At 39.6% G+C, this 72,089-nt stretch overlaps 1 protein-coding gene across 2 annotated transcripts; it reads right to left on the bottom strand.

The window, feature by feature from the left end:
* Nucleotides 1–33,849: 33,849 nt before the first annotated feature.
* On the bottom strand, nucleotides 33,850–64,049 carry SCNN1G (sodium channel epithelial 1 subunit gamma). Of its 2 annotated transcripts, none has more exons than XM_074196229.1 (13): nucleotides 63,811–64,049; nucleotides 58,099–58,429; nucleotides 54,668–54,977; nucleotides 53,127–53,317; nucleotides 51,512–51,618; nucleotides 46,380–46,543; nucleotides 40,366–40,464; nucleotides 39,730–39,847; nucleotides 38,388–38,466; nucleotides 38,243–38,300; nucleotides 37,488–37,549; nucleotides 36,850–36,925; nucleotides 33,850–35,225 (listed from the first exon to the last, which is right to left on the bottom strand). In XM_074196229.1, exons 2-13 carry the CDS (start codon nucleotides 58,413–58,415, stop codon nucleotides 34,836–34,838), a joined length of 1,971 nt encoding a protein of 656 aa, XP_074052330.1. In that variant the 5' UTR covers nucleotides 58,416–58,429; nucleotides 63,811–64,049; the 3' UTR covers nucleotides 33,850–34,835. The 2 variants fall into 2 exon arrangements, with proteins under 2 accessions (XP_074052330.1, XP_074052331.1); XM_074196230.1 differs by having other exon boundaries at nucleotides 63,924–64,049.
* Between the last annotated feature and the right edge of the window lie 8,040 nt (nucleotides 64,050–72,089).

The raw sequence follows: 72,089 nt of genomic DNA, 5'->3' as shown, positions 1-72,089 counted from the left end.
AGGTACACTGCCAAGGCAATTTATCCAAAGTATTCAAAACTTCTCCATTTGTGTAATTGATGGCTCCAAATATAGATGATGGAGCACCTATGTTTTCTTGATGTTAATTGTTAGGCCAAAATTGATTCATACTTTGTTGCATCCCAGTTTCAGAGGTTGCATTGAATGCACAATCATCTGCAAACAGAAGATTATGTGCCAATATTCCCTCTACTTTGGTCTTGGCTTATAGCCTTTTCAATTTGAAGAATTTAGCATCATTGTGATAGCTGACCTTGATACTGTTTTCACCCTCCTGACTCCAGGGCCACTGCTCTATCCACTATGTCACCTAGATGCCCTGTTTTTCATCCTCAATGAAGGCATTTAATAACATGACTGAAAACATCATGTTAAAAAACATGGGAACAAGGATACAACCTTTTTTCACTCCATTGGTGACTGGGAAATCACAAGAGCATTATCCACTATCCAGAACCTAGGCAAGTATGCCATCATGAAATTCATAATGATGAACTTCTCCAGGCAACCAAATTTTGACATAATTTTCCATAAACCCTTACAACTGATGGTATCAAAAGTCAGGTCTACAAATAAAATATTGTATACAGACCTCTGTTCTTCTGGCATTTTTTTTCCTGGAGTTGTCAGGCAACAAACACTGTATTGAATGTTCCTCAACCCTTTCTCAAGCCACTCTGACTTTTGGTAGGTGATCATCCTAGAGGTGAAGGATCAACCTATTGAGGATCCCTGTGATTATCATAGGATATTCTATTTCCTTTATCTGTATAGAGATGGACAATGGAAGCATCCTTGAAGATAACTTCTTCATGCCAAATAACCTGGAAAATTTCATTTGGCTCTTGGATGAGCAATGGACCCCTTTCCTTATAAATCTCAGCTGTAATAGAATCATGTTTTGCCACATGAAAGAAGCTTAATAGCATTCAAAATTCTTCTTCATTTGGAACTTCAGCTAGGGATGTATTGACTTCAAATTAAGGTAAATGGTCAATGACTTCTGCATTGAATGATGATTCAATGATGGCCTGTTAAGAACATGGAAGTGTTTAGTCCATCTCTTTAGGCTCATGTCCCTGCCATTAATCAATATGATTCCATCAGCATTAAGTAGTTGAAATGCCCCATATGTCTTTGATCCATAAATAGGCTTCAGAGCATCATAAAAGCACTTTGGATTATTACTATCCACTTAAAACTGAATTTCATCTGCCTTCTTCAGCTAAGAGTACAGCATCGCTCTAAGCTCTAAGCTTCATTGGTACTTTACTTTTTTTTTAGGTTTTTTTTTTTTTGCAAGGCAAATGGTGTTAAGTGGCTTGCCCAAGGCCACACAGCTAGGTAATTATTAAGTGTCTGAGACTGCATTTGAACCCAGGTACTCCTGACTCCAAGGCCAGTGCTTTATCCACTAAGCCACTTAGCTGCCCTGGTACTTTACTTTTGATGGAATTAAGTGCTTGCTTCTTAGAAATGAATGAACTAATCTGCTAGTAAACCTTGTGGAGCTCTTTTCATTTAGCAGCTTCTGTATTTCCTCATCATTTTCATCAAACCAGTCTTGATGTTTACAAGGCCTTTGATCTGAATGAGCAAATGCAATGCTGCACACCAGATCTCTGAAAGTTGCCCACCTTTCTTCTGTTCCACCGTTGTCAACTATGTATTGGCTCAATTGTCCCTCCAAATTAGCAACAAACTGTTCCTTGTCAAAGAGGCAATCTAATCTTTTAACATTAATTCATCTAATATCATTTTGTTGTGGGACCACTGCTTAGGATGACTGTGAATATTTAACTAGGAAAGGATGATATGGTGATCAGTCTACACTCTGTGCAACACATTGCCTTCATCACTTTCACATCGTATCTGTTTCTTCTCCTTACAATCACGTAGTTGATTAAATGTCAATGTTTGCTGCAAGGGTGTATTCAGGAAGTTTTATTACATTTAGGTGAACAAAAGACAATACTTGTGATGAGATGGTCATGAGACACACAAGTCTTCAGTAGTAGGTGACCACTGCTGTTGCTATTTCCAACTCCATTCTACCCAAGGACTTCCTACCATGTCTGATAGTCTAAGCCTGTTCTAACATTAGAGCCACCCGGAATTATAAATTTGTCCTCTTTTGGTATATTGATGATACAGGTCTCCAGGTCTTCATAAAATTTTTCTTTGACTTCAGAGTTAATCATGTGGGCATAGGCACTGATGATGGTAGCATGATGTTTTTCTGCAAGTGGCAATCTTATTGTCATGACCCTGTTTAGGCATTCAAGCAGATTGACTAGATTAGTTTTGATTGCAAAACCTACCCTAGCTTCCTGCCATTCCAAAAAAAAATGTGTATACAACTCCAACTTCAGTAATCTGGTTTTCATTTGCCTGCCTTGTTTCACTCAAGGCTGCTATTTGGATATGATTATCTGCCTAGTTCTCTTGCAACAGGAACTGTCTGTCTTTCAGGTCTATTGGATTTTTGTGTTGTCTATGAGTGTGTGCACAGTCCATGCTTCCATAGAGAGTGGAATCTTCTTTGAAGTTTTTATAGAGTTTTTTTTGTGTGTGTGTTTCAACTGCAGGGTGGGATCCCCCGCCAGCTGCAGTGATCAGACCAGGGATGAGTAAACACATAATTTTTAGCCTTTTCTAGCCCCTTCTTCAATACCAAAAGGTGAGCAGTGAGATCTTTAAGAGTTTTTCAGACACCCAGGGGCTGCCAATCCCACTGCTGTTTTCAGTGGGGATAAGATCTTATAACCTGGACCACCTGCATGCAAGACTGACTACAGCTCCTAGTGTATCCATACTTCATCACTTGCCTGTCACATAGGACTTTGAGACAGGAATAGAAAAATCGTATGGTGATGTCTTTTGATTTGTGTGTAAATTAGATTTAAGTAAAGCAGAGTTGCACAGTGATCAACCTCATTCTCTCTTCCAAAGTCTGATACAAAGGTCGGGTGGCAAGACAGAGTCAAGATAACTGGTGCTGACTTTAGGTGGAGTGAATGAACTTGCTGTGTTTGATGTCTAACCAAGTTCCAAGTACTCCACACGCCTGCTTCAGCTTCCTTCATGGCAGTTGGTAACAAAGTGTTCTGATTCATCTATTCCACCAGTGGAAGACTCACAAATGAATTTAAGACTCCCTTGTTTAGTCCATCTGCTGAAATGGTTTACTGTGGTGTGGCTCCTATTCACACAGATGAGCCATAGGTGAGTGTTAGGTGGCTCAGGTGGCCATCAAAGATGGAAAGCAGCCCTAACACCAGAGGTATTGGTCTTCCTTGAGCACATCCTACATCCTGAGACTGGATGTGAACTCAGGTCCTCACAACTACATTTATCCATTATGCCCCTATTGCTTTCTTAGAGAAGTAATTTTGTTTAGTGGGTAGAGAAGTGACCAGGAAGGCTTGTGTTTAAGACCTGTCTCTGCCATATACTGACTGTATGAGCCCTGACAAGTCACCTAACTTCTCAGTGCTCTTGTCAATTCTTTAAGACTAAGTTTCAGAGATGGTACTAGACACTATGTTAGGTAAAAACAAAAATAATTCCTGCCCTCAAGGAGGTTACAGTCTTTTGGAGGTGAATAACATATATATACATATTAAAATTAGGTGCAAAATCAATACAAAGTGTTGAGGCAGGAGGGGAATGAGAGGGAAGAGACTGGAGACAGGCAGGCTTAGTGCAATATTCTTCATTTATTCATTCATTCAACTCATTCAATAAGCATTTTGCCTAGCATTGCCTGAATATCATTATCCTCTTAAATCAAGAAAAACCAATATGAACAAATATTGACCCCCCCCAAACAGTTGAATTTGGGGAGTAAAAGAAAGAGGAGAAGATAAGATTTGACAAGCAGTTTGATTTCTCTGATGATTCATACTTAGTGATTCTGTTTTGACTATGCTTATCCTAGGGGTGTCCAAGAAAATTAGGATGTTAGAATGGATACCTGCTGATTTGGGATGAAATTGATTCCTTCCCTGCTCTCTTGACAATTTTATCTTTACTTTGGAATTGGTAGGGACTGATTCTCACAAACTTACCTTTTCCAATCTTTGGGCTTTTGAAAAGAAGAGAAGCTGGGACAGATAGAAGCAATTAGAGGGGGTTTCCTTTTCAGAACAATAGATTTAAGTTTGTTGAGATGGTTTGATCTCATTATGTAGGAGCACCTTGGCTGCTTAAATTCATTTGCATTCTAAAGACCTAGATTTGGGATTTTCATTTGTTTCTTCCACTTCATTCCCTCTTTCTCTTTCCCAAGATGTCAAATGCCCACTTCTGAAACTGATATTTCCTTAGGGCATGGGAAATATTTTTTGTGCGTTTTAATGATTTGACTATCCTTTGTACTATTTTACTTTGTTTGCTTAATCTGTAAATGTTAGGACAGAATTCCTTCACAAACTGTTAAATTATGTAGGGCATCCCAGGACTGGAGATTTAAAATTGCTTTATTTTTTCAGGAGAGTTAGAAAACCATCTCAACAACCTTAAATCTATTGCTTTATTTTTGCAGGACAGTTAGAGAAACATCTCAACAACCTTAAATCTATTGTTCTAAACAGGAAGCCCCCTCTAACTCGGATTATTGACTCAATTATACAGCTTATATTTGGAGGAGGGAATAGCTACTCCTCCCCTTGGGGCTTGACTTTATTTCTAAACATCCCTTTAACTCTTTTCTGTGGAAAGTTTTTCTTTTCAAAATAGGTGGCTGTAATGAGAGAGAGGTGAGAGCCCAGCTACTTATTTATCTGTCTAGAGAAACTCTGGTGAAAATATTCTTTTAGAGATGAGAGGACATTCCCAACCTATCTTTTCATAGAAGTGGGAGACACACAGGGGTTACATATTGAACTTGCTTTTGGACTTTTCAATTTATAGATCAGTCATACTATATTTTACTCTTCTTCTGTAAAAATATAATTTGTTTAATGGGATGACTTTCTGGGAGGGGTAGAGGGAATATAGTGGGGAAAATTATGATGCTATAAAAAAGAAAGCAATAAAACATTATTTAAAAAAAGAAGTAAATAGATCAATGTATACCCCGGAAACAATGTAAAGCCTAACAGACTGCCTTCCATGGGGGGTGGGGGGAGGGAAGCAAGAATGGGGGAAAAATTGTAACACTCAAAAAAAAATCTTTCTTTAAAAAAAAGTTTAAAAAATTAGAAATCAGAGATTTAACCTAGAAAGTTGTATAATTGAGCCAATGTTGTACTCTGAAGGAAGTCCATTATCTGTCCATCCATCCATCTCATCCCATCCCATCCCATCATTATCTGTATTTCTTCTGAGTTCATTTACTTGTTTATGTTTTTTCCCAATTAGATGCAAAGACAGTTTTCAACATTCATCTTTTTGTAAGCTTTTGAGTTCCATATTTTTTTTAATCATCCTCCCTTCACTTCCCTCTCCCCATGGCAGTGAGTAATCTAATATAGGTTGTACATATAAAATCATATTTAATACATTTCTATAATTCATGTTATGAAAGAAGATTTAGAATTAAAGGGAAAAAACACAAAAAAGAAAGAAAAAGCATAAAAGAAGTTTTAAAAAGGGAGCATAGTATGCTTTGTTCTGCATTCAGACTATAATTTTTTCTCTAAACATGGATGGCATTTTCCATCACAAGTCTTAAGATTGTCTTTGATCACTAGAGAGGAGCTGAGTCTATCATTGTTAATTATCTCATTACTTTCAACAATCACCATGACCTAACTCTTCCCTTTCCATCTAAGTATATTACTTACCAGTTCATAGTCAAGAGATAATTCCTGTTGTAACAATAAGTACATAAGAAAATCCAGGCTAGGACAGAACCTTCCCTTAGTACCAAAGTCAGCTCTAAGTCTCCTGGTTGATAGTACTTTATGGTGACCTTTTGAAAAAACTTGGAAACATCAAGAGGAAGGCAACTTAGATGATGAAGGATCTTAAATCTGTGCCATGTAAAGATTTCTTAGAAAAAGTGAATTACGTTGAGCTTAGGGAAAAGAAGATTCAGGGGACTGTCTTCAAGTCTTTGAAGGGCTCTGATATAGATGAGGCTTGTTCTATTTGGAACCAGAAGACAAACTAGGAGCCAATGAGAGAAGCTGCAAGGAGGCAAATTTCAACTGGATGTCAGGAGAGCTTCTTTATAATTAAAATAATCTGAAAAGGAGACTTGAGACCAACTGCAGACTAAGGAGAGGTTTGCTCCTGTCTTTTTAGGCCCATAGTTAGGAGGGAATTCCTAAGATATTGGACTGGGAGTAGGAGGGGGAAGGTATATAGAAAACTGAAGCTGGAAATGAATGTTTGGACTGCAAAACTGAGGCTCTTTTTCTGAAGCAACTCATGCCCTTGGGCAAGAGGAAGGATCCAGTTGCCTTTACATTGCAAGGCACACCACTATTCCCACCTCTTTTTTGTGTCCTTTTGAACCATGTCTCAGATTTCTTCCTTCTGGAGTTCCTTCAGTTTACATCTACCTGGAAACAAATGAACCTGTTCCTCTTGTAAATCAGGAGATGAGAAGTTACTTCTATGATTTGAGATTGTAGTTCTGTGAGAGAAAATGAAAGATTCCACTGTAGTGTCATATTTATACTTTTGATGGAAGAAGAAGGTTATTTCAGGCACCTAGGGTTATGGGTGTGAAAAGATACTTTGGGGGTTAAAATTTTTTAAAAATTTTATTTGTATCTTTTTTATGTCATTTAAATTTCCCTTTGTATTCTTTCCCCTCCCCGTTTTACTCCCTTTTTATAGAGAACCTTTTTAGATAATGAAGAATATTTTGTAAAAAAGAAGAAAAACAAAAATTTCATCAAAACTGATACATTGAAAAAAAATCTGACAAGATATGCAATTTTCTGTATTAATAGATACCCCACATACCTCTGCAAAGGGGGAGAGGAGTGTGTCTTTTTTTTTTTTTTTTTTTTTTAGTTTTTTCAAGGCAATGGGGTTAAGTGGCTTGCCTAAGGCCACACAGCTAGGTAATTATTAAGTGTCTGAGGTTGGATTTGAACTCAGGTACTCCTGACTCCAGGGCCCGTGCTCTATCCACTGCACCACCTAGCCGCCCTGGAGTGTGTCTTATATAATTTTTTTGGGGGGGGTAGTTTTATAGTTTCTATTTTTGATAGTTTAATGTTTCTTTCCCCCAACCCCTCTTTAAAGTGTTGTAAAATGGTTTCTCAGTCCTGCTTATTTTACTCTGTATTAGTTCATGTAAATCTTTTTGTAAATTGTTCAGTCATTTTCCAAGAGATGAACATCTACTTTGTTTCTAGTTCTTTGCTAGTTAAAGTTTTATTCCTTATAAAGTAGTCATAATCTTTTTTTTTTTTTTTTTTTTTTAGGTTTTTGCAAGGCAAATGGGGTTAAGTGGCTTGCCCAAGGCCACACAGCTAGGTAATTATTAAGTGTCTGAGACCAGATTTGAACCCAGGTACTCCTGACTCCTGGTCCAGTGCTTTATCCACTATGCCACCTAGCCACCCCAGTCATAATCTTTTAAAAGGTACTTTTTATTTCTAGGGGAAAGCTTACAAAACATGACTTTTTTCTCTCCCTTTATTTTAAGACCCATTAGTTTACCCTGGTGGAAAGATCTTCAGGAACAAATACAATATCCAGTTTGGTATTCAAAACAATTCATAATTTAGCCCCACCCCCAGCCCCCAATCTTTTAAATTTTCTTGCACTTTATACCATATGCCTCTGTATTTTCTGGGATCTATTGACACTGGCCTCCTTTTGTTGGGGAAGAAGATCAACTTCTGGATATTTTTGCTGATTGTCTTCTATACCTAGAATGCTCTCTTCTCATTTCTTCCTCCTTTCTTTTTTGGCTTCCTCTAGGTCCAAGCTTAAATTCCAACTTTTATTAGAAGGAAATGATCAGATATATTCCTTAGGAAAATGATTTTAGAAGATGGGTTGGAGAGGGAGGGAAGAAACTGAAAATAGAGAGACTAATTCAGAAAATTTCAATCAGTTTTCTAAATAAGGTAAAAAGGTAATAAGCAAAGCAAGCATTAATAAAGCACCTACTATGTACCCGACCATGTGGTAAGTCCTTTTTGAATATCCTTTCATAAGAATATTCATAACAGTCTAGTGAGGTTGGGGCTCATTATTATTCTCATTTAACATTTGATGACTTAAATTAGGGGGATGGTTTTATGAAGAGAGGAGAAAAAGAGATTGATGGGGAAGTATTGTGGTAGTAGAATTGACCTGACTATGGGGAATGAAGAAGGAGGTTGACTAGGAGATATTGAACTTGGGTGATTAGAATGATGATGCCCTTGACAGAAGCTGGAAAATTAGGAGTAAGAAGTATTTGGTTTTTTGTTGTTGTTGTTTTGTAAGGCAGTGGGTTTAAGTGGCTCGCCCAAGGGCACACAGCTATATAATTATTAAGTGTCTGAGGCCAGATTTGAACTCAGGCACTCCCTACTTCAGGGCTGGTGCTCTATCCACTGCGCCACCTAGTCACCCCAGTAAGAAGTATTTATGAAGTGCTTACCCTACGTAAGGTATTGTGTTAAGGGATAGGCATATAAAGAAAAGCAAAAGGAGTTTCTACTCTCAAATTGCTTGCGTTCTAATAGGCAAGACAACATATATAAATCAGTCCATACCAGATAAATACAAAGTACATGATTACCTTAGACCTCCTGGAAGAGAACTATAGATCTAAGTGATATTTGTATTTGTTAATTCTACCTTGCCTCTGGGACATCAAGAGCTCTGGAAAAAGAAGGAAAAAAAAAAGGAGATATTTGGGAGTCACCTGGAGAGATAATGTAATCCTTGGGAGTTAATGCTCTCAGCCAGAAAGAATGGTTCTTGGGCAAGCTCATACATGTCTGTGATAAGTGTTTAGTGATGACTTGGTCATCGTCTTCCACTAAGTCCAAAGGGCCATCTAGGAAAGTGACAATAACTTTCAGTCATCACCACTTATCAGTTGGTTTGGGTTCATCACAAGAGGTATGGAGAGACTGTTGGGAACCTCAGTAACTGAAGAACTGGGTCATAGCAGTCAGCTCCAAGAAACAGGATTGCAGAATTACCTTTAAAACCTGAGCATTCAAGATTGAAACCTAGGCATCACATTACTGAGGAGCAAGGTCAAAACATTACACTTGAGCAGTGGCTTTGGAATCTGGATTTGGAAGTGTTTAAGCAGTGTGTGATGAATATCTAGGCACTAAGAGTCTAAATAACTAGTCCAAAGAGACTAACAAGTATGCCTAACTTCTGATACTGAGCCAACTTTTTTCATGAGTGGGATTCCTTATAAACATAACATCTTGCTCAAAAGTAGAAATGAGCTTTGCAAATGAGTAGAGTAAAAATTTGACACAGTTGAATGGAAGAAAGGGATTCAGATGCTTAGAGGAATCTTCTCAATTATTAAGAGATTTTTTTATTTCTCCCCCTGTTCCCCCATCTTTAGTACTTCATTTGGTATCAAAAGTCCTGAGTTTGAAAGTCAGAGAGAACTGTGTGACCTTGAACAAGTTACATAATCTCTTCTGAAGGAATGCAGATTTAGGAAGAGACAAAAATCACCTAATCCAGGGTGGGGTGGGGGGTGGAACCAAGATGACAAAAGAAAAGCCTTTCTTAGGTGTTCTCTCAAAAATATTTCAAAAACCTTAAAATTATGACTCTAACTAAATTATTGAGAGACAGAGCCCATAGAAAGATCCAGTGAGGTAATTCTTCAGCACAAGGTAATTTGGTAAATAGTGGAAAGACTCTGTTACACAGGATTGGAGGAGTGGCACTGGCAGGAGTGAAGGAACTTCAGCCTCCTGGAACAGCCCCAGAGCACCTGGGAGCACCAGTTCTGGCAGCAGAAGCAGTTCCCTGACTTGCACCTAGGGAGCACCAAGTACAACTTGGAAGATCAGCAGGGAGACCTCTGCCAGAGAGAGGGTGAAGCCCAAGCCCTCAGTTTAGTCCAGGCACTAAGTGCAGCCCAGATCCCAGGAAACAGAAGCAGGCCTGTGGAGCCACCCAGCAGGAGTCTCCAGGCAGCTGCGCCCTGAGTGCTCACCTCACTGAAGGTAAGGGAGTGGAGGGAGACTGCTGAGGTCTGTCCTCTCTCTCTCCGGAACAGGACTCTGGGGCTTTGACCACATTTAGACCCTGGTCACAGTCTAGGCCCCCCATAGAGCAGGGACCTTTCTCATAGCCCCATGGCGGAGGAATGAGCTTGTAGTCATTCACAGACTAGGGGAGCGGTAAGAGGCTCACACACTGAGATCCTTGCTGGTGGGGGGGGTCCCAACAATACTCAAAAGCTCAGGAAGCACCCCCAAAACCAGGCACAGGGTGGGGAAATGAGTAAACAGAAAAAAAAAGGAATCTGACTATAGACAATTACTTGGCCCCATGGAAGACCAAACCACACAATCAGAAGATGAGAAAGTCCAAGATTCTGCATCTAAAGACTTCAAGAAATATAGAAGTTGGGCTTAGGCTGTGACAGAGCTCAAAAAAGATTTTGAAAATCAAGTAAGGGAGATAGAAGAAGAATGGGAAAAGAAATGAGAGAGATGCAGGAAAAACATGAAAATGAAGTCAGCAGCTTAGTCAAGGGGATCCAAAAAAATGCTGAAGAAAATAACATGTTAAAAACCAGCTTAGGTCAAATGGATAAAGCAGTTCAAAAAATTATTGAGGAGAAGAATGCTTTAAAAAGCAGAATTGGCCAGATTGAAAAGTTGAAAAGAAAACTCTCTGAGGAAAACAAATGCTTCAGATGTAGAATGGAGCTAAAGGAAGCTGATGACTGTGAGAAATCAAGACACAATAATTCAGCACCAAAAGAATGAAAAATTATAAGAAACTGTGAAATATCTCATTGAAAAAACAACTGATCTGGAAAACAGATCCAGAAAAGATAATTTTGAAATTATTGGGCTGCCTGAAAGTCTTGATCAGGAAAAGAGCCTTGACATCATTTTTAAAGAATTTTTATAGGAAAAATTGCCTTGATATCCTAGAAGCAGAGGGCAAAATAGAAATTGAGAGAATCCACCGATCTACCCCAGAAAGAGATCCCAAAAAAACAACCCCCAGGAATATTATAGCCAAGTTCCATAACTCCCAAGTCAAAGAAAAAATATTATCAACATCCAGAAGGACACAATTCAAATATCATGGAGCTGCAGTCAGGATCACACAGGACTTACCAGCAACTACATTAAGGGTTCATAGGGCTTGGAATATAATATTCCAGAAGACAAAAGAGCTTGGAATGCAACTGAGAATCAACTACCCAGAAAAACTGAACATCCTTTTCCAGGGGAAAAGATGGACTTGCAATGAAATGGGAATTTCAAATTTTCCTGTTGAAATGACCAGAGCTGAACAGAAAGTTTGACCTTCAAGTACAGGACTCAGGTGAAGCATAGAGAGTGGACAAGAAGGGTAAATTATGAGGGACTTAATGATGATGAACTGCATGTATTCCTGCATGGAAAGATGATACTGATAATACTCATATGAACTTTCTCATTTAATAGAACAGGTAGAAGGAGCTTTTATAGGAGAGAGCTGAATTTGAAGATATATTGTAAAAATGGAGTCAATAAGTGAAAGGGAAATGAACTGGAAGTAAGAGAAAGGAGAGGTAGAATAGGCTAAGATATTTCATGTAGCTTTTGCAATGGTATGGAAGGGGGAAGGTGGTGGGGAGAATGAGGGAGCCTTCATTCTCATTGGAAATGTTTTAGAGAGGAAACAGTATACACACTCAGTAGGGTATAGATATCTAGAAGAAAAAGGAGAGAAGGGGAGGGGGGAGGGGAGGGGGAATGTGGGTGATAGAGGAGAGGGAAATCATAAGAGAGGATAGTCAGATATGACACATTTTCTTTTTTATTTTTTGCAAGGTACTGGGATTGGGTGGTCTGTCTGGGTCTCTGGGGTAGGATGTGGGCTTAGGGCCTCTTGGCCCCAGGACTAGTGCTCTGTCAGCTGCCCCACAGCACATTTTTGAAGAGGACAGAGTGAAAGGAGAGAGAAAATATAATAGATGGTAGTGGGATGGAATGGATAGAAGGAATTACAATCAGCCACAGCAACTGTGGAAAAATATGGAAGTAACTTCTTTGATGGACTTATGATAAAGAAAGTGATCCACCCAAGACACAGCTGATGGTATCACAATACATTTTTTTCTCTTTCTTTTACTTTATTTCTCATGAGGGTTTATATTTTTGTGGGGGAGGTGGTATTATGTTTACTCTTAAAAAAGAATATTTTAGTAATATGTAAATGAAGAAAAATTTTTAAAAAAGAAATGTAAAAAAAAAATCACCTAATCAAGTCTCCTCATTTTGTAGTGAGGAAACTAAAGTACTTTCTGCACAGAAGTTCTATGGCTCTCATTCATCCTTGGACTCTCATTTATTGACCTAATTGATCAAAAGGCAGTTAGATTGCATAATTGGTAGAGCACTGGACCTGAGTCAGAAGAGGTGACTTCAAATTCTTCTTCACATATTTCCTGTATGACCCTGGGCAAATCATTTAATTTCTTAGAGTCACAGTTTCCTCATTTATAACATTGTTGCTGTTGTTTAGAGGTTTCAGTCATGTCTGACCTTTCGGGAGGCTTTTGGGGCAGAGATACTGGAGTGATTTGTTATTTCCTTCTCTAGCTCATTTTACAGATAAGGAAACTGAGACAAACAAGGTGAAATGACTTACCCAGGGTCACATTTGAAGTCAGGAGGATTCATTCCTGACTCTAAGCCTAGCACTCTATCCACTGTACCACTAGTTGCCCTTACATTGGAAAATATAGGTTATAACTAAAGATGTTAATAATATTTTATAATAAAAAATAAGAAATAAATTCCTAAATTTCTTCCTTCAGTTCAGCATCTTTGTGATGGTGTTTGTTCATTGTACTCGAAGAAAACCATGACATCTGAGAGATGATACCATGACAAGCTAGTGAACTGGATTTAATTGAGGTGGTTCTGTGCTAAATGACCAGCCTTACTTTCTCTTCCAGAGTCATCTGGATCCTGGAGATGGCCCTAGATGAGTGGCAATCAGAGTAAAGTGACTTGTTCAAGGTCACATAGATAGTGAATGTCAAATGACCAGGGTCAAATTTGAACTCAGTTCCTCCTGACTCCAAGTTTAGCACCTTTATACTTTTCAGAATTCCTTATCTATTCTGCATTCTAGAGGTGACCTACCTCCTGAATCTGCTAGTAGGACCATTGATCATCCCTTTCATAGGAAGTGACCTCTGTACAAGAACTTGTTTTTAAAAAAACATTTTCACTATGAAATTAATAAATATCCAGAAACCAAGTTTTTCTATATTCAAAGCGATTTCAAATAAAATAGGAAATTTCTGTTCTAAATACTTTATCTCCTCCCCCTTCGCCTAGCACTTGCTACTTTTGGGGGCATATTTAAAATTTAACCTGATAGTTCCAACATTGTCCCAGTTGTCCCTGTCTGAATTTTCTTTTCTTTCTTTGTGTTCAGAATTTCAATTCCAAGAAGGAGGTATACTAGCCCTAAAGGGGAGGAATTTCACAATTTCATTTGGGTAAATACTTGTTGACTTAAGGTTCAAATACCCCCTCCCCCCCAAAAAAAAGAAAAGAAAAAAATGGAATTTGAATTCTTTGAGTTTCAGAGTTCAGCATTTGGGCTTTTGTTTTTTTACTATGAGGCATCTACCTAGATAGTTGGGAATCACAGTAGTCCTTGAATCAGGAACAACCTTAATCTTTGTAGGTTTAACTAGATTTTGTCTTCTTGTTTACAAACTGTATATGCACCAGGCTGTCTGAGCTGGAGATGGCACCTTGGTCTGGGCTGTCACAGTAAGTGGAGATGCAGTTGAAACAATAAAATTTTATGTTGAGGCAATGAAATGTGTCTTCTTGTTTTGTTTTTCTTTTTCTCCTGAAACTGTCCTGACATATGATTTCCTCCCACTTGTCTTTCTGATTTATCATCCCCAAATAATCAACCCTAAAAAAGTAATGATTTCTTTTTCTTTGTCTCTACTTTCTGTTCTGGATGAGGAAACCAGTTTCTTTCCAAATCTTATATATCATTCTTTGATGTTATCTGTGCCCTGGTTACCATTGCTGTAGCCACTGGGCAGGCTTTGGGAAATGAACTATTTGCCAACCTAAAGGTAGTTATATTGCATTTTTAAAAGTGTCTCAGGGTTTGAATTATTTGGATATTTGTTATGCTTGTATGGAGGTAAAAACAGGACAAGATTGGCTACGCCAGGGAATTCACACAGATAAAAAAGATGGCAGTGGGTTGACAAGAACCATAAATTGGGCAGACCAGAAGTCAAGGTTCTGAGCAATAGAAAAGACCAGAAACATCAGACTGGTATGTAGATCTGACTGGCTAGAGGTCAAATTCAAGGAACCTCATCATAAGTGAGAATCAGCTAGGGTTCAGAAATAAGAGCACTCCTATACAGATAAAGTAATCTCTGAGTTTAAGGCATACACAGGATGATCTAATCAGGTGCTATGTGTAACCTGAAGGTCAAAGGGCCACAAGACCATAGACCTAGAACTGGAAGGGACTTTGGAGGCCATTTAGTTTAAACTCTCTCTGGTCTCCCCCTCCCAAATTTAAAGATGAGGAAACAGGCCTGCAGATAATGTGGTTGATGTTGTTCTTTAACAGAAACAGGAAGGTGATGTCATGTCTTGCAAGAGAAGTGGATTTATGTGAAGCAGAGTTAGGTAAAGACATAAACTTCATTCTCTCCTCCAGAGTCATTGGAGTTCAGTAACAAGACACAGGTCAAGATGACTGGTGATAGCTTGGGATACAGTTGGTCTATCATATCTAAGGTTACAGAGATAATAGTATCCAAAACCTATTTTCTCTCATTCTCAGCTTATCCAAGTCATATTCTTCCTTTGAGTCTCTAGTGAAATTTCACCTCTTCTATGAAGAAGTGATCTATCTTATAATAAATACCCTGTGCAGGTTATTGTTGAGGTCTTCCATCCACCTTTGGACCTAGGGAGTGAGATAGAATAGACCAGATTTTCCTAAGCCCTCATTGATGGCTCCTTTCTCTGCTACTCTCACAAAGGATTATGTATTAAAAAAATATATATTTTTAAAAGCATCATAGGAATTTTATGAACTTCAAGACACTGAACATAGTGTCTGAAGAACTGAAAAAGGATAGAACAATGAAGAGGCTTATGTGGGATATGAACAGGCTGTAACATGTAACCAATGAAGAATTTTACAGAATATGAAATTCTTTGGACATGTATATATATATGCATATACATATATATGCATATATATATAATAGGAAGAATAAATAGGTGAATCATATGGCAAGGAAGAGGGGAAAAGACAGATTGTCAGGGGGTTCCAGTGGTATCCTTGATCTAGTACTGTGGAGTCACATGACTGAGCCCATAAGGGGCTGAAACATTGGACCTCTCCTTTTTCTGAACCTAGGAGGTGTTTTGTAATTGATTGAATCCTAGGGAGCCCGAATTCTAACTTTCCTCATTTTTGCTGACTCAGTTTATCACCTTGGTGAACTAGGAAATTTGTTTTTATTTTTATTTTTTAAAAATTTTATTTATTTTGAGTTTTACAATTTTCCTCTTAATCTTACTTCCCTTCCCCCACCTCCTACAGAAAGCAATTTGCCAGTCTTTTCACTGAGAAATGATTTTATTTGTATTTGGCTTACATTTAGAGCATATTGCCCAAAGAGGAGGAAGTTTTTTAAAAGTACTTACTGTATATAATATGAAATGGTAAGAATGGTGGACCAGTGGAATAGACTAGGTGTAAAAGCAGGAGGTGATTATAGTAATCTGCTGTTTGATAAACCCAAAGAGTCCTGCCATTGGGATAAAAACTCCCTCTGTGATAAAAACTGCTGGGATAACTGGAAGTTAGTATGGAAGAAACTTAGATTAGACCAACACCTAACACCATTTACCAAGATAAGATCCAAATGGTTACAGGACTTAGACATAAAAACTAATACTATAAGCAAATTAGAAGATCAAAGACTAGTTTACCTGTCAGATCTATGGAAAGGGGAGCAAACTGACTAAGGAAGAGTTGGAGAGAATCACCAAAAACCAATTAGATGATTTCGATTACATTAAATTAAAAAGCTTTTGCACAGATAAAACCAATGTAACCAAGATCAAAAGAAATGTAGTAAATTGGGAAACAATCTTTATAACTAATGATTCTGACAAAGGACTCATTTCTAAAATATACAGAGAACTGAGTCATATTTTTAAAACAAAAAGCCATTCCCCAATTGACAAATGGTCAAAGGATATGCAAAGGCAATTTACAGATGAGGAGATCAAAGCAATTCATAGCCATATGAAAAAATGCTCTAAATCATTAATTATTAGAGAAATGAAAATTAAAGCTTCTCTGAGGTACCACCTCACACCTCTCAGATTGGCCAATATGACCAGAAAGGATAATAATCATTGTTGGAAGGGTTGTGGGAAATCTGGGACACTATTACACTGTTGGTGGAGCTGTGAACTCATCTAACATTTCTGGAGAGCTATTTGGAACTATGCCCAAAGGGCAACAAAAATGTGCATACCCTTTGACCCAGCCATACCACTACTGGGTCTATATCCTGAAGAGATGATGAAAAAGGGTAAAAACATTACTTGTACAAAAATATTTATAGCAGCCCTGTTTGTGGTGGCAAAGAATTGGAAATCAAGTAAATGTCCTTCAATTGGGGAATGGCTTAGCAAACTGTGGTATATGTATGTCATGGAACACTATTGTTCTATTAGAAACCAGGAGGGATGGGATTTCAGGGAAGCCTGGAGGGATTTGCATGAACTGATGCTGAGTGAGATGAGCAGAACCAGAAAAACACTGTACACTCTAACAGCAACATGGGAGTGATGATCAACCTTGAAGGACTTGCTCATCCCATCAGTGCAACAATTGGGAGCAATTTTGGGCTGTCTGCAAAGGAGAGTGCCATCTGTATTCAGATAAGGAGCTGTGGAGTTTGAACAAAGTTCAAGGACTATTCCCTTCAATTTAGAAAAACACAGATATCTTATTTTATGATCTTGTTACCTCTTAGACTTCTTGTCTCTTCTCTAAGGATATGATTTCTCTCTCATCACACCCAATTTGGATCAAGGTACAACATGGAAACAAAGTAAAGACTGGCAGATTGCTTTCCGTGGGGGGGTGGGGGGAGGGAAGCAAGATTGGGGGAAAATTGTAAAACTCAAATAATATCTTTAATAAAAATTAATTAAAAAAAAGAAATGGTAATGGGATGTCAAGAGATAACAAGTAATATCACTAGATTCCAGGTGGATCTTCTTTGATGAACTGAGGCAGCACACAGACAGTAGAGTAGGGTATTTTCTGACCCCAGAGGTGCTGGGGATGTTGGGATGTTGAAGAGAAGATTTATGCTTTGAGTTAGTATGATGATCTTTGAGATCTTTTCAATTTTATGATTTTATGTACCTCTACTAGCTCCTCTGTACCAAATTTATCCACTTTCTAAGGAAAATACATGTGTCTGCACATGATGCACATGATTATAGGACTAGAAGACCTTGATGTGGAAGAACAACATAAATCTCTTCTTGGTTCAACTTCATTCAATTCAGTTCACAAATAGGGCTAATGTGGTGCACCAGAGTGGGGTTAGGCATCTTAGGGAGTTGAGTGGATATAATAACATATTGTTATAGTTCTTCCATAACACAGGGTGTTAGGTGTGGAATAGCCTCATGATCTTGAATATCAGCATAAATTTTTTGATCCTCTCTTCACAGTAGAGAAGTCTGAATTTGTTCTTTTTCTTTTATAGGGTATTTACAGTATCTTAATTGTAAAATGTGGATTAAATTTTTGGTCAAAGGCTCTGTGTGGGATATGTTCTTGTCAACTGCAGATTCCTCAAAACTCCCCCCCCCAAATTCCCATTTAATTTCTTATGCCAATCTATGATATATCGAAACCATGTTAGGAAAAGTCATGATGTGAAAAGGATAACTGTATATAATATATGATTATTTATAATTAATCTCTAATATAATAATATTATCATTACTATATGCCATTCAAGCTTGCCCAATTACTTTAAATCTTGGCTAGCTGTAGAACCTCTGGGTTATAGTCCAGTTTTGGTAAAATGGTCAAGGGGTCATGACTTGGGGAAGGTGTTGACCTCTGAATCCATGTCATTATTCTCAGCAAGCCAGTGATATCCCAAGGATACTTATTTTGGAAGTATTTAATGAATCTAGAGTGAATTGTATTTTATTAATTGAGTCAAGGTCTGTCCATCTTTTGGACTAACATTATTAGGGAGTGAGTTAGACAAGTAGGTAGGCAGAAAAAGCTACATATGTATGGCATAACTTTGGCCTCTCCATAGTATCCTAGGTAGTTGTTGGCCTAGGTGCCATTATCCTTTTCAAAAACAATGTTCAACTTTCCATGGATACCTTCAGGTTTGATTGTGGTTTGGGGGTGGGGAGAGGGAAACCCTACTACTCATATAATCTTCTCACCTGGGAAGTTCCAGGACCAAGATTCCAGAGAGACAGAATCATGGTGGAAAGGAACCTTAGAGATCAACTAGTCCAAAATCCCACTCTAGGAATCCTCTTTGCTTCATTTCTGTTTAAACATATAAAAATGAGCTTGCTATCTATTAATAGAACCCATTGTAAAACTGGGCACCTCTAATTGTTAGGAAGATTTCCTTATATTAAACTTAAATCTCCTTCCAGTAACTTCAACCTACTAATTGTTTTTATGTCTGCCTTCAGGAGCTATCCAGGCTAAATTGTTGCCTAAGGCACCTAGGTGGTATAGTGGAAGGAGTGGTGGGCCTGAGTTTAGAAAGATATGAGTTGGGAGCCAAGATGGCGACATGAAGGGATCGAGTCTTAGGAGCTCTCTGATAAAAACTCATAAACTAAGGACTCTAAACTTTCGAGAGACAGAACCCACAAAGGGACCCACTGAGGCAGTTCTCCTACTCAAGGTAACCTGGAAAAGAGCAGAAAGGCTCTGCTCCCTGGGGTCGGAGGGGCTGCCGCCAGAGGGGTGGCCCGCCAAAGCAAAAGAACTTCAGCCTCCCGGAGGCAACCCCAGGGTGCTGGGAGCCGTGGCTCACAGCAGCGGGGGAGTCTCCTGAGCTACACCCCGGGGAGCACCGGCACAAAGTGGGGGAACAGCGGGGGACCTCTGCCAGAGGGAGCATGTGGAGCCTAGCCCTTAGGGCACACAGCCAGCAGCTTGGTCTTTTGGCAGCCCAAATCCTGGAAACAGAAGCAGGAGCCCCCAGGGCATGAGCCCATTGAGCTGAAGGAGGGGAGTGAAGAGAGAGAGACTGCTGAGCTCTGCCCCTCTGCCCCTGGAACAGGACTCTGGGGTTCTGACCACATTCAGATCCTGATCCCAGTCTAGGCCCCCCATAGAACAACAGGGCCTCCCCCACCTCGGCCCTGTGGCAGAGGGGGTGCTTATGGTCATTCACAGACCAGGAGGGAGGACAGAGCCTCACACACTGAGACCCTTCTGGGAGTGTCCCAAAAACTCAGGAAGCACCCCAAAAATCAGGCTTAGGCTGGGAAAATGAACAAGCAAAGAAACAAGAGGAAGACCATTGAGAAATATTTTTGCAAATGAGCCCAAGAAGGATCAAAATACTCAGTCTGAAGATGAGGAAGCACAAGCTCCTGCATCTAAAGACTCCAAGAAAAACAGAAATTGGGCTCAGACTATGATAGAGCTCAAAAAAGACATTGAAAATCAAATGAGGGAGCTGGAAGAAAAACTGGGAAAAGAAAGGAGAGAGATGCAGGAAAAACATGAAAATGAAGTCAGCAGCTTAGTCAAGGAAATCCAAAAAAATGCTGAAGAAAATAGCATGCTAAAAACCAGCTTAGGTCAAATGGATAAAACAGTTCAAAAAGTTATGGAGGAGAAGAATCCTTTAAAAAGCAAAATTGGCCAGATGGAAAAAGAGATAAGAAAACTCTCTGAGGGAAAAAAATCCTTCAAACAAAGAATAGAATTCAGGGAGATTGATGCATTTACCAGAAATCAGGAATCAATACTTCAAAACCAAAAAAGTGAAAAATTAGAAGAAAATGTGAAATATCTCATTGAAAAAACAACTGATATGGAAAACAGACTTAGGAAAAATAATTTGAAAGTTATTAGAATACCTGAAAGTCTTGATCAGGAAAAGAGCCTTGACATCATTTTCAAAGAATTACTACAGGAAAATTGCCCTGATATTCTAGAAGCAGAGGGCAAAATAGAAATGGAGAGAATCCACCAATCCCCCTGAGAAAGAGATCCCAAAAAACCAACCCCCAGCAATATTATAGCCAAGTTCCAGAACTCCCAAGTCAAAGAGAAAATATTACAAGCAGCCAGAAGGACACAGTTCAAATATCATGGAGCTGTAGTCAGGATCACACAGGACTTAGCAGCAACTACATTGGAAGCTTGTAGGGCTTGGAATACAATATACCGGAAGGCAAAGGAGCTTAGAATGCAACCAAGAATGAACTACCCAGCAAGGCTGAATGTCCTCTTCCAGGGAAAAAGATGGACTTTCAATGAACCAGGGGAATTTCAAAGGTTCCTTTTGGAATGGCCAGAGCTGAACAGAAAGTTTGATCTTCAGATACAGGACTCAGGTGAAGCATGGAGATTGGAGGAGAGGGGGGAAATATGAGGGACTTAATGAGGATGAACTGCATGCATAGAAAAATGATACTGATAATATTCATATGAACCATCTCAGTCAATAGAGCAGGTAGGGGGAGCTTTTATAGTTGAAGCACAGGAGAAAGCTGAATTCGAAGATAAAATATGGTGTAAAAATGGAGTCAATAGGAAAAAAAGGGAAATGGAATGGGAGAAAGAAAAAGGAGAGGGGGAATAGTCCAAGATATTTCACATAATAAGATTTTTTTTTATTACAATGAACTATTGCAATGATATGGAAGGGGGGAGGCAAGGGGGAATGAGGGAACCTTTGCTCTCATCGGAGATGGCTAGGAGAGGAAACAGCAAATATACTCAATGGGGTATAGACAACTGGAGTAAGAAGGAGGGGGGGAGCAGGGGGAAGGGGTGGGGATGTGAATAAAGGAGGAGAGGATGGACCATGGGGGGACAGTGGTCAGATATAACACATTTTCTTTTTTACTTCTTTCAAGGGGCTGGGATTGGATGGCCTGCCCAGGACCATAGGGCCAGGTGGATTCTGGGCCTAAGGGGTGGTATGGGGGCTCAGGGGCTCTTGGCCCCAGGACCAGGAATCTGTCTGCTGTGCCACTCAGCAACCCTACAGCAGAGTCAGAGTGAAAGGAGAGAGAAAATATAGTACATGGTAGTGGAGAAATAAGAAAGGAGGGAGTTGCGATCAGCAATGGCAACGTTGGAAAAATATGGAGGTAACTTTTGTGATGGACTTATCATAAAGAATGTGATCCACTCACGACAGAGTTGATGGTGTTGGAACAAAGACTAAAGCACATTTTTTGTTATTATTATTTGGGGGAGGGTGCAGGGCAGGTGGGGCTGGGTGGCCTGCCTGGGGCCACATAGCAGGGTGATCTTTGGGTGTCTGGGGCCAGATTTGGACCCAGGTGCTCCTGGCTCAAGGGCCAATGCTCTGTCTGCCACCCAGCCACCCCTACTATTATTACTATTTTATTTTATTTTGGGTCTTTTTTTTCTTCTTTTTGGTTTTTGCAGGGCAGTGGGGTTCGGGTGGCTTGCATGTCACATGGCTGGGTGATTGTTGGGTTTACGAGGCTGGATATGGACTCGGGTGCTCGTGGCTCCAGGGCTGGTGCTTCGTCCATTGCACCACCTGGCCATACCTACAATTATTACTATTATTTTTTTTAATTTTAATTTTTTTTTCTCTCCCCTTTACTTTTTTCACCCAAGCAAGTCTATCTATATTCATGGGGGGAGGGGTATTTTGTTTACTTGTAAACAAGTATATTTTATTAATGTAAAAAAAAATTTGTACAAAATGAGAATAAAAAATAAATTAAAAAAAAGATATGAGTTCAAATCTAATATGTGACTCTGGAAAAGTCACTTAACCTCTGTTTGCCTTAGTTTCCTCAACAGTAAAATGGGAATAATAACAGCATCTACTTTACAGAGTTCCTGTGAGGAACAAATGAGAAATGATTTGTAAAGTGTTTAACATAGTGCCTTTTAGTTAGTAGGTGACATACTAATACTATAATAATAATTTCCTCCTCTTCTACTGGATAGTTTTTTAAATACCTGAAGGTCCATAGGTCTTTATTCTTCCAGTTAAATATTCCAAGTTCTCTCAGAATCTGGCTTATTTTTTTGGTTCTAAGTATGCCTATTTTATCTTCACTGATATGGACAGCTAGACTGGTGCTGTGTCATAGATGTCCTCAAGTTCCTGCCTGGTTTAAGAAAACAATTTATATTATGACATCAATATTATAAAAACAAACAATTCTGAAAGATTTAAGAACTTTGGTTAAAGCAGTGATCAATTATGATTCCAGAGGACTGATGATGAATCCTACCTACCTACTGAGCAAAAAGGCTTGGACAAAATGTACAGAATGATACACATATTTTTGGATGTGGTTAATATGGGAATTTGTTTTGCTCAACTAGGCAACTTATTACAGTAGTTTTGTTTTTTTTGTGGGGGTGGTGGGAGAGGGAAAAAATTAATTCCTGGAAAATTGAAAAAATAATAAAAAAGCATCAAAGTCCTTCCTAGTTTGATCACTGTTTTCAGTCTTACCCCATCAAAGGACTTGTATCCTATTGTCTTTTCTCTGAGAGAAATATTGTAATGTAATATTATTTTGCAAAGAAACAAAAATTTAGGGGTGGCTAGGTGGCGTAGTGGATAAAGCACCGGCCCTGGAGTCAGGAGTACCTGGGTCCAAATCTGGTTTCAGATACTTAATAATGACCTAGCTGTGTGGCCTTGGGCAAGCCACTTAACCCTGTTTGCCTTGCAAAAAAAAAATTTTAGATGGTTTATATAGTACCATCAAGTAACACTTGTGATCATGCTGATGGCTACATTGGTGTACTGGCGATATCCCCCATATATTTTACCTCTTCTTTTGGAACCTTTTTATAGACTATCCTTTGCTTGGAATGAAGTTTGTTGGACAACAAGGATTTATTAAGTGCCTATTTTGTGCCAGGTACCATGATAAACAATGGGCACACAAAGAAAGACAGAAAACAGTCCCTTCTCTCAAATTATACACAACTGAATGGAGTAAACATTACATAAACATACATTTATATATATTTATACTTATAAATATATTTATATAGAGAGACTGTTGCTAGTGGTATGGTGGATAAAGCACCCACCCTGGAGTCAGGAGGATCTGAATTCAAATCTGATCTCAGACATTTGTGATTTATTAGCTTTGTGGCTTTGGGCAAGTCACTTAAACCTGATTGCCTTACATTCAGGGTCACCTCCAGTGTCCTGATTCATATCTGACCAATTGATCCCAGATGGCTCTGTAGGAGAAAGTGAGAATGGTGACTTAGCACAGCATCCTCTCCCTCAAATCCAATTCAGGTGCATGTCAAGACATCACGTCCCTGATGTTCTGGTCTTCTTTGAGAACAAAGGATAAACAACAATAACAGTGAAATATGTGCACATCTATTTGTGTCTTTGTGTGTGTGTGTGTGTGTGTGTGTGTGTGTGTGTATGATAATCAACAGAGGGAAAGGAACTAACAATAAGAGGATGAGGAAAAAAGCTTCTTGCCAATGGCAGGATTTTAGCTGAAACTTAATGAGAACCAGGGAAGCCTGGAGACAAATGAGGAGAGAGATTATTCTAGGCCTAGGGAACAGCCACTGAAATCCCCTGGAATTAGAAGATAGAATATATTCTTTGAAGAACAGAGAAGAGACCAGTGTTATTGGATTGCAGATTTCATAGAGAGAAGGTGAAAGACTAGAAAAGCAGGACTGGATCAGTTTAGAAAGGGCTTCAAAGGCAACACAGGATTTTACATTTGATCCCAAAGGCTGTTAGCTAGAGTTAGCTAAATGGGGGGAGAGGAGAGTGGTGGTGATATGGTCAGAGCTGTGCTTTAGGAAGATCAGCTTGATAGCTGAATAGAGGATGTATTGGAGAGGAAGAGACTAGAGACAGGATGACCAAATAGCTATTGCCATAATCCAGACATGAGATGATGAAGTACTATACTAGGGGAGAAGAGAGTGTATTTGAGAGATGTTAGGAAGGCAAAATTGCCAAGATTTGGCAAGTGAGTGGAGAAGGAAGGTAAGAGAGAATGAGGAATCAAGGATGAGACCTAGGTATCTATACAATAATAATAAAATTTGACTGAAGGGAGGTTTTGGGGAAAAGATAATTCATATTTCAGATACAATTGGAATTGCAAGACTGAAGGTCAGAGAGAAATTAGGACTGGATAAGAAGATCTGAGAATCAGCCAGCAGCACACAGATGATAAGTGAATCCATGGCAGCTGATGAAATCATCAAATGTAGAAGTACAGAGGGAGAAGAGGGTCCAGGAAGTAACCCTATGACTTGACTTGGTTAGAGAGCATGACCTGGGTGAAGATCCAGCAAAGGAAACTGAGGAGAGAAAAAATAGGAGAACCAGGACAGTCACAGAAATCTAAAGAGAAGTGTCTAGGAGAGGGTGATCTATGGCATCAAGGGCTGCCGAAAAGTCAAGAAGTGTGAGGATTGAGAAAAGGTTATGAGATTTGGTGACAGATTGTTAGTAATTTTGGAGAAGTTAATTTCAGAAGAAAGTAAGTGGAACTCTATTAGATGGCCATATTTTAGATGACTTTCACCAGGAGTTTATCCACAAAAGGAAGGAGATAGGATGATAGCTATAAGAGAACCAGTGAGGGTTGTTTGTTTTTTTTCCTCCCCAAGGGTGGAGGCCTCTTTTAGAATACCTAACTCACTTCAAAGCTTAGCTCAAGAATAATCTCTTTCTTAAGAACTTTCCTAACCCCGCCCCTCCAAGCAAGTAGAAATCTCTTTCCCTACTACTTTGTATTTACACTGATTATATTTCCTATTTTGTACTTATTTTTCCTGTATTGTGCTTGTTTCTTAATTTCAAATGAAAGCTTTTTGTGGGCAAGCATTATTTTTTTTTTTGTCTTTGCATTCTAGTGTTTGCCAGTTTGACTGACTCTTAGTGAACCTGGTCAGTGATCTCTTGAATAATGTATTGTTTGGTGGGTAGTGGGATTGATTGTAAATTAGTGTAAATAGCTGATTTATGTACTTAGCTGAAAAACTACTAGGGCAGCTAAGTAAGTGGTGAGGTAGATAGGGTACTGGGCCTGGAAGACTTATCTTCATGAGTTCAAATCTGACCTCTGATACATTGTTACTATGCCACCTGGGCAAGTTACTTCACCCTGTTTACCTCAGTTTCTTCATCTATAAAATGAGCTGAAAAATGAAATGGCAAATCACTGCAAATGGGGTAAGGAAGAGTCAGACTGAACATCAAACTTAACCTTGAAGCCTGAGTTTAAGCAATGATTTGGTTTAAGTATAAGGCAATCTGCTACAATAAAGGATTTAATCTTCCTAACCAAGCTATCTCAGGAGAGAGGCTCCCTTGCTTCCCATTTCTCCAACTCTGGACTGAGAACATGTAATCAGAGGCAACAAGCCAAGGCTGAGTTTTTGAATGACTATTTCTGAGACATCCTCATCTCCCCAGGGATCACTCTCCTACCACATGTCCCTACCTCAATTGGGTAGATCCCTGCTTGGGACTGTGGACTCTGATAAAGGATGCTATTGAAATAAATCTGTTGGATATTATGAAGAATTAGGGGAGTGGCTAAGGCATGAATATGAGACACGGCAGGAAGATTGGCACCTGCTTAGATAATGGAGAGCAGGGGTGAAGAAGAGGGAAAAGCTGAAAACTTCAGTCTTCTGGGTGACTGGAAGGATAAGGACTCCCTGGATATTAGTAATGCTTTCTGCTGTACTTGATGCTGAGAAAACTGGGCATGGTAGTGATAAGATCAGTTGGAGACAAACTTTGTAAATCTTTTATTTGCATTGTAAAGGGAATCTTCCTTTATCATTTAATTTAGCCCAAACCTGAGGGCCTGACCTTCTATCTGATTTGGGTTGCATTGTTTTTTGGTGGGGCATCCAGGGAGCACAGGCCCTGGAAGACCACCTCCCCAAAAGGCAAAATCTCCAATGAGGGACTTGAGTCATTCCCAGGTCACCACCCCCTTCCCATGGACTCTGGAGAGAATTTAAGGAGATCCGAGGAAGGGCCTGGCCCCTCTGACTTTCCAGTCTCCTGCTGGCCTGGCCAATTCAATCAGCAATCCACATGATCTTCTCTTACTAACTTTTTTATCCCTTTCTTAATATGCTGTAACTTCCTTTAATCTCTATTTTCTTTCCAAAACCTCCATTCCTGAGTCTGAGTTGTGATTCTCTGAGGGGCAGAACCAGACCCAAGAAAAAAATCAGCTGCTACATACTCATGTTTTGTATACTGAGGAGATGCTAACCTTCCTTCTGACATCAAAATATACAAATTTTCTAAAGGCTCTTGTCAGTTAGTTCTTGGTCTTTAGTTTCTCCATCTGTGAAATGGGACTTGTTGAGAACATCGCTTGTGAGTTACCATGAACAAGTCTTGAGTCAGCCAGGGACACATTTATTGAGCACCTGTATTATGCAGGTGTGGCCTGAGTCAAGATGACATTTGAATAAAATGGACTGGGAAGTTTGCCTGGGTGGAATTTCTAAAGAAGGGTGAAGGAGCCTTTTAACAATCAAGTCTGTTTAGCCTCCTCCTTGTCCACTTGACTTCCAGGGCAACACAAAGACGCTCCTTCAGTTTTATTTGCTGGGTAATTATAAGACTGGCAGGCACTACTGCAGAAGCATGTTTTACAGGAATCCTGTCAGGTTCAGGTCCTGGTGGGCAGAGGCTTGCCTCAGAAGGAAGGGATCTGGCATGATTTCCACGTGAGCCCCGGAGCTCAATTACAGGCCTTGTGCAGCTGGCAAGAGAGGGCCTTTGCCCTCAGCAGTAAAGCTGAAGGGACTCCCTGTCTTTTGGCTCCAGAAAACCAGTAGGAACTAAAACTTGAAAGCATTAGCCTCAGGACTGAGGCTGTGAGGCAGCCTTCTTACTCCTTCTGGTCCTCCTCCTGTCTTCTTTGGTACAGGAACTCTAGCCCTGGGGTCAGTTCTGCCTACAGGGCCATGGACAAATAAATCATTTACTGTCCCTTAGTTTCTCCCTCTGAAAAAGGCTAGATGACCTCTGAGCTTTCTTCCAGCCCTAGATTTTTGACCTTACTATTGAAGGGAGTCAAAGAGCAACACTGGGAGGAGGAAAATCCAAGTTTGTCTCCTCTCCCTCCTCAGACTTGTCCTGCAGCACTTTTATCACTTCCAAGACCCTGGATGAAGAAGGACCCCAGTCAGAGCCTTAAGCATAGACTTCACCTCATCCATGATCCTCATTTTCAAAAGATCTGAGTCCGCTGTCCTGCATAGACTTTGGGAAATAAAGACTTCTAAGAGTGATAAAGTCCAAGAGGTATGAAAATTTAGCCTTTTCTAAACTGACATTCTCTGCTCTTGTTTCTCCTCTCCTTTCCTCCTTTTCACTTTATAATTCTTGAAGTTCTTGTTTTCCTTTAGGAATGACCTTGAGATGGGTGATGGTTGAGCTAGGAGCATAGGAAGAAGAGCAAGGATCTGTTCCAGCTTGACTGAAATAGAAAGCTAGAGCTTCATCCTCCACTTTGGGAGGAGGTCATCAGGATTCTTCTTTATCCAGAAGTTCTGTGGCCCCCTCTTCTCTCTCACTTGCTCTACTTATCACCCTTATTGATCAAAAGACACCCAAGTGTCTCAGTGAATTGGAAATTATTCTTGGAATCATTTAAACCTGAGTTCAAATTCTGTCTTATATACTTATTAGCTGTATGATCCTGGGTAAGTCAACCCCACAGCCTCAGTTTCCTCATCTGTAATGTGGGGAAATTAATAGGACCTACCTCATAAGGTTGTTATGAGACTCCAATGAGATACATTTTAAATATTTTCCAAATTGTAAAGTGATATTTAAATGTTATTATTTATTAACATTATGCTTATTATTATCCTAGCCTCTTCTCCCCAGCACATTACTGAGTCTGGGTTCTGGAACATGCCTATTGGGATTTGAGAGGAGATAGAGGAATTGGTCTCCACCTTGCACAGGATGACATGGAGGAAGGAAGAAGGGATGGGTTTGGAGTATGTAATCCTGGAAAGTTCCCAGCTAGAAAAGGAGCTGTTTTTATAAGGTTCCCAGACTGGGAAGTGCACATTCCTGGACCTGAGTTCTCCTGGGGCAGGAAGGAAGGTTCTCAGAGCTCTCCGTGTGTTTTGGAGTTTCTCCAAAAGGATAAGGAATGTCTTTATTTTTTCCCCCTGTTATTTGTATCCTCAACACTTACCGTAGTGCTTGGAACATAGAAGGGGTTTTATAAATGTTTATTGACTGATTGAATGTCCCTTTCCTTTGGAAACTTGCTCACAAATTTTGGGTAGACTTTGTTTCTCTAATATTGCTGGCTCTGGCTTTGAACCTTGGCTCCCTTACTATAAACTGGAGGCTTGCCATGATCACCCAGCACAGGGGAAGGAGAGATGACTTCTTTCCTCAGAAATAGTCTAGTTGTTAGGATTATAGTTCTAGAGTTGGAATGAACCTCAGAAGTCTCCTTGCCCAACCCTTTTCATTTTACAAATGAGGAAACTGAGACTTGCAGTGGATAAAGAACACTACTTACAAGTAGTAAGTATCAGAGACAAGAATGGAATCTCTGCCTCCAGGTCCAGTGCTTTTTCCACTGTATGACATTGCCCCCCTGTTCTCAGGAGCAAGCTGAATGGAATTTTGCCTAGACACAGGGTTGAAGTATTCTTGTTCCCCGTGGAGAGAGGATTGGGAGGTTAGGGGTGGAAGGGCGTTAAACTTCCAACACTTCAACAAACATTTATTTGGTATCTACTCTGTGAGAGAAAATGTAGTGATAGGGATAGAGAGCTAGCCTTGGAGTCACCATCTCAGATCTCAGTGACCTAGGCATTTCTCTTAAGATTCTTAAGTTGCTGAGCAAGTGCTGGTCTTCACTGGTAGAGTTTCCACAATATGGTTCCTCATGTCAATAAAATCACAGATCTGAACCAACACTCTCCCCCCATATAATAAAACAAAACTGAACTAGTGTTGTATCAAATGAGAAAATACATGTGAAGTGCAACACAGATATCAACAATAATATGTGGCAAAGTCCTTTACATATTTTGATGAGATCTCTTTCATATTTTATTTTCTCTCTCCTTCTAGGTTGAAGGGCCTTTAGAATGAAATACCCTTTATGGTTCCATTCTTTCTTCCATCACAGATAGCCAAAGTCCTTGTGGGAAGTAATCAGTCTCTTTGTTCATGTTGAGCATCTTCCCTCACTCTTGAAAGTTCTAAAATGGGCATTCAGAGAGGGAAAGGGCAGGTCTAACTTGGAGAGTGGAGAAGGATTTAGGGTTCTACTTCTACCCAGCTGCCAGTCCCCATTCCCCTGCAAACCCCTCATTCAGCTCCCATAGGCCTCTGTGAGACTGGTTCAAGTGTTGTGACATCAGCCCAGTATCAACCATTTGCTCTAATCAGAACCTTCACTGCCCAGGGCGCATGGAGGAGGAAGCATGCATGCCTCTCAGAGCCAACTTGTTCTCCAGGTCTCAGGCAGGAATCCACTTGAAGCTCCCTGTCTGTGCCAGCTGCTATCACCTGATTCTGGCCTGAGAAAAATAACTCATTTCCTCTGTAATATGATACTCTTAATCACCTTATATCCAATGTATACTTTGGTCTCCCCAACAATCAACAGAGTCCACAGCCATTCTGTGGGGACAAATTGAACTTCTCTATGGTCCCCAGAATTCATTACCTATGTGTGTTTAGGGGTGTGCAACAGAAAACAGATGTCTGGCTTGCATTTTATAGCTTTTTAGCCCAAGGTTGCAAGTTTGGTCCTCATGGGATCATAGATTATAGAGCTTAAAGGAATTTAGGAGATCATTTAGTTCAATTCCTTCATTTTTTTAGATAGGGAAAGTGAAACCTAGAGTGGGTAAGGGACTTGCTCCAGATCATACAGCTAACAGAACAGATGTTTGAATCCATATCCCTTGACTCCAAAAGCTGCACTTTCTTTCTACTATATCACTTTATATAGAGGAAAGTTCTGCTTGGGACAAATAAGTATAAAGGTTGGGGTCCAAGTGGAGTTTGTAAAAATTATGAGCATCATAATCCCCTCAGTAAGAATACCTCCAAATTGACTGTCCTAACATCCCTTTAAGGGGGTACTGGAAAAAGAATGACCCTGAATCAAAGTCTTGGCTTGTAAACCTAGAGTTTAACTTTACCCAGACTTCCTTTGAGCCCCAACCTTTCTTTTGGCTAGGGCAGTCCTGAAAACTTGCCATGAGTATCTCCTAGGAACCTGGAATCAGAAAGAACTTCAGAGGTCATCTGGTGGAGAAAAATCAGAGAAATTAACCAGAAATAGGATGAAATTTGAGGTCCAGATGATTTGGGAATAGGAAGCATAAACTAGCACAATAGATTCACAAAATCCATTGGAGAAAAGTGCCGGGACTACAACATGTTCATCTTGCTTTTAGACTGAAAATCTCAAGGAGAGATTTTGGAGGCTAGAACAAATGAGTAATGGGTGCTGGGCTATGATCTAGAGCTTAGGGTCCTTTGGCACAATTGCTTCCCCATTTCATGAATCTCCCCTCCCCCACCTCCACTTCACTTCTGTCTTGTAAAATTGCTTCCTTTAAAGTACAGGACAGTGCAGGATTCTAAGAGAGGTCTTTTCTGATGCCCTAGTAACTAGAACTTCATTCCTTTTGAAATGACATCATAATTACCTATTTATTTGCTGATTTATGTATATGGTATATTCTTTCAGCTAGGTGACACAGTGGACAGACTGCTAGACCTAGAGTCAGGAATATCTGAGTTCAGGTGTGGCCTCTGATACTTACTGTATGACCCTGAGAAAGTCACTTCACTCTATTTACCTGTTTTCTCATCTGAAAAATGATCTGGAGAAGGAAATGACAAAACCATTTCTCTGCCAAGAAAACCCCAAATTGGGTGACAGAGCAACAATAAAAAGTGCCCAGTCAGTTTATGAAGCAGAGTACTTTTGACTGGAATTTATTTATAATATGAATTTGACCAGGTTGTAAGCCTAGTACCCACCAGAAAAGATCACATTTCTTCTAGATTCTAGAATGTGAACCTTAGAGGATCATAGATTTAGATCTTGGAATGGACCTTAGACATCATTTAGGTCAACCCCCTCATTTTTTAGGGGGGGTTATAAAGCAATGGGGTTAAGTGATTTGCCCAAGAAGTAATTATTAAGTGTCTGAGGTCAACTTTGAACTCAGGCCCTCCTGACTCCAGGGCCAGTGCTCTATCCACTGCGCCACCTAGCTGCCTCTCAACCTCCTCATTTTAAAGATGAAGTAAGGGGCTTAGGTAGAGAGTCATGAAAACCTGAGTTCAAATTTCATTTTGGTCACTTACTATGTGACCTTGAACAAGTCAGTTTTGTTATCTATAAAATGGAGGTAATGAAAGCACCTGCTTCATGGGGTTGCTGTGAGGCTCAAAGGAAATATCATATTAAGCACTTTGCAAGCCTGAAAGTTATATCCATATTTGTTATCATTATTATTCATAACTTGAAGTATAAAGACATTAAAAGATTTGTCCTAGGTCACATACATAGTATATGGCAATCTAGGATTCAAGCCCAAATTCTCCCACTATAAATCTAGTAGTATTTCTGAATGCTTACTTTCTACCCCACCTGCCTTATGCCAACATTACTCTTAAGACCCAGTTTCTGAAATCCATGGGTTTTAATCTTAGTCCCTAGGCTCCCTCCTTGGACTGATTGAGAAATAACATGGACTCATCTGAAAGGGAAAGTGCCTCTAAGATAGAAATAATTGTTGTTCCCTCCTTCCTCCCATTTCCCTCCCTAACCCCTTTCTGCTCATGAGCAAATGGCTGTGATCAAGGATCCATGAAATTGCATAGACTCTTTTATATATATATATATATATATATATATATATATATATGTATGTATATGTTTTAAGGCAATGGGGTTAAAGTGGCTTGCCCAAGGCCACACGGCTAGATAATTATTAAGTGTCTGAGGCCTACTTTTGAACTCAGGTACTCCTGACTCCGAGGCCAGTGCTCTATCCACTGAGCCACCTAGCCGCCCCCATAGACCTTTTTTTGCAAGGCAAATGGGATTAAGTGGCTTGCTCAAGGCCACACAACTAGGTAATTATTAAGTGTCTGAGACCGGATTTGAACCCAGGTACTCCTGACTCCAGGGCCAGTGCTTTAACCACTGTGCCACCTAGCACTCCCCCCCACCCATAGATGCTTCCAAGTAGCTCACAACCCAGAAAGATTACAGACCCAGTGGACTGATCATCAGGTCCATGAATGATGGGAAGGGCTGTTGACTAGTATGAGAATGTTTGTTATTTGGGAAAGAAACAACTGCTGGGCCTAGGATGGCTGTTGGTTTGGTGTCTGCCTGCTAGGGAGGAGCAACTGTCAGAAAGGCTTCCAGTTGTTGAGCTGCATGTAGGCAAAAAGACTACAGCTCCTTTTCTATCACAGAAATAGCAACCCGGCCATTACTCTCCCACTTAAGACATGGTCTCAGGCACTGGATAGAGCAGAATGGGTAGGAGTTGCCAAGGAAACAGTCAAGAACAGAATACTGTCAGGAAACTCTGCTGACAGATGTTTGATCCTGGTCACTTCACCCCAAACCCCCATAATTCAGGCACTCTGAAGACTCATGATGTGCAGCAATATTGGTGACCAAAAAGCCCAAGTTACGTTAGCCTAGATATTCTCATTCTTTGTAATTTATTTCTTCTGCAGTTACTTCCCAAGGATAGCTAGCCAAACCTAGCTCCCCTCAGTATAGTATCTCATACATTTAAGATGTTTGCTAGTTTATAACATTTTCATTCCTATTACACAGTGACAGGTAAGTAGGGCTGCACTGTCTTTGTTAGTGGGGTGTCAGGTAAAAGCAGATGCCTGAACTGCCCTCATCATGGGAAGATCATAGATTTAGTTAAAGTTGGAAAGGGACCATCTTACCCAAATCTATATTTTATTGAAAAGAAAATTGAATCACAGAGAAGTGAATGGTTTGCTCATGGTCACACAGATAGTGAATGACAAAGCCAGGTTCTCTTCCCTCATATCCAATTCTCTTTCCACTATACCACCAATGGAAACCACAACAGTGCAAAGCCTCTTGTTGCCTTTTCTATGTGAGCTATCATTTCCACTTTTGGATTCCTCTCATCTACTACTTCATTTGGTGCTTATAGAGACCAAGAGCAAAATTACAAGGGAAGAACAGGGATTATTATCTGCATTTTCCGGATGAGGGAAGTGAGGCATAGAGAATTTAAATAATTCTGCTGAGTCTAGATCCTTTTGGCAATTATTTTAGGGCTCTATCTAATGTATCTAAGGTTGAATCACAGAAGAAACTGTTAAATTCATCATTTAAAAAAAAACAAACCAAGTTTATTCAAAAATAGATCTCTCATTTGGACAGACTTTCCAGGAAGTTTTAAATAATTCCCTTTAAAAGCAGCATCAGTCATAGACCAGGAACACCTTTTTATGTTGTAGAAGTTCCCAGGGTGCAATATCCTACACAGCCAGTCTGGCCAGGAGAGAAGAAAACCTCTTTTTTTTTTATCCTAGTGATACATGATTGGTATGTATCATGGAGTGGAGCTCAGCCCTTCCTTTGGGCTAGCCTGCTCATCTCAGTCTCCACAGTCACAGTGCAATGATTTTTAGACCTTGTTACCTTGCCTGTTTGTTCCCTCTTGAGGTTCTTATAGAATGCTTTCTTGGTTTCTGCCTTACAGAATTTCATGATTAGAATGGATCTCAATGATCACCTAGTCTGACCTATTTCTGAAAAAGAACTCCCTCTCCGATGTACCTAAATGGCAATCTAGTATTTGCTTGAGAGAGATTCTATAATTTCCCAAGGCAGCCTGCTCCACTTGGGGGTAGCTCTAACTGTGAAGATCTCTCTTTAAAATCAAGGCTAAATTTGCCTCTCAGCAAAAATCCCCAGACGAGGAAACTCCGGTATGGGATTCCTCCCTTATTCCATCAGCTATGAGTGAAATGAAGCATCTGTCACTAATAATGGGTTGTTGAAGGACAACTCCACCTGGGTAGCTATCAAACTTTAGCTGGGAACCCTTGCCTGTGTCCAGGGCCCATTGGTATCATTTCAAAAATGTGTCTTAATTAACATTTCAGAAAAAATGGGTGATAGCATTTTTCTCAGGTGCAGGGGTTTTGTTCCTGGCTATGTCTGCTAGACAAGTTTCAGGGGCAGATTTAGAGCCTCGGACTAGTAGCAGGGAGGGTCTGTGTCCAGGGCAGATGCTGATTCAGCTGCCCATAGACATTAGCCTGGCTCCTCCTTTCTTCTCAGAACTAGAAGGAGAAGGCCTCTCCAACTTCAGGGATTTTCTGGGTCTTGGGTGTCTTCAAGTTGGTTAGAAAAGGCCCTTTCAATGTGCAGAGTGTTGTATTTAGGTGGTGGGGTCCCAGGCACATGGTTCCCTGGGGCCTGTGGCAGTTGCAGAGCTGTATTGAATGTAGGTAAGTCATCATCAATGACACAGGCTGGATTGTCACAGCCAGTGATGTCCTCAGGATTCTCAGAGGATGACTGGCCCTGCTGGGTCTTCTTTTGGGCCCACCGCTTCTTGATCTTCTGCCAACAGCGCCGAGCAATGATGGAAAGGGAATCAACAAAGAAGACCTCAATGATCTCAAGGACACAGACCACGGAGCAGCTCATCCATAAGCCCAACTGTCCCCCAAAGTTGGACAGCAGTGACTCAATCTGCCAAAAATAATATATATATTTTATTAATAATTTTTTAAGTGCCTACTGTGTGCCAAAAAGAACCTGACCTCAGAACCAGAAAGATGTGAATCCAAGTCCCATTTCTGATAAACTGGTTGTGTGACCCTGGCAAATCACTTAACTCCTTAGTGTTCTGTAACTCTATTAAGACTCTGAGGTGCCAAGAAGGTATTGGCCTGCACTGGCAAGAGTTTCCTCATCCCAAAGCTATCTATTAATGAAATCACAGGCCATACAGACCCTTCCTCAATCCCTATGTGATAGGTATGGGGACACAAAGACAAAAGGAGGATACAATATGCAGAAAAGGAAATACAAATTGATGGGATGTGGAGGAAGTTTTAATAAATAGGGGCATCATATAAAGTCCCTAGAAAAAGGTAGCGAGGGCTTCTGAGTTGAGGAGGTTATAATTTTCCAAATGTGGAAAGCAACCTGGGATGGAAAGAGCCCTGAGGTGGGAAAAAAGAAATCATGAGTTGGGGAGATAACATCCTAGGTACTAGCAAAGGAAATTATCTATCCTGACACAAATCCAAGGCCCTAGTAATAGGTAAATCGCTCAGAGCCTTTCTCATTGTGAAACTTGGAGTTGCAGTTTGTCCCTGGATTCTCCGGGGTCTCTTTGCTCTCAGACAAGTAGGAGTGAGTGGTGTCCCTGCTCCTGACTAGCCCTCAGGAGTCAAGACAACTCACCAGATTTCTAAATGGTGTTGGCAGAAAACTATATAGCATAACTCTCATTTCATACTTGACAACTTATGAGTCACATCCCTAACACTTGGAGGGATTGAGGACATAGGAAAACACCTGCTAGCTCAAATATTATTTTCCCCAAAAGCCCAGAAAGCCTAGTTTGGGACTTTTGGACTTCCCTGTGGTACAAGTAGAGAATGAGAGAATCTTATGGGGGGTATGGTGGGATAGGGTATCAGAAATGTCTTACCTCTCCCATGCCTTTACTCTCTGTAAAGCTAGCTTGTTTTGCTTTTAGATTTGACTTTTTCAATTAATAAACTTATTTTCTGTCCCTCCCACATGTCTCCAATTGGGAAAAAAAGGAAATCCTTGTAATGGGAATTTATTTTGTAATAATAATAAATAATAATAATTTAAAACTAATAGCTAGTCTTCATATAGTGCTTAAAGGTTTTTACAAATATTATATCATTTGATTCTCACAGCTATCCTGGGAGGTATCCTCATTTTTCTGATGAGGAACCAAAACAGTAAGAGGTTAAGTGATTAACACCAGGATCACACAGCCAGAAGTTTTTAAAGTGAGATTTGAATTCAGGTCTTCCTAGCTCCTAATTTTCTAACCCTGACTGGCAGACTGGCACTGGGAAGGAAACAGGAAACAGAATGGTAAAGGATTTTAATCTGGAAAGAAGGTCATAGGAGGCTGAGACCTCAGATGTCTTCTTCATATGACTATATCATCCCTAATATTAACTGACCCTAACCTCACCCCAAACATGATACAAGAATCTCCACTCTGAACTCATTTAGTTTGTCTGTACTTCATACTATTAGGCTTCCATCTCTGGGGTCCTTGACCCTGGGGAGAGGAGGTCATTTCTGGGAAAGCAACACTTACACTGTTGGCAGGACTCTCTTGGATTAATCTCCGGTTCAGATCTTTGTAGAAAATCAAGAGTTTGGCTAAGTCTGTCCTGGAAGGAAGCAAACATAAAATCTGAGCCTAGGGCAAGACATGATAAAGTTAGGTAGCTAGATCCCTGGTCTTATTCCTCCCTTATTAGAGTTCCCATGCTAGGTTTTCTGTGGACCTCAGCAGTGAGAGTGAGAATGGCCAAGAGCACCCTTGGAAAAATAGAAGGTGCTGCCTTGTCTCTGGTATTACTTTGTTACTTCTCTAAGCAGTCTTCCACCTTAGAAAGATTCTCCTAGGCCACAGCATGAGTTTCTTAGTCTTAGAATCTTTCATTAAAGGTTCTCCCAGGAGTAGCTAGGTGGTGCAGTAGATAGAGCACCAGCCTTGGAGTCAGGAGTACCTGAGTTCAAATTTGACCTCAGGCACTTAATTACCTAGCTGTGTGGCCACTTAACCCCATTGCAAAAAAAAAAAACACAACAAAAAACCAACCCTAAAAAAAAAGTTCTCCCAGAAGAAAGAGGATTTTCCAAAAGGAGTTAAAAAAAATGGAAATGATATGGGAGGTGTGGGTAGACCAAAGAGAAAGAAAAAGAGGCTAAGAATGGAGGGAAACTTACTTGTTTAGCCTTTTGTTTTCTTTTTGTCCTTTATCCCATGTGAGAATGTCCAGCATCCATTTCTGAGGAAGAAAGAATACATTGCCATAGGCATGTATAGAGAGATACTGGCTCTTTCTAGTGGGGAGCCAGAACTCAGAAAGGCTGACTCTTGAATGAGACATACATTTTTGGACCTAATCAATATGCAAATTGATTTTACTTCACAATGTAACTTGATACAAGGGTTTTGCTTTTCTTTTGAATTGGGCAGGACTGAGGGGAAGGGAAGGAATAGGATTTCAAAAAAGAAAATGAGAAAAGAACAAAAGGAAGGCCAGAAGGAGTCATAGAAAGGCAGGACAGCTTTGAAAGTTAAAAGTTGAATTTATTATATACCTCAAAGGAAAAGCAAATATTACATAAGAGATTCAGTTTCATACACAATTTCTTCTTTCAGTTCCAATCATACATGTAATATATACAAATATCTATCTATATATGGAAATGCTAATTTTATTTAGTTTTAGTTCAGAATGTTTTTTTCTATAAAAGAAAGGCTTCTCTTTCAGGGAAGGGAAGGAGGGAGAGGAAGATTTTTTTGTTCGTTTCTCTTATCTGTATGGTTTTCTCTCCTGGATCACAGGTATCCTGCATAGGACAATGAAGCCCCATTTCAGCAGGGAGGTTATCTTAATGTGGGAGGAAAGTTGCAAGGGGCAGGAAGGAACCTCTGGTTTTTCCACAGTGAGTCCCAGTGAAGGAAACAAATTTACCTCTGAAATGTCAGATGGCCACTGAGCTAGACTGGTGGTCAAAGACCATTCTGTAGAGCTGTGGAGAAAGGAAAGCAAAGTGAGTTTTGTAGTTCAGCCAGACCCACTGTGGTCTCTACCCTCCCCTACCTGTGACTACACTTACTTGCAAGATTCTCGGCAGATGGACTGGCAGTCCAGCTCTTCTTGAACAAATGCTTGATGCAGCTTATAGTAGCAATACACTGTGGAAAGAAGAACTCTGGGGATGAGAGACCTGAGATGCCCTAGAAGGCCCAGGCACTTCTGGAACCTACTCATTTCCTGTCTCCCAGGTACCTTTCCTCTCCATAACTTATATAGAAATACAGATTTAGAGAGTTAGAAGGAAGCTCAAAGATCATCTAAGCCAATCCTTTCATTTTACAGATAAGGAGATTGAGAGACCCAGAATGATGAAGTAACCCATTTAGTCATACAAATAGTGAGTGACAGGTTTGGAAATACACTTGGGTTCTCTGATTCCAAATACAATACTCTTTTTATTGTACTTTTCTGCTTCTCTATTATGTCTGGAGGAGCAGATAGAAGGCTTGCACCTTGTACACAAGAAAAGATACCATTTTACAATAGATACTGAAGTAATATCAATATTAAACATATCTACACCAAGTGAAATAGCATCCAAATTCTTAGAGAAGCAGTTAAGTGAGTTGCAGGAAGAAATATATAGCAAAACTATGCAAGTGGGGGACCTCAACCTCTCCTTCTCAGAATTAGATAAATCTAACCACAAAATAAATAAAATACCTTCTCCTCCACTGGCTTTGATAAAGTCATTCATTTCATCCCAAACCCTGCCTCCAATCCCCTATCCACCACTGATATTTCTTTCAGTGAGGAATCTAAGATAAAGATAGGAAAGCAGACTCAGTTTTTGAGGAACATTTAAAGATCTTCTATTCAAATTCCCTGATTTTGCAGTTCAGGAAACGGCCCATAGAAGAAAAGTAAGTAGGCACATCTTGAGAGTGGCAGATGTAGGGCTAGATCCCAGGTTTCCTCATTCCTAATATAGTCCTTTTTACATACTACAGAGTGCACAAATGACTTTCTGCAGGGCTGTTAAGGATGGGATTCTTGAACTAGACAGTCTCAGTTTCCTATATCTATAAAATGAAAGAGTTGGACTAAAAATAACTCTAGGATCCCTTCCAATGCTAACACCCTTTGATTCTTACTTTATATCCTTCCAGTTTCTAGGAAACAAATGCTTTTTGTTGACTGGATCTTGTTGACTGGACCTTAATTTTTGCCTGGTCTCTAAAGTTCTCCTTTAGAGTCAAATTTAAATGACATGTTTCTCCCTCCCCCCCTCCAAACGAAACAAAACTGATTTAAGTGGTTAAAGTCTCTAGTCTTATGTTTATGGACACCATTCTTTATTTTCTGAATTAATAGTTTGGGAAGCTAGCCTGGGGGGTTCCTGGTTGTTGATGAGAACTTACTCCAATTAGGGTGTTTCTGGTAATTGCAGTAGGTGACATTTTCTGGTGCAGGTTGACTATACTGGGCACATTTGCACTTTTCCGACATATGCCTCTGGAAACAGGAGTGAAGACATATCTGAAAGAAGAGATGCTAATGACTCCTTCCCATCCTTTCCTCTATGCCCCCAACTCCAGGAAACCCTCTATCTTGGAGGTGACTATGGCTGACAGTGGTTCTCAGACTCCTTTTCCTTATAAGAGACTTTCACAGAATATGTGAAAAATCTTGGGTCTTATCAGCTAGAATCTAGGTAACAGGGTTAATATCTAAGAAAAGAAACCCTTCTTTTTTTTTTAACATAGTGTTCCAGGAAAATCTCTGTCAATTAAGATTCAGTTACAGATGTCATGGAGAAAAACTGGTATTAGCCAGTGGCAATGTACTCAAAGACTTGCTGGTGATTAGATAACATCAGGGATTACTATCACCCTTTTTGACCCTTTGACCCCTATTTTCACCCCACCCCCACACCCAACAGACTCCAAGGTGGAAATTCCCCAGCCAGGATATGACCTTGACTCTTGGGTAAGGCTACCTCCTAAATGAGTGCTCACAGATCTTGGGCTCACTATCCTGCCCACCCAGCTTAGTACCTGGAGAGAATAGCTGGCATTGTAGACACTCTTGACAGGCACATCTTTACCATCTTTTGTGCACTGGCTATATGGTTCACTCAGCTTGCAGGACTCTGTCTGAAACCCCAAAAAAGTAAACTGAGATGAAACTTAGCTCCTATCTTGTAGTACAGCCCCAGCCAAAGGGAAACAAGGACTTAAATGATTAATCAAAATGGAGGTGGGAGGTTTTGTGGTACACAGCAGAAAGCTGATATTTGGAATCAGAGGATTTGTGTTCAAATCTGAGCTCATCCTTAATATGACCTTGGACAAATCATATTTTCTCTGGGCTTGAGTTTCATCAATTGTAAATTGGAGGAGTGATGGTTATAGATCAGATGATTTCTAAGGTCTTTTCAAACTCCAAATCTATAATCTATGAGGAAAATGGGACAGGAATAATAAGAAATAATTTTTTCTCATTACTCTCAAAACCTCAAAAACCCTATCAAAAGGCCATTTCTCTCATATTCCTCTATTAAAATGAAAACTCTTCAAGAGGCAGAGAATACGTTTTGTTTATTTTTGTTGTTCTTCTAAGTGGCTAGCATAGACTTTGAAGTAAGTCCTTAAATAAATGTTTATTTGAATAAATCGAAATGAATTGAACTAATCTTTCTTCAATAACCACACCTATGGAAAACCAGATTGTCTAACCACAAGATGCCAATCTGCTAGCAGGGTGACCTACTTGTCAAACACTCAGAAAGAAGTCATCAACCTCCTGAGACTTGAACTTGCCAAGTGAATCTTGTGTTGATAACTCTAAATATCATACTGGGCTTTTAGTGAGGTAGATAAATTGAGAGGTCATCTTTCTAAAAAAGAAGTCTTTTGAGGTCTGCTCCCTCAAACTGCTGTTTTGGAAAGAGTCTGAGACCTTAGAAAGTTCCTTGAGCAATTTTATAAAGTGCTATGGACGGGCTAGTTTCCTTGGCTTAGGAAAGTGGGATCTCCATTTTAAAAGATCCAGATTTAATTTCCTATCTTTAGATCAGGGGTCAGTGTTACTGCCTTTCAGACAGAATTTTTAGTAGTACCTTTACAAAAACCTGTTGATGTGTGTGTGTGTGTGTGTGTGTGTGTGTGTGTGTGTGTGTGTATGTGTGTGTGTATGTGTGTTTGTGTCCCCTGCAAAGAAACACCTTTGGATTCTGGGTACCATTTGTGTGACTCAATTCAGCCTATATAGCACTTGAGCATGATCCCAGTTTGTAGCTCATCATAAGTTTCTCTAGGTAAGGAAGTTCAAGACCACTATACTTTTAACTAGTGGAGCCACATCTATGCTGGTAGAGGCACCTCTGAGGCTGTTGGTTATTCCTGGAACATTAGACAGGAACTCTATGTGCTTCCTGGAAAAGTTGTGCTGTCCTATCAAGTTGATAGACCTGAGTCTAGTTTTATTTAGAGAATGCTGGATGGGGTTGCCCAGGTATTATTCTAGCTTTGAGAGCCTGGCAGCCAGGCTGTCTCATTCTAGACAATCTGCTTTGAATTATTTTTCATGTCTTGGCTATCTGATTAACAAAATAAACCTGAACTTTGAAGAGATAGTTATCAAACCTTATAATTCCAGAGCTGTTTGGGTCATGTTTCCTGGCTTAATAGGAGGCTCACACTAGGTATGTGGTAGTACTTGGGGAGGGGAAAAAATTAGTTTTTCTTGGCCTAGAATCCCCTCCTTGTAAAGTAACTGAATTTACCCAGACAACCACCCACATGGTTGAGGCTCAGATGTCTTAAAGAGAATTTCAGAAATTAGATTCCCACATTTTTTTTTCACTATCTCCTTCCTTGGAAACATGGACTTAAATCATCCTGAGTGGGGAGGGGAGGAATAGTTTCTCTCCATTCACTGTACCTTTTATCTACCATTATGAGTCTTAATTTCCTTGAGATGAAAATTGAAGGAAGTCAGGAGGTAGAAATAAGGAGAGAGAGTTCCAGGTATGGAGAACAATCACCAAAGAAGCCAGTGTCACTGAATGGCAGAATACTGGGGAGGGGTAAGAAGGATATAAGGTATGAGACATTTGGAAAGATAATAAAGGGTAAGGTTGTGAGGGCTTTCAAAACCCGTAAGATCATATTTGATCCTAGAAGTATCAGCAGGGAGCCACTGGAACTTATTAAATGGGGTAGTGACAAGGTCAAACTTGTACTTTAGGAAGATCAGTTTGACAGCTGAGTGAAGGATGGGCTAGTATGGGGAGTGGCAGAGAGACTGACCTGCAGGCAACTGAAATAGTTCCAAATGTTAGTTGATAAGGACCTACATCAGATACAGTATCAGAGGAGAGAAAGGAGTAAGTAATATTTTGCATACAAGTAATATTTTGAAAATAGAAATGATAGGGTTTGAAAATAGATCAGATATGGGGGTGAGATTGAGTAAAGAGTTATATACTAGTCAATAACAGGAAAGATAGGAAGAGGAGAGGGTTATATGTGTAGGGGTAAGAAATTTAACATATTTAAGGGACATCCAATTGAGATGTCCAATAGATAGCTAGAGATGCAAGGCTCTATTGTATGACTTTTGGTAAATCACTCTCTCAGTCTATTTCCTCATTTGTGCAAAGAGGAGGTTGGAATAGATGACTTCTAAGGGGTACAAGAATGGAAGTCAGGAGAGAGGTTAGGATTAGATGTGTAAATTTGGGAATCTTCTTTATGGAGCTGACAACTGAATCCACAGAACTGAAATCACTGAGTGGAAAAGTATAAAGGAAGGAGAAAAAAGATGACTCAGAATAGTCTTGTAGGAATCCATGGTTGGTGGGCATGACCTGAATGAAGATCCAGAAAAGGAGATATAGAAAGAAGGGCCAGACATATAGTAGAACCAAGGGAAAACAATGTCACAAAAATATTTAGCGGATTATCGGTGAGAAAGGATCAAAAGTGTCAAAAGTGGGGCAGCTAGGTGGCGTAGTGGATAGAGCACCAGCCCTGGAGTCAGGAGGAGCTGAGTTCAAATGCGACCTCAGACACTTAATAATAACCTAGCTGTGTGACCTTGGGCAAATCACTTAACCCCATTGCCTTGCAAAAATAATAAAAAAAAGTGTCAAAGGTAACAGAGAGAGGGTCAAGGATGCATGGGGGTTCTTCCTTTGCCTCTGTCCACTTAATACCCCCAGAGATTTTAAAATTATTACATGATAATTCCTAAATCTACATCTTCATATCTAATTCTGCATTCATTGTCCCACAATAGAAAACTAGGTCAAATAGCCTCAAATTGTTCACCATCTTGTCTACAAAGTGTAGACATGTCAACAGGTATAGACATCCCCTGTGATCCAGTGGAGAGATCACTGGATATAGAGTCCAATGACTTGGGTTTAAATTTCAGCTCTGGTATTTATATCCAGTGAGGTCTTCATTGGAAAAAAAAATCACTTAGTCTTTTTCCCTTCCCTAGCTGTAAATTAAAGGAGAAAATAGGACTAATTGGACTCTCAGGTTCCTTTCAGCTTTAAATCTATGATTTTAGAGATTTTATTAAATTCCTTAATGATATATTCAAACACACAATGTTATACTTTTCTGAGCTATTGATCCGGCAACACCATATTTCCAGTCCTCTTCTCTATGTAAACTGCACATATGCTCCAGCCAAGATATATTATTTGCCATTCAAAGAGATCCATCCCCATAGTGTTGGCCACTGAGGGATTTTTTTTTTTGGTAGGGAGTCAGAGCACCTCATGAAGACTAAAGTATGAAAGTTTATGAAAAACAGAATAGCATAACCACCTCACACCTCTCAGATTGGCCAGTATGACCAGGAAGGATAATGATCATTGTTGGAAGGGATGTGGGAAATCTGGGACACTATTACACTGTTGGTGGAGCTGTGAACTCATCCAACCCTTCTGGAGAGCTATTTGGAACTATGCCCAAAGGGCAACAAAAATGTGCATACCCTTTGACCCAGCAATACCACTACTGGGTCTATACCCTGAAGAGATGAGGAAAAAGGGTAAAAACATTACTTGTACAAAAATATTTATAGCAGCCCTGTTTGTGGTGGCAAAGAATTGGAAATCCAGTAAATGTCCTTCAATTGGGGAATGGTTTAGCAAACTGGTATATGTATGTCATGGAATACTATTGTTCTATTAGAAATCAGGAGGGACGGGATTTCAGGGAAACCTGGAGGGATTTGCATGAACTGATGCTGAGTGAGATGAGCAGAACCAGAAAAACACTGTACACCCTAACAGCAACATGGGAGTGATGTTCAACCTTGAAGGACTTGCTCATTCCATCAGTGCAACAATTGGGAACAATTTTTGGCTGTCTGCAAAGGAGAGTACCATCTGTATCCAGATAAGGAGCTGTGGAGTTTGAACAAAGTACAAGGACTATTCCCTTTAATTAGGAAAAAAAAACTCCAGATATCTTATGGTTTGATCTGGTTACCTCTGAGAATTCTGTTCTCTTTAAGGATATGATTTCTCTCTCATCACACCCAATTTGGATTGAGGTACAACATGGAAACAAAGTAAAGACTGATGGGGTGCTATCTGTGGGGTGGGAGTGGGGGGAGGGAAGCAAGATTGGGGGAAAACTGTAAAACTCAAATAATATCTTTAATAAACATTCTATTGCTTAAAAAAAACAGAATAGCATAGTACAGAAGAGTGTTGGACTTGAATTCAGGAGAGACCTGGGTTCAAATCCCAATCCTAATATTTTTTGACTTATTGACTGGGTAAATCTCTGAATTTCTCAGGACCTAAGTTTCCTCATCTTAAAAATGGAAACAATATCACCAGTAGCATACACCTCCTGAAGCTATTGTAAGAATCAAACGAGTCACTGTAGGTAAAACATACTGCAGGCTTTAAACTGACTATAAAAGGCAGTGATAATGATCATTAGCCTCACTGGAGAGAAAACACACACTGATGAAATAAAAACTCATCTGAAGAACTTAAGTATTTTAGAAGGTTGATCTAAGTTCACTCTTAAACCTCTAAGAGTTTATATTACATGAGGAGTACATGATCTAGTTTTTTTTGGGGGGGGGGGTTGCAAGGCAATGGGGTTAAGTGACTTGCCTAAAGTCATAGAACTAGATAAATATTGTCTGAGACAGGATTTGAACTCAGCACCTCCTGACTCCAGGGCCAGTGCTCTATCCACTACACTACCTAGCTGTCCTCATGACCTAGTTTTTAAAAAATATTCTGATAACCACATTCCAATATAATTGATTTTCTTTGTAATCATACACATTTTATCTTGTGTATTCAAAAATATTCTATGAGGATCCATAGACTGCTGGTTGTGGTTGCCCGTCATCCTCCAAGAGGACCAAAATGACACACTGTGTTAGGGTCAAAGTACAATGTGTCTGACTGTGACTGAATAGACCAATATGAGCTTAGAAGGCTTTAAAAGCACAGATTGACCAAAAGGGAATCTGTGATGCAGAAAAGTTAAAGAACCCTGATCTAGGCAGATAAGCACAGGGCTATCCCAGAAAATGAATATTGTATTCCACTGGTTATTATCTCCAAAGGAGACCTCTCATACTTCCTGATAGCATTCTTATCAGGTAAATTACATCTCTCATCCTGTATTCTTATTCCCTTTTCCTGAGCATCCTATTCTCAGGAATTAAGGAGTACAACCTTCCATCTCTGTGAACCACCAATGAAAGACCCAGAGTTCTTATCTTGAGACCATTTTCCTAAACTAGGGTCTCTTAATCTTTTTGGTGACATAGATCCCTTTGGAAGTTTGGTGAAGGTTATGAATCCCTTCTCATAATATTTGTTGCCTACATTCATAATGGAAGAGAATGACAAATTTCAAGTTAGAAGCTAAAGATATAACTTTCCCCCCCTATTAAGTTCACAGATCTATGGATCCTCAGTTGAGAAACACTCTTTAAACGAATTGACCACCTATGCTTTGTAATTCTTATTATTCTAGGACATTCCTTAGAGCACTTAACTGTCATCACTTACCAGATGCATTCCTATTGAAGTGGCCATGGCTGTCTCTATCTCCATTCCTATGTCTTCAATAAAGGGATGTTCATCTTGCCTGTGGATAAGGACCTTAGCCCCAGTTGATGATACTAAGAAAGGATTATATTCTTCTTCATCTATGTAAAGGATGAGCTGCAGTCCTGGAGAGAAGAAGAAGGCATCTTCAGAGACCTGAGATTTCAAAGAAACTCTCCATGAGAAATGCATGGAGTGAAGGGGAACCTGTCAGGAGAATTCTCATAAAAAGAAACCAACTATCAATGTGGGAATTTATTTTGTTGATTATGCAATTTTGTTATAAGGCTTTTTTTTTAAACTGGTGTGTTATGAAAGCTAGAGTTTCCTTTTCACAATGAGGAGAGAATAAAAAGAAATCCCTAAGGAATCAAGACAAGCAGGACAGCTTTGAAAGTTACATGTTAAATTTATATTATATTTTTAAGAAACAGGAGGATGCAGTTTCATGTAAAACTAAGCTCATCCTGATCTAAAATGAATATGAAAAATGCTCATTTACTTGTATTTATTAATAAGAAGATAAAAAGATAAGTAAAATAGAAGATAAAAGTAAATGTGGAAAAGGGGGCCTATTTCAGGACTCTCAGAAACTCAGGTAAAGGGGCAGCCAGGTGAAACAATGGATGGAGTGCTAGCCCTGAAGTCAGAAAGATCTGAGTTTAAATGTGGCTTTAGACACTCACTAGCTGTGTGAGCCTGGATAAATCCCTGGTTGCCTCTAAAACCAAACCAAAGCAAACCAAATCTTCAGGTGAAAAATAAGAGGGGGGAGGGGAGTCAATAAGGGCTACACATTCTGAGACCATCAGTGTCCTAGGCTCTCCCACCTGGGAATTATGGTAGGAAGCCAGTAGACTTAGGGTGTCAAGGGCAGGAGTAAGAGGCTTAGGGTATCAGTGACAGTTTGTGTTGGTGACATTTATGTCCTTGTCAACTTTACTCGGCTATTGCAATCGCCTCCAAATTTGTCTCCTTCAAACCTGCTTCTCCCTTCTCTAAACCCTTCTCTGGAGAGGTGACAACTGATGGGTGGTTCAGTGAAAAAAATGCAGAATTTATAGTGAGAGGATTTAAGTTCAAATTCTGCCTTTGGTACCTCCTACTTTTGTCATCTTAGGCAAATTAATGAGCCTCTTCGAGGTTTCCTTATCTGGAGGTAGTAGCTTATAAGGTCTTCCTTCTGGCTTTAAATCTGTGATCCTTGTCTGTCCAGGTCATTCCTTTGCTTAAAAATCTTCAATGACTTCTTATGGCCTTTAGGGTAAAATATAAACCCTTTGCTAGAACCTTGAACATCAGATCCATACATTGTACATGGTAACAGCTGAAACCAAAATCAAATGTAAAAGATTTAGCTTCTCTAATCAACATAACAATCCAAGACAGTCCCAAAGGACTCAGGAGAAAAAAAAATGCTACCTACATCCAGAGAGAGAAATGAGGAGTGCAGATTGAAGCATACTTTTTTCACTTTTTTTGGCAACATATTTGCATGATTTTCCATGTATAATTGATATCATATTGCTTGTCTTCTCAATGGATGGGGGAGGGGCACTGAAGAGAGGGAGAATTGGGAACTCAAAATTTTTAAAAATGAATGTTAAAAAAGTATAATTACTAAAAAAAGAAAGAAAATCAGATCTAACCTATCTTTCCAGGCTAAGTTACACACTACTTCTTTCTCTCCTCCTACCTTCAACACTCTGTTCCAAACTGAGTTTTCCCTTCTACATCATAGGAATTAGGGGTACAGTGACCCTAATGATCTGGAAAATCTAAGTAAACTTTTTTTGTACTCCTGTTGTACCAGAGAGGAACTCTGAATTATTACAAAATTAAAAGATAAAATGTGTTGATATTATGAAATATTATACTATTTTGTATATTTCTGAGTTTTTAAATTTTTTTCTTAGCCATCTACAGCTTCAGCAAAACCCCCTCCAAAATTCCCAAATATATTTTATATATTATATATATTAAATATTATAATATTATAATATATCAAAACTGAGGTGGATAAAGTCTTGATGTGGAAGAGATATCTGAATTTGTTATTCTCTAATCATAACTCTGCATCTCTTATCTCTGTTTTTACACAGACTATGTACTCCCATGTCTGGGTTGTGCCCCCATTGAAGCCTCATCTCAAGTGACCCTTCCTTTCCTTCCCTTTCTGATGTTTTCATTTGTTAGTGTCCCTGCCGCTATTCCTTTGTCTATATTTTGAATTTGCTTATCTGTGTACACATTGTTTTTCTCTTTCCAGTAGAATGTAAGTTTCTTAAGGTCAGGAACTTTGTATCCCTATGTGCCTAGGCGCATAGTACAACTTCAATAAATGCTCATTGGTTAAAAGCTTACAGCCCTTCCTCTCAATAAAGGAAGGCATTTGATTGACCATTTTGACTGGCCCAGTTTTGCCCAGTACTGAGCCTCTTCATTTACCAGTGGAGACTGCTAAACACTGGTAAATCTTGCTTCATGCATACTTATCACAGGTTTATATTTGTGTCTTTGATAAAATGTGGCACTTTTCCAGTTTCCATATCTGATGTTTTATTTTGAACAGGTGTTGGCAGTCACAGAAACTAGTCACAGACCTATTGGTTGTGTTGGTCCTACAAGGGCAATCTTCAGATAAACACTCTGTTTTAGCCTCTTTGTATCAATTGGTTGAGTTGCGGGCAATAATAGTGATAGGAGCAGAGAACACTATTACTTCTTAAATAGTTCGATAATCGTGTATCATACAGATCCTATGTGGGCAACAGACTGGTGGGAGGCATCATTGTGTAGTGGGTTTTGAAGTAGGAAGACCTGTTTTTGAATTCCACCTCTGAGATTTAAGTAGCTGTGTGACCCTGGTGAATTGCTTAACCTCTCTTAAAAAATTATCTCACAGGGTTGCTGTGAGGATTAAATATTATAATTAATGTAAATTACTAAAAATACTTTATCAGTCTTCCTTCTGTAAGAAAGGATTGCATCTCACAGAATCATAGATATCATTGAATCCATTTCCTTCATTTTACAGATGAGGAAACTGAGGTACAAAAAAGTTTTGAGACATGGCCATATGGACAGTTATTAATTATTCAGGATGGAATTTGAATCCAGTTCTTCCTGATCCCAAGGTCAGCATCCCATCCACTAAACCATGCCTCCTAAACATCACTGAGCCTCAGTTTCCTCATCAGTACAGTGAGACTGACAAACATACTTACACAACAGTGAGATGTATGTAAGGTGCTTTGCAAGCTTTACAATGCTGTATAACTGTGAGCATGTATTTGAAATGCTCTTTGAAAATTCCCAGGATTATAGATTTGGAGATGAGAGAGAGGGACTTTAGCAGTTATAAAGTACAAACTTATTCATTTTCTGAGACCCAGAGAGGTTGAGTGCCATGAACTCTCCTTGTCCCCATGCCTGGAATGCTCTCCTTCCTCATCTCTGCTTTCTGGCCTCTCTGGTTTCCTTCAAGTCCCAGCTAAAATCCTATCTTCTGGGACGGCTAGGTGGTGTAGTGGATAGGCTAGGTGGTGTAGTGGATAAAGCACCGGCCCTGGAGTCAGGAGTACCTGGGTTCAAATCCGATCTCAGACACTTCATAATTACCTAGCTGTGTGGCCTTGGGCAAGCCACTTAACCCTGTTTGCCTTGCAAAAAACAAAAACCTAAAAAAAAAAATAATAAAATCCTATCTTCTGCAGGAAGCCTTTCCCAAACTTCCCTTATTTCTAGTCCCTTCCCTCTTCTTATATTCCCTCCAATTTATCTTGTGTGTATATAGTTGTCTGCATGTTGTTTCTCCTTTGAGATTGTGAATTCTTTGAGAACCAGAATTGTCTTTTCTTGTATTTTCGTGCTTAACACAGTGTGAACAGTAAGTTTTAATAAATGTTTGTTGACTTATTTTTCTCATAGATGGGTCAGTCTTAAAGCCTCATCTAGTTCTATGCAGATAGCTAGGTGTCACAGTTGTTGGGGTGCTGGGCCTAGGGCCAAAAGTCCTTAATTCAAACTCAGTCTCTGATACTATGTGACCCTGAGTAAGTCATTTAACCTCTGTTTACCTCAGTTCTTAAGATGGGGATAATAACAACACCCACCTCAAATAGTTGTGAGGATCAGATGAGATAATATTTATAAAGTAGTTAGCACAGTTGTCAAATAGTGCTCATTCCCTTCCTTCCTCTTCCTTCCTTTCAGAAGAGGAAACTTAAGATCCAAGGAAGGGAACTGACTTCCCTAAAGTCATACACAAAGTTAAATGTTAGAGTTTGTATTATGTCCTGTGCCTCCCAATTCAGGGCTCTGTCTATTATACTTCCAATAAAGGTCAGGGGAACCCAAAACTTGGGTTCACAGGAATTACAATATCTCATGGAAGTAGCAGCTGGTTTGGGCCTATCTCAAAAGGAATCTAGGTGGATAATGCATTATAGTATTGCAAGATCTCAGGTGTGGAAGGGAGCAGACAACTAGTCCAACCTGAATCTGATACAGAGTTTATCTCCCAAATTCAGACTTTGTTCAAAACTCTCCAGTGAGAAAGACTTTACTACCAACCAAAGAGGCATCCATTCCACTTTGGGATCACCTGTCTGAGGCAGCCCTGCTTGGTCAAGACCATGCTGGATCTGGAAGTTAGGAAGACCCTGGTTCAGATTCTGCTTCTAATAACTGTCAGCTCTGTGCCTCTAGGGAAATCAATCATTTTGAACCTCAGCCTTCTCATTTGTAAAATGGGGTTAAAAAATAATAGCAACTACTTCACAGGGTTTCTGTGAGATCCAAATAAGAGAATATATGCAAAGTTTATGTCAGGTCTTTAAGATGTTTTTCTCCCTTATTTCAAATCTAAATCTATCTCGCTCTTTGTGATTTCAAATGGCTTCTAGTTCTTCCTAGGGCATCAGACAGCAAAGTGGGGGAAGGAGTGGTACCAACTGAGAACCTTCTGGGAAAGAAGCAATGACATCCCAGGTCTTTGGCTGAAGGGAAGAAAAATAGACATTTCTTTAAGGATCTTCACATCCTAGTATTACCATGTCATTCCTGAGAGACCACAACTCCTACTTCCTTACCATATTCACTGCCTCCCATGGAAGTACTGAGGATAGTTTCATTTTTGGTGACAGCATTGAAGGTGTAGCAGTTTCCGTACATTGGATGGTGGAAACGAGTGAAATTCCTATAGAGATAAAACTCAGTTAGACAGTTCCAGATCTTGGATTCTTCACTAAGTTCTTCCTATCTCTTAAACCAAATGGAATTTAGGGGAGTCCTGATGTGTTAGGGGCCTTAACATAACATTTCCTCTCTCTACCTATCCTTCTTTGGGAATTTTTAAATTAAACTGAATAATTTAATTTAATTAAATAGTTTTATTTCCTCTCCTGCCTCCTCCATCAGCATTACCTGCCTAAGTCTCTGTGCCTTTTAATGAATACTATTGTTATCAATCTTGTTCTCATTTTGTTTCATGGAATTCAGATAAAAACAGTACTGGGACAAATCATGATCTGATAAGATCATGATAAGATTATTCTCAAATATTTTGGTTGCCATAACCCCTTTATGCTCTTAAAAATATTGAGGACCTACTCCAAAGAGTTTTTGTTAACTTGAGTTATATCTATTGATATTTAGCATATTAGAAATGAAAACATCAGCATAATTATGCAAGTATTTTGACCTCATGGACCTGCTGAAAAAGTCTTAGGAAGGGGGTCTCTGAACCACACCTTGAGAACCACTGGTATAGGTGGGTAAAATAATTGCTTTTTAAAATAATTGAATAAACGTAGTGGGATATAATCTGTAGGTCTACTAAAAGCTATCTTTGGGATTATTATTTATCTATCTATTTATTTAAGGCAATGGGTTAAGTGATTTGCCCAAGGTCACACAGCTAGGCAATTATTAAATGTCTGATGTCGGATTTGAATTCTGATCCTCCTGACTCCAGGATTGGTGCTTTATCCACTGTACCACCTAGCTGCCTTGGGATAAATATTTATTATTATTGTGAGAGGGTCACCATGGTATAATGGGTAGAAAGCTTGCCATTAAGTCAGTTAAGACTGTATTCAGTTTTTATCACATTAGTGCTTCTAATATATTCTGGCTGTGGGACTCTGAGAAATCACTTAATTGTTCAGCACTCTGGGTAATCCCCTAAAATTACTGCTGATCAGCATTGGTGGAGGGAGTTTCCTCTTTGGGAATTTCTTATTCAAATTACATCATAGGTTAGATTTAAAAAATCATTATTGTTAATTGGAATAGAGACTGGATCTATTATTTAGTTGATATAAGGAACCACCTGGGTGAAGAAATTCCATTTACCAATGCAGGTTGGCATCTTCTCTGCAACTATTATTATTATTATTGTTTTTATTATTATTATTATCATTAGGACTACTTATAGTAATAGTAGTATTATTACTTAGAAATCAAGGATCAGCTTTGGCTTCTCTCCATTCACTTTCTCTGCAACCCATGTGTCAACTGGACAATAAAGGGAGGTAACAGGATTCCAAAATGGAGAGTCAGGGTTGGGACACATACGGTTGGGACACAATTACAGTGCATACAACCTACAACTCAGATATGTGTGAAGGGCAGCACATCCCTCTGTGGCAAGAGGATGTTCAAGATTGAAAGTGGGGTTAGGGTAGTGGTATTTTCTTTGCTGACCTGGCATCACAAGAAACCCCATCAAAGAAGCAGGTCATTAGCAATTCCTCTGCAGAGTAGCTCATGTTTATTTTCTTCTCCAGAGGCACTTGTGCCATGATATTCATGTAGTGCAGCTTGTACCATTCCCGAATGGCGTTGACCCCAGAGTTGAAGGTATAGGTTGCACATTCGGTGCCATTATTTTCACACTGTGAATGAGATGAGATGATATTTGTCAGCCCCTTCTGGCAATGGGCAGTGGGTAGGGGGGATACTGCCCTAGGCCAAGGAATTTTATCTTATTTTTCTCCAACTATCTTAGCTAGAATCAGGTGTCATGATGTCAATAGCCTGGAGTTTTGGAGTTACATGATGGGTGATAAGGGGTTGACTTTGTGCTAAGGAACTGTCATTTTAGACCTGGGAGACAGGTGGACATTATGGATAAGATCTTTTCTTTCTTTCTTTCTTTTCTTTTCTTTTTCTTTTCTTTCTTTCTTTTTTTTTTTTTGCAAAGGACTTGTACAAGGATGCTGCAGTCTTTCTAATGTTGAAAATTCTAAGAATAGACACAGGCAGGCAGAATAAGCCGGGATTCCAAAAGTCAAGCATTGTATGGTAGAAAAAACATACTTCCCCTTCAATTGCATGGATTTAAATATAGGTCACATTTTCCTCCAAAATCTGACTTGTATAAAACTTGAGTTTTATACCTAAAATGAATGTTATTTTTCAGTATATACATCTATGCCTACATATATGGATCTGTATCTGGACCTGTATCTATATTTAGATGTATTGATTAATCAACAAGCATTTATTAAGGATTTATTATGTGCCTGACATTCATTATGTGCCAGACATGCTAGGCATTTAGTATATAAATAGAGAATAAATTAATCCCTTCTCTTAGAGAGCTTATATACTATTGGGGGAGAGAAATACATATAACAATGTTTACAGACTAAATACAAAAAAAAATAAAGTAGTTAAAGGCAGAAAGATACTAACAGGTGAGAAATCAGGAAAGATTTCATGTAGAAGGAGGTATTTTGAGCTGTGGCTTTAAAGAAACTATATATTCTAGGGGGCAAAGGTGAGGAGAGAGTGCATATATGTGTACATTTCTGTCTCCTAGCCATCTCTTTCTATTCCAGGCTCAGTTTCCATACTCTTTCTTTCATAACTACTATCCTTATCCCAGTTGTTAACAATTCTCCCTTGATCCTCCAATGCAATAACTTATTCTGTAGATTTATATATTTATTTAATTATGTACATGTTGTTTTCTTCTCATGAAATGTAAGCCTCTTGAGGTCAGGAGGCTTTTTTTTTGTCTTTGTATACCAGCAAATAGCCCCATACTTGGAAGATTGTAGAAATTTACAAAATGCTGGTAGAATTGAATTGAATGTTGTTTCTTTCAAAGAAATCTGTTCTTAGGGTTGCAGTCTATTTATGTTTAATTCTGACCTTCCTTTGGACTGACATGGTAGAAGCACATGCAAATATACACACACATTCACACACATAGGGAACATCAACAGAATGGCCCTTACCATCTGGAAACCCACAGTTTTCTTGGTCTCCTGCATATGCATAACATCAGAGGCTTTGTGGACAATTGTACCACTGACTTTCCGTTTTCTTCCTGTCAGGAGATCAGTAGCTTCATTGGTCATATCTGAGTCAAAGACTATGAGAGGCAGTTTGTTCAATATTTTTGATTGGCTAAATCCCTCAGTCCATTGTGGAGGATTAGCCTCACGCCGCTTCCGGGATTGGATGTTGGGAAGTCCATATAAATTTTTCAAGGCATTTTTGGTCTCTTGGTCCAGGCCAGACAGAAGTTCTTTCACAGCACTGTACCTGTTATGAGGTAATCATGAGTAAAGAAATGCAAAGAAATAACAGAGCTCCTCTCTATGACACCAAACCTAGGGAAAGCATAATGTACTTTTCTCATGCTGACATGAAAAATAGTACCAAACTCTGCCTAGCACCTGAATTCATGATAACCTCCCAAGAATCTTCCTGCTAGGACAAATACAGGTAATAAATTTTCGAAGATTATTTATATTGCAGACAACTGAAGGTAGGGATTGGGGGAGAGAGGACAGAATCACAAAATTTCAGAGATTAGAGAAGACTTATTCACACCCCATACCTGAGCATGAATTCCTCCTCAGATATCCAACAAGTGTTCATCTAGCCTCTTTGTACCATACATCTTTGCTTCTAGTTCTGTCCTCTGATGTTGGGCAGAACAAGTTCAATGACTCTTTCATAAGGCAAACTTTACAATACTTGAAGATAGCAGTCATGTGAGCAATGGTTCTGGAGACACTGAAAGTGAGTTTGGATTCCTCTTTTAAGTAAACTCCTTGGGTCTTTGTTACATTATCTACAAAATGAGGGGGTTAAACTTGATGTTCTTTGAAGTACCTTTCGGCTTTAGATCTAGGGTTCTTTGACCTTCTCAAGACTTCTCTTCTCTAGGCTACCCATCTTCAGTTCCTTTAACTGAATCTCATATAGCATGTTCATGAAGTCTTTATAGCATGTGAAAAACTCTTACATTGTATAATCCCTTTCTCACTTGTCTCCTTTCCAGATATTAATGATTCAGTTTGATATGACAACTATAAAATGATAGTAAACTCCTATTTATCATAAACAGAGTACTGGCATGGAAGGGGACACAAGTGCTTTCTTAGATTATTTGTGCTAATGACTCATCCGTGTTGTGTGGTTTAAGTAAAAGTTGGCTACATATATCTTATATTTCTAATTTCTTATGTAATTACAAAGCATTTTATATCAATTTCTTCATGGAATCCACCCTGCAGCCTTGTGAGGTAGCCAGGGCAAAGTAGGAAAGTCAAAATCAGAGAGTTTAAATGGTCTTCTAAGTCCAGTGTTCTTTCCACTATACCCCACACTATCTGTGGACCATGTACTGCTTTGGAATTTGCCTTTCTTGGTACCTTAGACTAAGTAGAGACAGGAGATCTGAAACTGGCTCTGATATTGACTTACTGCACGACCTTAGATGCCACTTTTTGAAGGTTTCTGCCCCTACCTTCTCCCACTGTATATTGACGAGATTCAAGATACTTCCTATCTGCCTCATGAGGCAGTTTTAAAGACTCAACAGCAGACTTGTTTTCCATGGGCTACTCTGTCTTATTTCAAGGGAACCAAATTGGGGGTTAGGTCCAACCAGGTTTGATATCTGGAGGTGCACTTATTGCTGGAAGTTATTTGGCCAATTTTTTTCAAGGTTGCATTTCCTTCTCTAAGTCAATGCCAGGTTCATGACCTTAGTTCAGAGAAGTATAGACCTGGATGTATGAGAAATGGTAGCTTGAATTAAATGAGCTGTAGCTTAAAGTGGCTCTGGCTTACTCTGAGTGGGATGCCAATGTCTTAAATAAAACTCTTCTGCTAATAATGTATTATTGTGTATTCTACCTACCTATGTTTTTCTTTTATCCTGTATTGGACAGTAAGCTCCTTGAGGGCAGAAACTTGTACTTATATCTGGCAACAGATGGTATGAATATTATCTTTTTTTTCTAGTTGTAGTTCATAAGTTCATGGATCTATAATAGGGGCAGGGAATATTATAGGGTTCACAAAAATCATTTGGTTTGGTGCTGCTATAGAAACTGCAGGCAGGACTTGAAATTAAATAAATCTAGGAGTTTTTAGAGGTGAATTAATTAAATGCTTGACCAAATATAGCAGGCTAATTTATAAAGTGATATTGTTATATGGCCTTCAAATGATGTTAAAAAAATCCATTTGGCCCTTGGCAGGAAAAAAGGTTCCTAACCCCTGGTCTAGAATTATAATCATCCTTAAAAGACATGACCCAGTCTCTTGATTTTACAGATGAGGAAACAGGCCCAGAGAAGTGAAGTTCTTTTTTTATATATGAGTTTCTTGAATCCTTAATTACCCTATCAGCTCCTAAATGACAATACTTGCCTTATAACCTATTGAGCCTATTTGGCACTTAATAAATATTTATGAATTCTAAGATCAAGCTACTGGACATTTCTTTTTTTTTCCTTGATATTTCTATATTGGACCATTCGCTCCGATTATATGGTATTTCTGTAATCATCTCTAATTTGGGAAAGCAGTCATAGGCAGTAAGAACCCTATCTTACTGGCCACTATAGGTCCTCCTTACGAGAAAGAGTGATACTAGAAAACAACAAATACAGGGCAATTAGGTGATGTAGTAGATAAAGCACTAGCCCTGGCGTCAGAAAGACCTTAGTTCAAATCTAACCTCAAACACTTAGTAGCTGTGTGACCATGGGCAAGTCATTTAGCCCTGACTACTTGGGGGATAGGAAGGAAAACAAGAAACAGTATTTCTTTAACGTTTTTAAAAAAGGAAAAAAAATAGTGTTTCTTTAACATTTTTTTGTGTTATGGTAAAGTTGATAGCCCTGCTTCTTGGAACAGTGTTTTCTGCTTTCATTTATAATTGAAGGAAATGGTATATTTCAGATAGAGGCTGATAAAAAAGAAAGATGTAATTTTGTCTCCCATCCAAGTCCAGAGACTTACTAAAATTTATCTATCCCCACAGAGTCTGTGGACTCATTTCATTTTCCATGCTTTGATTAAGAATTTTTTAAAAAACATGCTGATTTTACATTATACACCCCCCTCCATACTTTATATGGAGTTATATGGAGTTTATATATATATATATATATATATATATATATATATATATACTTTATATATAAATTATTTTGATATAATATGTGGCATATAAAACAACATTCATTTACATGTTCTCCTCCTTACCCCAAAGAAAAAGATGAAGAAACTTTACTCTATGAACCCATATAAACTATTTTATCAGTGTTACCATAGTAGATTCTATTGTAAGAGGATCCCAAGTTCTTGAGTACCATTTGTCACTTCAAAGATCCCTTCCCTGCTTCTCATCCTAGTTTCTTACTTGTAAGGATTGATGTTGCAGATTGTGACTGCTGGGAAATTGAGCTTCTCAAAATGGACCTTGATGGATACAGAGACAGTATAGAAAGAGAGGACAAGCAGGGCACATTGCCACAAAATGAGCCCCACAGCCGAGAGGGTAAAGATGATCCAAATGAGCCTGCGCAGACGGCCCCGGGACACCACAATCCTTCGGCAGCCATGGGTGTTGGTGTTCAAGCAGTACCACTGCATCAGCTCCTTGATTGAGGGAGCCTGAGGACCCGTCATGGTCAAGTTCTTTTTAATTTTGGCTTTGATCTTCTCCCCAGGAGCCATGGTGAAGGTCAGACCTGGAAAGGGGAGCAGAAAAAAAAGTGGTATGGTCAGTGAAAGAAGCACTAGCTGCAAAATCCTCACCTTTCCGCAATTGTTTCATGTCTCTCTTGTCCATTCCTAGGAGGAGCCTCATTCCGGGGCTAATGCCAGTCAGACCTGAGGGAACTCTTGTTCTCTTTATCTACTGGATACTTGCACTTATAGTTTGGCGGCTTCTCCAGGATATTTGTTTTTGACTGTGGTCTCTGCCAGAGTCTTGTTCTCCTTTTACAGTTACCGATCTAACTCAGGAGAGTTCCTAGAGGCTTAACTAACGAATCACTGAAAAAGACTTGGAAAAGAAAATCCACTTTGGAGTTTTCTGGTAGGGACAATATAGAAAAACGCATTCTTTACAGTTATTCCTTGTAAATCTGATTGATATAGCCACGAATCTGTAAATTAATTTCTATAGTGTTGTCACTTAAAAAATTTATATTGGAGAGAACAATGAAATCTCTCTTATTTCTATTGCTTTGTGGTTGCAGTTTTATTAATCCTATACATGGAGGTAGGCTAATTTCCAATATGCTATGCATTATTATAGTTATTTTGAGTAGAGTTTCCTTTGCTGTCTCTTCTTGCTAGTTTTGTTAACAATATTAAAGAATGGTGAATTTTTATAGGTTTATTTTATGTTCATATATTAAAATTTTTGCTGAAGTTATTAAAACATGAATTCTCCAGAGACATGTCTTCCTAACTATATATTTTACTAGACCCATTCACTTTTGTGGAATACTTTATTGTAACAAAGATCCTTCCTATTTCTTTTTTAGGTTGTATTTTAGGTTGTTTTTTTTTTTGCAAGGCAAATGGGGTTAAGTGACTTGCCCAAGGCCACATGGCTAGGTAATTATTAAGTGTCTGAGACCAGATTTGAACCCAGGTACTCCTGACTCCAGGGCCAGTGCTTTATCCACTGCGCCACCTAGTCGCTCCTGATCTTTCCTATTTCATTTGAGTTTTTAAAGAAATTATTTTTTTAATTTATGGTCTAAAACATGCATTTCCATAAGAATACAATAAAAAGATGATTGCACATATCATTTGATTTTTACAACAAACTTGAAAGGTTGGGAATACGAATATCACTTCCATTTTAAAGGTGATCAAACTTAGGCAGAGATATCCCAAAATCAAATTCTTAATATGTCTGTTTCTTAATATGTCTCCCAAATGTCCTTTTTACCTACACCCATGATGTGGCCAGCCTAGTCTCAATCTCTCATTGCCTCTTTTTTTTTATAAGATCCAGATTCTTTTTTTAAAAATAATTTTCTTTATTTAAGGCAATGGGGTTTAAGTGACTTGCCCAAGGTCACACAGCTAGGCAATTATTAAGTGTCTAAGGCTGGATTTGAACTCAGGTCCTCCTGATTCTAGGGCCAGTGCTTTCTCATTGCCTCTTGCTTACACAATTGCTGCTGCTTCATCATTGATCTATTTGAATCCAGTTTCTCTTCTACCCTATCAATTTCTCTCTTCAGTTGTCAAAAATGATAGCAAGAATTTGACAAGATCATTTTCCTTCTAAAATACTTAAAGGACTCTCTTTTCCCCCAGGAATAAAATAGAAATTCTTTCATTTGGTACTGAAAGTCCTATACAATTTTCATTCTCCCTATCTTTCTAAATTGACTTCATATTACTGCTTCCTTTAAATGGAATTCATATCTTCCTTATGAATCTTTCCCTTTTCTAAAGTTCCCTGTTACTATCTAGGGTACCATCACCTCTCAGTCATCTAGGTTCCATTAGGAACTTCTAGAGCTTCTAATATCCCCATAGCCAATCTTTTGTCAAGTCTTATCAATTTTACCTTCAGAACATCTATATGCTCTCTTCTCTCATCTTACACTACCTTTGTCCAGGGCTATTTCAATGTAAGCAGGCTAAGTTTTCCTTCCTCAAGTCTCTCCTTATTCTAGTTCATCTTCCAGTCATCTGTTAAATTCATCTTAAGGGCAGTTCCTGTACTGGGAGGACCTGCATTCAAATTTGGCCTCAAACACTTACTAGTTGTGACTTACTAGTGACTCTGGGCAAGTCACTTAACACCAATTTTCATGAAAGAAAGGAAAAAAAAAACCTTGCTAAAGTACAGATCTGACCCCACTCTTAGTAAATTCTAATGGCTTCCCATTGCCTCCTGGTTCATATAAAGTTCTGTTTGGTGTTCCAAGTTCTTTATAACCTCAGCCCCTCAGACATTTCCAGTCTTCCTATACTTTATTCACTCCCTAGTATTCTGTGATCTAATAACACTGACCTCCTTGCTGTTCTTCACATAAGAATCCTGACACTTAAGCATTTTCACTGGTTTGCCTGATGCTTGGAAATCTCTCTCCTAATCTCCACCTCCTGGTTTCCTAGGCTTCCTTCAAATCCTAACAAAAATTTTCTCTTTCCTAGTTTCCCTCAATTTTAGTGCCATCCCTCTGTTGATTACCCCCAAGTTATCCTCTCTGTATCTTGTTTGTACATAGTTATTTGCCTGTTGTTTACCCTGTTAGATTTTGAGGTTTCTGAGGTCAGGGAACTTTCCTTTGCCTTTTTTTTTTGTGATCCCTGGGTTTGGCACATAATAGATGTTTAATAAAAGCTTGTTGATCAACAAATTGACTTACTTCCTATTCCTTCCCCTGCATCCCTCTCTTTGCTGGTATGCTTTTATCTCTTCATCTTTGTCTTACGGAATTCACAGATCCCTTAAAAACACTGTTCAGTTGCCTTTTATACAAGGTGCTCCTCAATGGATTTCTAACCCCACTCCCCTAACAGATTTATTGCTATTGACTGGATATAATTTCATATATATTTTGTATGGATTTTGCATATACTTATATATAAGCACCCTGAGGGCGAAGACAGGGCAAGCACTCTAGTCTTTGTCCTCAGATTATGTCAAGCATACAATAATCAATTAACAAAACTAAGATATGAACCCATATCATTGGACTCTGAGTAACTGCTCCAAGCTGCTCATTTCCCACCTCCTAACTTTAGCACAGAAGCTCTAACAAGGGGCAGTAGGAGGAAGTGAAAGGGAAAGGTCTGGATGATACTTAGTTGAATAGTCAACCCTTGGATATGTGCATAGATATGGACTACAAAATGGGTTAATCACGTGGTTGTGGAAAAAGAATTTGAATTAAAGTCAAAAGAGTTTGCTGCAAATGCCCTTTCTGACCTTAACTAGCTGTGTGATCTTAACTAGCTGAGTTACAACCTCTCTGGGTTTCAGTGCTCTCAACTGTAAAACAAAGGGGTTAGACTAGATGAGATATGAGAACAATTCTAGTTCTAAGTCTACAATCTTGTGATCTCAGTGAACCCTTCCATATAGCATGCAATGAATTTTAGTGCTGTGGGGAGGGAGAGGACAGGGACTTGGATATGGCAAAGACTGATGATACCCTGTCCCCTGGAGTGCTAGACCTATTGTCAGAAAGACATCTTGAGTTCAAATTTGACCTCAGATACTTTTTTAGCCTTGTGACCCTGGACAAATCATATAAACCTGTTTGCCAAAGTTCCTCAGCTGTAAAAATGAAATGGGGAAGGAAATGGTAAGTCACTCCAGCATCTTTTCCAAGAAAATTCCAAATGGGTTCAAGAAGAGTCAAGATATGCCTGAAAAAAAAAAGACTGAATAACTGCTCTTTGACCAGGAAGCTGTATTTCAGACTCTTTCTTTTCTCTTCTTTAGCATTTGCCCTATCTTAGACCTCTAATGGGAAACCACGGATTTGGAGTCTAAAGACTTGATATTGATCAGGGAAAGAGAAACAAATCATTTGGTGTTTGAAATCAGTGACATATTGGATACAGAATAGCACTATTTTACCCCATCCTATTCACACTCTGCCTCCTTACTCTAACCCTCTCATTCCCCAGTACAGAGGAGTTATTTCTATACTGCTAGTCTAAAAACTTTTTTTAAATTAATAAACCACATAGTGGAAGTTTACTAGGTATGAAAATTTTCAAATTGTGCATTGGGAAGGATGGCAAGGGATCCTAAAGTGATAATTAAGATGTAGATAGCAAACTAGGGTCTAGGTTGGATAAGAAAAGCTAGCAAAACTAGAATAGAAAAGACCATTGGCTATGGAGTCATCAAACAAGGGTTAGAATCCTGGGTTTATTACCTGTGTAATGTTAGCTAAATTGCTCTTTCTGGACCTCAGTTTCCTATTTTGTACAAGTGAGAAGACTGAACAAGTTATCCCTTGAGGTCCCTTCCAGCTCTATGTATGATGCTATGAGCTATTTAGAAATCAGTCTCATTCTCTATTGAAAGTTAATGACTGTAATAAGAGTAAGCCATAGTCATACTGCTGAGCACCATTAAAGCAACTCATGATATAGATTTATTTAATTTCATTTCCTGTAAATTCATTGTGCATAACTTCAGGGCAGTTCAAGTTTTAATCATCCATCTCTTCAGTTCTTATCCACTACTGTGGAGACCAATTTTAAACATTTCTTTTTTCTTCCATCCCCTATCTCATCACTTCCCATTTTTGAGAATATAATCCAACCTGCTACTTCAATAAGAATAGAGATCATCAGACAAGAAGAGTCCTCTCCATAACCTTCCTGAAAATTTCATCAGCATCTATTCTATTCTCTCTTCCCTTCTGATGACAGAAGAGGTATTTTTAAGTCCAAACTAAATCTTTCTACCTGGATCTTTGATTTTCTTCTCTCTCACCTTCACCAGGACCTTGCACCAATGGTCACCCACAATTTAAGAAAATTTTGAACCTGTTTCGATGGTCAGACTTAAAGCCTTAAATTTTTCCCCCTCCTTTTTTTTCCCAATGACTGAGCCAGTCTACAGAAAATAAGGATGAAATTAGCTAAGTCACTGAAACATCTGGTCCTTTTTTTTTTAAAAAAAAAAAGCAAAGAGCCAGAGCCGGCCTTAAAAGTCTTTTTTTTTTAAATCAGGATTTCTTGCTTGGGAAATCAGATCCCAGAGAGCACAGCGGCCCGGGGGGCCTCACAAAGCTGGAATGTAGCTATAAGACAGCTGAGCCCGAAGACTCTGGGTTCTTCCCTGCTTCAGGGCTGTTCAGTTCTTTTCTGACTCTGCCCACACTAAGTCAAAGCTAGGGGAATACTTTGCCAATAAAACCATCCCTGCTAGCGGGCTGGGGAGGCTTTGTCCAGATTTTAGGGTTGAACCCGGTTTTGCCCTTGCTCTAGACTAGAAAGATCTCTGTTTGGGAAAAGCAGATGGTTGGGGTGCAGGACGCTTAGTAGACCTGGCTGGGAGAGAGGCCAGCTTAATCTCCCAGTTGAGAAACCTGTGGAGCAGAGCAAGCTGTTGGACCAGCAGACCTACCGGCAGCCGGAGACGGACTAGGAGAGCCAAATATTCGATCCAGCTTCCCAGAAACCGGAGGCACAGGAACACTTCTGAGCACAGCTCTAGCGGCTGTTCCCTCGGGGACCTACCTCGGTGCTCTGCCGCAGTGAGGATGGGTCGGAGACAGCGGCAGAGATACCTGGCAATGGGAAGGCGCGTGCCTCCGAACTGGGCTGCTCTCCGAGAGGCACCTGAGCATCCCCAACCGCCTCGGCTGTCCGAGCCTCTTGTGAGCCTAGTCCAGTCTCCTCCTCCTGTCCCTCCTCCCCGGGCTGGCCTCCCAGCCCTTGACACCGCCCTCAGGTCCAGTGTAGCCGTCCGGACTAAGCTCCAGAGCTCCCTCTGAAGCCCCACGGCCGAAGAGCGCCAACAGCCCTCCCAGCAGGTGTCAGCTGCGCTGGGGACCTGACCCTGGCAGTGCCGCCTCCTGAGGTCCTTCCTTCGGCCACTGGCTCGGGGTTCCCTCGGACAAGAGGCCGGGCGGGCCTTTGGGATCCCCAAGGATCTCCTTGCGCCTGACCTTCAGACTGACCGTGTCTCATAGGGCCATCTGAATCCTCGCTCTTCTTCCAAACTGAAAAAAGAGGCGTTCTTCTTTACTTTGAAACTTTTGCAGAGGAGAACCGCAGCCCTCTTGCGGTCTGACCGTATTATTACAAGACTTCTGGCGTTTGAAAACGGAGACCAAGACATCTAATAGCACAAGCCACTCCGGAATTTGTTAGGAAAACCCCAAGATGGGTCTAGAAGACTGAACCAGGACAATCACTCAATCATCTTATCTGAGTTTAGAGGGTGATTTTTAACATCCCTATTATATGTTCTGTAAGAAACAGCAAAGTATGAAAGGAGTTACAGGATCTGATGCTGAGTGAAAGGAACAGAACCAACCTTGTTGGAAACAGTTCCTCTCAGCAATTCAGAGGGCTAGGACAACCCTGGGAGACCTGTTATGGATGCTATCCCCATTCAGAGGAAGAAAAACAAAACAAAATAAAACCAAAAAAATCCCCCAAACCCTTCAGAATCTGAAGACCTACATTCATTTTTTAAAATTTAAGGCAATGGGGTTAAGTGACTTGCTCAAGGTCACACAGCTAGACAATTATTATTAAATGTCTGAGGTCACATTTGAATTCAGGTACTCCTGACTCCAGGGCCGATGCTCTATCCATTGTGCCATCTAGCTGTCCTACATTCACTTTTTTTTTTAGTTTTTTTGCAAGGCAATGGGGTTAAGTGGCTTGTCCAAGGCCACACAGCTAGATAATTGTTAAGTGTCTGAGGCCGAATTTGAACTCAGGTACTCCTGACTCCAGGGCCAGTGCTCTATCCACCATGCCACCTAGCTGCCCCCTACATTCACTTTTTAAAAAAATTTTCTCATGTATTTCTTTCCCTCAATCCTAATTCCCCATAACAAAAATGACTAATCTGTAAACATGTTTAAGATAAATGTGTATGTACAATATTCACCTGACTGTTCACCACTGAGGGGAGGAGGGTGGGAAGGGAGGGTGGAAGGAAATTATGTAACTTAAAAATATGATATGCATATGGATGAATGTTGAAAACCAGATATGTATCTGGAAAAATAATATATTAATAAAAATGATTAAAAAAAAGACATTTCTGGTTCTCAGTCTGGCTTTAGATAGATTTTTTTAAACATCCCTATTGTAAGACATTTTTGGTTCTTCACCCTTTTCTAATCCAATACAATCTAACAAGCATCTAAGTCTGCTATGCATATAATATTGCCTTAGACTCTGAGGATGCAAATACAAAATGTCAGTCCCTGTCTTTTTTTTTTTTTGGCGAGATAATGGGGTTAAAGTGACTTGCCCTGGATCTCATAGCTAAGTAATTATTAAGTGTCTGAGGTCACATTTGAACTCAGGTCTTCCTGACTTTAGAGCTAGTGCTCTATCCACTGGGCCACCTAGCTGCCCTGAGTGGTCAGACTTTAAAGAAGCATGGAAAGATTTGCATGGACCAATGATGAGTGAAGTGAACAGAACCAAGGCAGAGCAGAGATGCAAGAGATCTCTCTGCATTCTTACCTTTAGGATAGTAAATTTGGGGTGAAAGGGGGAAACAATTCATTGGTAGTGGTTCTATTCCCTTGGGGCTTGAGTATTAAAAAGACTAAAGTAATTTAATTCAACAAGTAATAATTATGTATCCAATGTGAGCCTAGTGCTTAGTACTGGGGGGAGATACAAAGTTTAGATCGCACCCCACTTCTTTCCCCCTTCCCCTCCAATTCTATCCAAGCACTTACCTAGTCTAGTAGGCAGATAAAATCCATAAATGGATAATTATAATACACAATAGTGAGGTGCAAAATAACCTAGTAATAAGGTGGGGGATGAGGTAGCAATTAGGGCTATGTGTCTCACCCAGGGTTACATAGCTTGTGTCTGAGATATATCCCCAGCACTATCCACTGTTCCACTTGTATGCCCACCAAAAATGAAAATACAGTTCAGTCTCCCCCCTCAGATCTCTGTCATTCTTTAGTATTGTCAGTGTTTTCAAGTATTTTTCAAGTGTTTTCAAGAAATTCAAATACATACATGATTGTACATGTGGAAAGGGGAGGAAAGGAAGGAAAATTAGAAAAATGTGGAACTTAAAAGCTTACAAAAAATGAATGTTGAAAAATATCTATGCACAAATATTGGAAAAAATAAAATGAAGTAACATTCAAAAAAAAGTCAAGCAAATATACAGACATTCATTTTTATTTCTCTTTCCTCCCTCATTTGAAATTATGGATTTAGAGAGCTCCTTCCAGGCCTCCAGTCTATTTTTGAATCAGTACAGTTTCAATTATAACAAAGGTGTGGAATAAAAAGAAGTGACATTTTAGCAATGCCTTCCAACTATAATGTCAAGACAACAAGCATTTATAGAGCTTCATCTTTGAATCATCTATTGTACTTTGTGGACTATATTTCATTTGAGACTTGCAATAACCCCAAGGAGTAGAAAAGATTATTATTAGTATCTCCATTTTTAAAATGTGGAAACTGAGTTTCAGAGAGGTTAAGTGAAGCAATGCTTTTTTAAAAAAAATTATTTGTTTTAAGGCAGTGGGGTTAAGTGACTTGTCCAAGGTCACACAGCTAGGTAATTATTAAATGTCTGAGGTCAGATTTAAACTCAGGTCCTGGGGAGTGGAGCCAAGATGGCGACAAGAGTGGATCCTGTCTTAGGCGCTCTCTCATAAAACTCATAAGCTAAGGACTCTAAAATTTTCCAGAGACAGAACCCACAGAGGGACCCAATGAGGCAGTTCTCCTACTCAAGGTAACCTGGAAAAGAGCAGAAAGGCTCTGCTCCCCAGGGTTGGAGGGGTGGCCCACCAGAGGGGTGGCCTGCTAGAGTGAAAGAACTTCAGCCTCCCAGAGGCAGCCCCAGGGTGCTGGGAGCTGTGGCTCACAGCAGCGGGGGAGTTTCCTGAGCTATGCCCGGGGGGAGCACCAGGCACAAATTGGGGGAATAGCAGGGGACATCTGCCAGAGAGAGCACATGAAGCCCAAGCCTCAGGGTACACATTAAGTAGCATGAGCCCATTGAACCTAGGGAGGGGAGTGAAGAGAGAGAGACTGCAGAGCTCTGCCCCTGGAACAGGACTCTGGGGCTCTGACCACATTCAGATCCTGATCGCAGTCTAGGCCCCCCAAATAGAACAGCAGCACCCCTCCACCTCAACCCTGTGGTCATTCACAGACCAGGAGGGAGGACAGAGCCTCACACACTGAGACCCTTCTGGGAGTGTCCCAAAAGCTCAGGAAGCACCCCCAAAACAGGCTTAGGCTGGGAAAATGAGCAGAGAAAAAAGAGGAACACCATTGAGAAATACATTATCTATGATCCCAAGAAGGATCAAAATACTCAGTCTGAAGATGAGGAAGCACAAGCGCCTGCATCTAAAGACTCCAAGAAAAACAGAAATTGGGCTCAGGCTATGACAGAGCTCAAAAAAGACTTTGAAAATCAAATGAGGGAGTTAGAAGAAAAACTGGGGAAAGAAATGAGAGAGATGCAGGAAAACCATGCAAATGAAGTCAGCAGCCTAGTCAAGGAAATCCAAAAAAATGCTGAAGAAAATAGCATGCTAAAAACCAGCTTAGGTCAAATGGATAAAACAGTTCAAAAAGTTATGGAGGAGAGGAATGCTTTAAAAAGCAAAATTGGCCAGATGGAAAAAGAGATAAGAAAACTCTCTGAGGAGAACAAATCCTTCAGACAAAGAATGGAATTCAGGGAGATTGATGAATTTACCAGAAATCAGGAATCAATACTTCAAAACCAAAAAAATGAAAAATTAGAAGAAAATGTGAAACATCTCATTGAAAAAACAACTGATATGGAAAACAGACTTAGGAAAGATAATTTAAAAATTATTGGAATGCCTGAAAGTCATGATCAGGAAAAGAGCCTTGACATCATTTTCAAAGAATTACTACAGGAAAATTGTCCTGATATCCTAGAAGCAGAGGGCAAAATAGAAATGGAGAGAATCCATTGATCCCCCCAAGAAAGAGATCCCAAAAAACCAGCCCCTAGGAATATTATATCCAAATTCCAGAATTCCCAAGTCAAATAGAAAATATTACAGGCAGCCAGAAGGACACAGTTCAAATATCGTGGAGCTGCAGTCAGGATCACACAGAACTTAGCAGCAACTACATTGGAAGCTCATAGGGCTTGGAATATAATATAACCGGAAGGCAAAAGAGCTTAGAATGCAGCCAAGAATGAACTACCCAGCAAGGCTGAATGTACTCTTCCAGGGGAAAATGATGGACTTTCAATGAACCAGGGGAATTTCAAATGTTCCTGTTGGAATGGCCAGAGCTGAACAGAAGGTTTGATCTTCAAATACAAGACTTAGGTGAAGCGTGGAGATTGGAGGAGAGGGGGAAAATATGAAGGACTTAATGATGATGAGCTGCATGTATTTCTGCATAGAAAAATGGCACTGATAATACTCATATGAACCTTCTTAGTTAATAGAGCAGGTAGAGGCAGCTTTTATAGTTGAAGCACAGGAGAAAGCTGAATTTGAAGATAGAATATGGTGTAAAAATGGAGTCAATAGAAAAAAGGGAAATGTAATGGGAGAAAGAAAAAGGAGAGGGGGAATAGGCCAAGATATTTCATATAATAAGATTTTTCTTCATTACAATGAGCTATTGCAATGATATGGAAGGGGGGAAGACAAGGGGGAATGAGGGAATCTTTGCTTTCATCAGAGGTGGCTAGGAGAGGAAACAGCATATTTACTCATGGGGGTATAGGCATCTGGAGTAAGAAGGGGGGGGGACAGGGGGAAGGGGGGGATGTGAGTGAAGGAGGAGAGGATGGACCATGGGGGAGAGTGGTCAGATATAACGAATTTTCTTTTTTACTTCTTGCAAGGGGGGATTGGATGGCCTGTCCGGGGCCCTAGGGCCAGGTGGATGTTGGGCCTAAGGGGTGGTAGGGGGGCTTGGGGCCTCTTGGCCCCAGGGCCATGGATCTGTCTGCTGCGCCACTCAGATACCCTACAGCAGAGTCAGAGTGAAAGGAGAGTGAAAATACAGTACATAATAGTGGAGAAATACAAAAGGAGGGAGTTCAGATTAGCAATGGCAATGGTGGAAAAATATGGAAGTAACTTTTGTGATGGACTTATCATAAAGAATGTGATCCACCCGCGACAAAGTTGTTGGTATTGGAACAAAGACTGAAGCACACTTTTTATTACTGTTGCTTTTTTGGGGTGGGTGCAGGGCAAATGGGGCTGGGTGGCCTGCCTGGAGACGCATGGCAAGGTGATCGTTGGGTGTCTTTTGGCTGGATTTGGACCCGGGTGCTACAGGCTCAAGGGCCAATGCTCTTTCTGCCACCCAGCCACCCCTACTATTATTACTATTTTATTTTATTTTGGGTCTTTTTCTTTCTTTTTTTGGTTTTTGCAGGGCAGTGGGGTTGGGGTAGCTTGCATGTCGCATGGCTGGGTGATTGTTGGGTGTACGGGTTTGGATGTGGGCTTGGGTGCTCCTGGCTCCAGGGCTGGTGCTCCATCCATTGCTCCACCTGGCCATACCTACAATTATTACTATTATTTTTATTTAATTTTAATTGTTTTCTCTCCCCTTTACTTTATCACTCAAGTGAGTCTATGCTTTTTGGGGGGAGGGAGTATTTTGTTTACTCTTAAACAAGAATATTTTATTAATGTATAAAAACATTATTTGTACAAAATGAGAATAAATAAATATTAAATTAAAAAAAAATAAACTCAGGCCCTCTTGACTCCAAGCCTTGTGCTCTATCCTCTGCACCACCTAGCTGCCCTTCAAGCAATACTTTTAATAATATTTTAAATTAAAATAAATTTAATAATAATATTTGTCCTTCATTTTCAAAGAAGACCACAACCTCAGGGAAGTGATGCCATGACAAGGATGTGAATTGCATTTGAGTGAGAGGGTGCTGTGTTAAGTCACCAGCCTCACTTTCTCTTCCAGAGTCATCTGGGTCCAGTGGCCAGATAGGAGTCAGGACGACGGGAGATGGCACTAGATGCCGGGCAATCAGGATTAAGTGACTTGCCCAAGATCACACAGTTAAAATTTAATATTTTTTAAAGCACACTATGTCACACAGTTAAAATTTAATATTTTTTGAAGCACACTATGTGCTTCAAGGCACTGTGCTAAGCTTTGATTAAGTGCTTTTTCTAAAGCCACACAGGAATTAATTGTCAGAGGCTATGTGAAACTATTCGATTCTACCTGAGCAAGTATTTTACCATCACCATACTATGCTAGTTTTCTTAGGACTTTTTTATCTTTGATTGACAGAAGCTTTGGAAGAATAGAAGTCTTAGAGAGAACTAAGGACCCACAGAATATGTTCCAAGGCCAGGACATCTAAGGCAACAATTTTTGTTTACCAGGGGAATGTAGATTCTCCCACATTAGGAATTCCTTACCAGTTCTCCATGATTTGTTCTATCTAAATTATCTTCTATTCTAATTTGATCATAAGAAGAAGCTACTCAGAACATGGGAACCTGGAGATTTTGTAATAATTTAAAGAATTCACAGATCATCATTATTTGAAAAAGAAATTTTCTTAATTGGAAAGCAGACAGATTTTAGCTTCCTTATTCCAAGTCTGGTCTAGCAGTGGGTAGCTTGCATTTGAAGTCAGGAAACTCGAGTTTGAGAGCAAGATTAGTTTACTATTGGCTTACTAATTTAATTTCCTAATTAAACTCTCTCTTGTCAAATATATTGAGATAAGTTTTCTTAAAGGGAGCCAAAATGATTCTAAACCCATCATTTACTCTTCTCTTCATGTTGGGGAAAAAGTATATAGATAGATGAAAGTTAACATGGACCTTTATCTATGCAATTTGTATTTCCTCTTACAAGATATATTTTTCCAACTACCCTGGAATCTGATTAATGAATTCATTGACAAATGCAGTCATTAAAATGATTTAGATTTTTGTCCTTATAGTACATTTCTTCCTATTTACTTCTGGAGAAGAATTATCTCCTAGGATCCAATGCTATTGAACCCACAATTTTGTGGCACAGACCTCTGGAGAGGGATACACCCAAGAGATATGGAGCAGGACAGGAAACCTAGAAATGATTTCACAAACCCATTCAAAATACTCTTTTTTTTTTTTTAGGTTTTTACAAGGCAGATGGGGTTAAGTGGCTTGCCCAAGGCCACACATGCTAGACAATTATTAAGTGTCTGAGACTGGATTTGAACCCAGGTACTCCTGACTCCAGGGCTGGTGCTTTATCCACTGTACCACCTAGCCTCCCCCAAAATACTCTTTTTTAAAAATTTAATATTTATTCTCATTTTGTACAAAAAATTTTTTTTACATTTATAAAATATTCTTGTTTAAGAGTAAATGAAATACCCCCTCTATAAATATAGACTTGCTTGAGTGATAAAGTAAAGAGGAGAGAAAAAAATTAAAATAAAAAAAATAGTAATAATTGTAGGTATGGCCAGGTGGCACAATGGATGGAGCACCAGCCCTGGAGCCAGGAGGACCCGAGCCCACATCTGGCCCCGTACCCCCAACAATCATCCAGCCGTGTGGCATGCAAGCCACCCGAACCCCACTGCCCTGCAAAAACCAAAAAAAAAAAAAAAGAAAAAAAGACTCAAAATAAAATAAAATAGTAATAATAGTAGGGATGGCTGGGTCACAGACAGAGCAT

This window comes from Macrotis lagotis, chromosome 8 (assembly GCF_037893015.1).
Source record: "Macrotis lagotis isolate mMagLag1 chromosome 8, bilby.v1.9.chrom.fasta, whole genome shotgun sequence".
NCBI classification, from domain to species: Eukaryota; Metazoa; Chordata; class Mammalia; order Peramelemorphia; family Peramelidae; genus Macrotis; species Macrotis lagotis.
Note: the sequence above shows the minus strand (reverse complement) of the source record. Positions and strands in the feature narration are given on the sequence as shown.

Coding starts and splice junctions, on each gene's coding strand:
- SCNN1G (XM_074196229.1), bottom strand. CDS start 58,415: ATGGCTCCTGGGGAGAAGATCAAAGCCAAAATTAAAAAGAACTTGACC. Junction 54,978..58,098: donor TGCAACATCAATCCTTACAA/GTAAGAAACTAG, acceptor ACCTCATAACAG/GTACAGTGCTGTGAAAGAAC. Junction 37,550..38,242: donor GGCCATCTGACATTTCAGAG/GTAAATTTGTTT, acceptor TTTCTTCCTCAG/AAATGGATGCTGGACATTCT.